At 44.5% G+C, this 66571-nt stretch overlaps 1 protein-coding gene across 4 annotated transcripts; it reads left to right on the forward strand.

The window, feature by feature from the left end:
* The first annotated feature begins 38701 nt into the window (after positions 1-38701).
* LOC307229253 (uncharacterized protein) lies at positions 38702-47035 on the forward strand. Of its 4 annotated transcripts, XR_013844124.1 has the most exons (5): positions 38702-38926; positions 40000-40392; positions 40584-40618; positions 40729-40905; positions 46017-47035. XR_013844124.1 is itself a non-coding variant. In XM_079999204.1 (4 exons), the coding sequence occupies exons 1-4, from the start codon at positions 38734-38736 to the stop codon at positions 45326-45328; spliced, it is 771 nt and encodes a 256-aa protein (XP_079855330.1). In that variant the 5' UTR covers positions 38702-38733; the 3' UTR covers positions 45329-47035. The 4 variants fall into 4 exon arrangements, 3 of the variants coding, with proteins under 3 accessions (XP_079855330.1, XP_079855328.1, XP_079855329.1); XM_079999204.1 differs by lacking the exon at positions 40584-40618 and having other exon boundaries at positions 45321-47035; XM_079999202.1 differs by lacking the exon at positions 40584-40618.
* The last annotated feature ends 19536 nt before the right edge of the window (positions 47036-66571 follow it).

Consider the following 66571-nt stretch of genomic DNA (forward strand, 5'->3'; position numbering starts at 1 on the left):
CCATCCCCACCTGACCGGGTCCCCCCGGCCAGCTCCACCGTCCCGGCTAATAAACATCCCTTGCCTGCCTCCCGTCTCCCTGTGTCGTGCATTTGGCTCCCTCCCAGTTCTGGTCGTGACAGATAATGCAGACACTGCCATCACCAGCTCCAAGTGAGCTATCACAGGAATACAGACACATGTAAAGTCAATGTTATTTCTACAGGTACAGTCTCAAATGGTTTTCCAGGCCCACATACAAAAGACAGTTTGACTCTCAGCCTTTGGTTCTCAGCCTTTAAAAATAAGAACAGTTTCCAGTCTGTGTCCTCTCAACAGACATGAATTTACAATGTTGAAACCTTGTTGTAACTGAATTATCTGCTGTTTTGAGACTGTGCCCATTTCATTTTTCTATTGGTAGAGATGATGCTATAGGGGCGTGGTCTCCAGCTCTGTGCTATACCATTATCTTCACTGTGGTGATGATCTTAGTCCTGGTCAGTTGAATCAAGGTGAAGATGGCCGTGTCTGTTTACAATGACAGGAAAAGGTCATTGCCACTTTGTTGTCAACTGCAAACTAATAATTATGGAGAGTAGTTTGTTGACAAAAGTAAATCTCAACCGTTGTTGAGGTCACATGAATGAGGTCTTGCAGTATCGAAATTGTAGCCTTGGTATTAGATATGGTCAATGATTTTTATTTGTCACATACATATACATACTTCCATACATATATTCAGTGAAATGTAATGCAACGCACCCGGTGATAGCACACAATATGTCCTAGGAAAAAATAAAAAATAAAATAAAAAGTAGAAAATTCCTTTCTAATAGACCGACTAACTGACTCCTAAAATGTAATACAGTAAGTGGAATACTTATAGAATAAGATAAAAAATATATAGAATAAAATACAATAAAAATAAATTGAATAGTGTGAGGTAGTGTTTGGGATAATACAGCACAGTATACAACAGTACGGCGCAGCAATACGGCATCACGAACAACCCTGAACAGTGACACAGTATGCAGTACAGTATGCTACATCCATACAGTAGGTAGTGGAGCCTAGTGCATGGCTCAGTTAGGACCCCTGGTGAGGTCAGCGTTGACAGTTCTTATGGCTAGCGGGAAAAAACTGTCTCAGTCTCTCTGTTCTCGCTGCGTGACTGCGGAGGCGCTTGCCTGACCGCAGCAGCTGAAACAGTCCGTTGTTGGGGTGATGAGGATCCTTCATGATCCAACGGGCTCTGCTACTACACCTCCTGGTGTATAACTCCTGCAAGGGGGGGAGGGTAGTTCCAGTGGTACGTTCAGCTGAACGCACCACCCTCTGCAGGGCCCGCCTGTCCTGGGCAGTACAGTTCCCAAACCAGGCAGTGATGTTGCCTGTCAGGATGCTCTCCACTGCTCCAGAGTAGAAGGACTTGAGGATCCTCACCGAGACCCGGAATTTCCTCAGCTGCCTGAGGTGGTAGAGGCGCTGCCTCGCCTTTCTCACCAGAGTGTCTGTTTGAACAGTCCATGTTAAGTCCTCTGTGATGTGGACTCCCAGATATCTGAAGCCGCTCACCCTATCGACAGAAGTCCCATTAATCCACAAGGGCGCGTGCGTCCTCGATTGTGATCCACGCCTAAAGTCCACAATCAGCTCCTTGGTTTTGCTGACGTTCAGGTGTAGGCTGTTGTCCTGGCACCAGAGTGACAGGTCAGCCACCTCCTCGCGGTAGGCCTTCTCATCGCAGTCGGTGATCAGGCCCACGACCACGGTGTCGTCAGCAAACTTGATGATGGTGTTGGAGCTGGACCTGGCCATACAGTCATGTGTGTACAGGGAGTACAGTAGGGGGCTGAGGACGCAGCCCTGGGGGGATCCTGTATTCAGGGTGAGGGAGCTTGACATGTACTTCCCCACCTTGACCACCTGGGGGCGGCCTGTGAGGAAGTCCAGGATCCAGGTGCACAGCGGACCATTCAATCCTAGCTCCATCAGCTTGACAGCCAGTCTGGTGGGGACTATGGTGTTGAAAGCTGAACTATAATCGATGAACAGCATTCTCACATAGGCCCCCTTCTGGCCATCCAGGTGCGTGAGCGTGGTGTGCAGTACCTGGGAGACCGTGTCATCCGTGGATCTGTTCTGCCGGTACGCGAACTGCAACGGGTCCAAGGTGCGGGGGAGGGAGGCGCAGATGTAATCCTTAATCAACCTCTCGAAACACTTCATGACCACCGAGGTGAGGGCCACCGGACGGTAGTCATTCAGGCAGGTTGGAGAGGCGATCTTCGGGACAGGAACGACGGTGGACCTCTTGAAGCAGGATGGGACCACTGATTCAGCCAGGGAGATGTTGAATATTGTGGTGAACACCGGAGCTAGCTGGTTAGCACAGGTCTTCAGTACTCACCCAGATATGCCATCTGGGCCCGCAGCTTTCTTGGTGTTCACCCGCATCAAAGCCCTCCTGACCTCGTGCACGGACGGTTCGCCACCTGTTCTAACTCTCCCTGTCCGCTCTCTCCCTCCGGCTCCACGCTCTGGTGCAGCCAGCGGGCAAGTGAAGGGATTTTTGCCAGATGTCCCCACAAGGCACCACCTAACTGTAAAAGACACGTCTAGGGTCTGAGTGGCATTTTAAAGAAGTTAAATAATACAATTTAAGAATATAAATACCTGTATGGGTAGAGACTGGACGTGTTTCAGTTTCTAGTCTTTGCAGCCGCGAGCCATGGTTTGGATTGGACTCACCATTTCCGAATGTTTCTGTTTTTATATTTGTATGAAATAAATATGTTTAAAAACCCACTATTTGTGCTTTATTTGGATTGGGCTCCACCCCTACTTTACGGCAATTTCACTGCTTCCATTCCCAAAACTTCCATTTATAGCCGTACAAACATTTTCCCCAAAAATATATTAGGTCAAGAGTGGGGAAATTTACGGAACAAATTTTAGAGCATTGACACCGGATCCCTTACCCACATGAAACCAATACCAAACATTGCCAGTAGATTTATGTTTTTTTAGTGCGAGTGGGAAAGGGGCTTTAGATGAAGTTATAATAGAGTATACAGTGAGAGACAATAGAGACAGAAGAGACAATAATCTCCTCACTCCTGTCACAGGAATGCTCATGATGTGGAGGCGCTACCAGAAGAAAAAGTCAGGATGAAGGACAGTGAGGAGGATGGAATCGAGATGAGGAATGATCAGCTGGTCGCTGACAACAGGCAGGACGGAGGACAGATGAGAAAAGATCAGCTGGTCTCCAACAACAGGAAGGATGGAGGAGACATGAGCAAGGATCAGCTGGTCATTGGCAGGTATGTGGATGATGGAGGAAATAACCTGCTGCTTAAAGGAATTTCTTTTTACTAGTAATGAGCATCGATGCAGACACTGGCATCAGTTATTGGTCCATTGTACAGTAAATTCCCAATACAAAAAACCCAAACTAATCCGATAGTATAGAAAACCAGCCTGATATTTTAGTTATGGGACGCAAAGAAGCTTGATTTCATTCATACCTGCTTCACGCATCATGTCCTCGCACAGTTACACTCGTGTGTCTACCCAGAACTGCAAGCGTTCCACTCTGAGAATGAACATGAGCATGTTGGCAAATACTTCATGCACTGACGGGCCAAACGTGATGTTTGCAGCCTCCTTCATAACAGAATTGACCTCCTGGTCATTGTCAACAATGCCATGCACAGTGCAGACTGCCATATACTGTATGTCTCAATAATCCTCTCATCAACACGTCTGATGTCCTGGAAGCATGTTGGTCCATCACGGCAGTGCAGCTAGTACAGCAGTATGAGAGTTGAAGGCAAGCATGGGGAGCCGTCCAACTGTTAGTCAATGGCTGATTTGAACTGCTGCACGTACAGGTTGCACTTGTGAATGGCCTCTTGTGCTCTCGGCAAAAAGTTTTCATTCAGACTACTGTTCGAGGTGCGGGTGCGATATACATGCTCATGGGAAGGATCATGGAAGTGGGTACGACCCTGCTCTGAAAGGGGACCAACAATGTAATGACAACCTTACCTTGTATGCACACGCCAGGATTGAAGCAAGCGTTGTTATACTGTTTGGCTTGCTTCAAAGTTCTGATTAAGGAAAAGGTCCATAGTTGCGTCTTGAGTCTGGTGGTGGGATTGAGCCAGTCTTGGGATTTGTGGGGTCATACGTGAGGTCAATGTTCACTGGGTTGCAACAGAATCCTTTCCTCTCTTGTCATACAATGGCACCACAATGTGAACATTGTGGACATTGAAACGAATACCACTACAATTTGGTGTTTTTAATAATTAATAAAAAAAATTTTTTTTAATTAATAAGCAATAATCCATAATTAAAAATTATCTTATTAGGGCACCACCTCCGTTTTGCTTGGTTAAGGAAACAAAAATATGTTTAATTAAAGTAAATCAGTCAACCTCATTTCAATTGAAGTAAATCAGTCAACCTCATATCAAAAGTGTAAGGTCCTTTTCTCTTTCAGTGATCACAGTAGTAACAGGAGCTACATATCACAAATCAATGTCCTTAATGATCAACAAAGCATTTATGTTTTATCTAAAATACTTCATAAGGAAAATGTAAGGTAAAGGAATGAAAAATATAGAGTGAGTGCCAGTGATGGGTTTACTCAGCTGAAAAAAGATCTTCAAGAGGGGTTACACTACCTAAAAAGATTTTTGAGTTTGAGAACCACTGGTATCTAGCAATGGACGTGGCCATCTGCAGAAATTTGCACAATACTTTGTAGGAAGGTTCATCGTAGGCCAACTGAGAACTGATTAGATTTCCACACTTATCTGCGAAAAGGAGGTGCTGTAGTGGGTGTGACCAATCACAAAAAGGTGTATAGCTTCCGAACGGACTCCGGTAATACCACAAAACTTTGTAGAAAGGTTGGACATGGGCCAAGGAAGAACTGATTAACTTTCCACTCAGATTCCATAAGTACCCTTGCCATCATACACCAGTTGGCTAAAAGGGGATGTGACGGGGCTTTACCACACTTTATGGATTGCTTATTTGGTGGAGGTCTGCGCTCTAGTGAGCGCCAATTTCTAGTTTGTATATGATATTTATATGATACGTATACGTATGTATACTGACCATAAACGGTTGGGGCCTTTAACATTATAAACTCTTTGTTTAATGGCATGCCTCCAACGAAACATGGTACCAATAGGGTTGACTGCATAAGCCTCTCACTTTGTCGGAGTGACTGACAAAATGTCCCATACATTCACAGGGCTTCTTTAGTTTTGTTCAATGAGGAAATCAAGCAAAAAAACAATCCATCTAAAATAAGTTATTTCACAATTCAACCCAGAGAAATTCCTAATTTTAATATAGGTAACAGTTCATTTAATTAGGGTGCCTGTCAATGGTGTCATATACCCTTTACCCTCTCTACTACTACTACAACTTTCGAGGAAACACGTGATGATACAACACAACTTTTTTTTCCAAACTTTTTAGACTCCACTATTTGTACTGTTTGTATTGCTCTACTATTTTTGATGGAGTACAGTTATTTCTTGCTGTTTTCTTGACATTCTTTTGGCTCCATTTTCAAACAATTATCACGCTACTCAGGACATCATGAAATTCCATCTCTGTGTTATTGTTTCGATTTAGAGACCTAATTTAGAGAAAGGACATTGTGTCTTGAAGATGTCGTGGATCTGATTACAAAACTTTGAAGACCAGGAGCAGAGATAAGGCTTTTAGATTTACCCCGACATAACTTAAAACCAATAAAAATCTTACCAAAGAGTTTAAAACGTCGGACATCATCAGTAGAACACAAATCTGCTCCTCCAGTAGATGGTGGCCATGTTCCAGATCATCTATGTTTCTCGTGTGCACAGTGTTTTCGGTGTTTGTAAGGTTTAGGGCTCTTCTAAATATATTTGTACGTTGTTTGAATAACATTGAGAAAATAAAAATAATAAACAAAGCCAAACTTTCATTGAGTCTAAATGGTGCTGAGGAGTGAAATGAACGGGGATATATTCATCTTTGTGATATGTGAATGTTTGGATGAAGGAATGAACGGGGAGGACTTTCCGATTCTCTCCCACTCTGGCTGGTCCAAGGCGGCGGGTGGGATCTGCCCTCTGCGCTGTCCGGTAGACCTGCCATTTGAGCTGGAGAGAGACAGCTCTTTCCACCTGCTGACAATTATGTAGTCTTCCTGACTGAACTTTCCATTAATCTCCATTTTAAAAACCTATGAATAAAACAATTGGACGTCATCACCCAGGATCATTACATTCTTCGCACCTCTAGCTGTGTAGTTTCTTTGTTGTCGATGATGTGTTGATGAAGAAGGACTCTCCGCTGACGCTGACTTGATTATAATTATACGTTTATTACAAGTAAAAGCAGCATCAAACCAGACTTGCCATGGGTGTCTGGGAGAGAACAGAAGTCAAATGCATTCCCTCCCGGATAGAGCCAGAAATTGGCTTTATACTTGTACAGAGATAACGTAACACATCTGGTTCCAATCCAGCTCAGCCCCTGTCTGACATAAATCTGACGTTCTCCGTGTAACTTTCAAAGCCGCTCATGTTTAGAATAATATTGCACTATAACTCGTTTTTGGGAACAGTGTCTTTCCGCACCCCAAACATTCCAGACACCTCATATTCCCCCCTTCGAGACTACACAATGTCTCGAAAGAAAGAAGATTATGCACTTGTGATGCTCATTGGCTTAAAAGAAATCATCTAATAACAAATAAATTGATTATAATATACCCTTCTGACCATGCTTAGTCGTAGCAATACAATACATTTGTAGAGTGTGTGAGCGAAAAACCCATCTGGCAGCTTCCTTTCTTAGTACATCCATCAAACAATCTAGACAGGAAAATTCTCTCACGGTCCTCTGCCCCCTATTGTACTCCAAATCAATTAACAGATAAAGAAGGGTTTAGAAAACAGTATAGGATGTTACATATAATTGCATACATTTAGAACCTCAGAAAAAATTTGTCCAAAGTCAGGCTGGTCGACCCATCAGACCTTCCAATGGACCTTTCCCTGCCCAACACCAATGTCCCTCAAGACCGCAAAAAAGAAAACACCTGAGGTCACAATGTATTCACTTCACCCTGTTACAGAAAACTCCAAAGAAAACAATACTAAATCAAAGTAATGTGTCTTGCTAAAAATATCTAGTGTAGAATACAGAATATTCATCAATAATACAAGTTACATTGAAATACACAAACTCCAATAATATAAAAACATGCAGGACACATATGTATGTATTGAACTGTTGCTTTTTAACACCATCAGCTTTCAATGATATTTCACTTGACACCCCTGATCATGATGTCCTCATTCAGGGTCCGCCACCCATTTTCATTCTCCATTTTTGAATGTCCATGTTTGAGTGTTCAAGTCCATTAGGCTGTTAGGAACTCTGGACACAGCCACCCTCTGACTGGTCCTGAAAGAAAAAAATTACCAGCAAGAATCTTGCGCAAACATCAAATACAGTACAATAATTTCACTTTTGCATTATACTTTAGCATTATTCCAATATATGATTAACATTTTCCATTTTCCCCCCTTTGTCCATGCATTTTCCCTGTCAAAAATAGTATTGAGTCTATGACGGAATTAGATATTCAGAATATGGATATTTCTCTACTAGTGTTAGCTCCTTCATTACTTTTTCCTCCTCATCTTCACTGATGTCGTTACCACCCAATAGTAGCATCTGAACATTTTCTCCCGGCATTACAACTCCTACCCATCTCAATATCATGGTCGTAGCAAAGGTCAACAACACTGTACAAAAACAAAACACACACAGTGATAGAAGAGCCGCCCCCAGAACCTGAACTACTATAGCTCCTAGTGGTCCTAATTTATCTTGCAACCAAGCATTAGCTGACCACCCAGCTCCTTCTGATGGCCCTAACGCATCCCTTATAAGTTTCAACGCATCTACGACATCACTCATCAACGAGAGGCCTTGTGTCCTTTGTCTGCCAATAGCTGCAACAGTTTGATTGAGTCCTCATGGCACGTTTCCTTATCTGGCGAACAGATGACGATGTCATCCACATACTGAATGACAGTACTTTTCAAGATCTGATCAATCCCAGCCAAGTCATCCTGCAACATTTTATTGAAAATGTGAGGGCTATGTTTGAATCCTTGAGGGATCCTCTTGTGCTTGAAGGTTTGTCCATTGTATGTGAATCCAAACAACCCTTTACTCTCTTCGCTCAGTGGAACACTGAAAAATGCTCCACACAAATCCAACAATGTGAAGTGTGTAGCCTCTTGAGGAATTTGGGCTAACAAGGTATGTGGATCGGGTACATCTGCTGGAAAACCCACTACCACTTAATTTACTGCTCTTAAATCATGTACCAAGCGATAGGACTCATCTGACTTCTTTAGAGGTCATATAGGCGCATTACTCGGAGGATATGAACATATTCCCACTACACCTGCTTTTAACAGTCCTTCAATTTGTGGTTTAATCCCTTTGATTGCCTTTTCCTTTAGTGGGTACTGGTTCTTCCAAGGAGGTTTGGTTCCTGGTCGCAGTTCAACTCTCAGTTGGTTGGGCTGACTTCACAAGTCCGATGTCAGTACTATGTTGTGACGACAAACATTCTGGAATTTGTTGCAGCATCTCCTCTCTCTTACTGTCTGGGTCCAATTTAGCGCTGAAAATTGACTCATGTGACATCTGTACCACTTGTGGTTGTCCTTGTCCTTGAGCTGAGATCATGATTTTCATAAATTTCTGTTCTTCACTCATCCAGATAGCAATATTCTCCTTTATTGGTGCAAAAATGGCTTCCTCAGCTTCTGTCATCATTTCTCCTATTTGCTTCTGCTCAAATCCTTCAGCCACCATTAAAGTCACATGTGGCACACTTTTCTCGATGCCATGCTTTGAATTGGCCAGCTTTCTTAAAATATTTAAGCGTGCAATTATGTGGATACTCAGGGGGCTTAGCATCAGGCATATTTGCCACAATGAACTTCTCCCACATCTTGGTGCCATAAATAATTGGTGCATTAATAATTGGTGGTAGACATCAGGTGGCACATCCACCAGACAGCCGTCCAGTGTACACCGTATTGTATATTTTAGTTTGCACATAACATCTCTTCCCAAGAGTGCAATGGGCGTATGTTCTGACACCAATATAGGTAGTTTGATTTTTCGATTTTATAGTGGAGCTCAATTGGTTTTGTGAGAGGAATCAGCTGTTGCAAACCCGATTGTCCATACCAATTGGTCAGACATGGGGATGTGCATAGTATATTCAGGCTGAACACATTGTATAGCATCTTCAGGCCAAACACAGGTGAAAGCTGCTCGACCATCTGCCATTACTTCCAATGGTTTATCATTCATTTTCACCTCACCCTTTCGAGTCTTCCGGGCACCCCTAGAAACCGGGTTCCAGACCCCTCTAGGGGGTCCCCCGGGTGGCCATGGTTGTCGTCTGAAACCTCCTCTGAATCCTCCTCTGAAGCCTCGACTGACCCTGTAACAGTCAAGTGGCCTAGCTGTCCACAATTATGACACGCTCCTTGAGATTGTTGGAAATTTCCTCCTCTGCCTCTTCCTAAATTTCCTTGACCTCTTCCTCTCCATATTTGTGGTTTAACAAAAACTGGCTGTGGAAAGGAGACAGTGGGAAGCACGGGTAGTTGAACCTGAATCTGTCCTTGCTGTGCTTGTGGTGGTAATTGAGTTGGTTGTGACTGGCTCTGCATAACAACAGCTTGTTTCTTTTCCTTCTTCTTATTATCCACCAACTGTATTTGGTTGAGTTTTCTGAGAGTCTCCTGGTCCTGTTCCTTCTGGTCATGCTCCTTTTTTCCGATATAGTTCCACTTGATGTGCAATGTGATCCATATAAACACCTTTGGTCATGCTTCCAAGACCAACCACTTCTGCCAATTTGCTCCTCACTTGTAGAGGCAGCCCCTTCTGTATTTTAGCTCGGAGAATTGATTTCTCCATTTGATTTAAATCTGGAACATTTCCTGTGACATTTCTCCACACTTGAGTTCTTGACACATAAGCTCTTAGATTTTCCTGTGGGCCCAATGACTCGATAAAGATGTTGTCCAGGTGTACGTTTGTTGGAAATGCATCTCTCAATGCTCTCCACATCCAACCTCTACTTGCAGAAAACAACTCTGGATCATACACCGCAGTTGCCACATATCTGTTAAGGCCTGCCGCCTGCAGGATCTTTTCCATCGCTGGGACTCCAATAAGGCTAGCCAGAAGTCTCTTAATATCTCCCATGGCAGGCTGTGTTCCCACCAAAACCTCTTCCAGCTTTGAGACGCTTGCTCCATTTTCCTGATATTTTTGCAATATCTTTAATAAGGGGATTATTCTTTCACACTACATCATTTATAAAGCCCCGTGTAATCACACTCAACCAAAAACAACTGCATTTGCCAATGTCACGACCAGGGCTAGGGAGAGACCCAAACGCACAACACAGGGAGACGGGAGGCAGACAAAGGATGTTTATTAGCCCACACGGTGGAGCTGCCCGGGGGGACTCAGTCAGGTAGGGATGGAGCAGGGCTGGGCAGGGATGATGATGACCGGGAGGAGGGGTCCAGGATCCGGACGGAGAGACGGGGAACCGGGCTGACGGACGGACAACCTTGGTCGACGAGCAGAGATAAGCAGGTAAACCGGGCTGGCTGGAGATGGAAGGACAGACTGGGTCGACGAGAGGAGACAAGCAGGTAAGGGGAAGACGAAACAAAGAGACATAAACTAGGGACTTGAAACAAGCACTAGGAGCTAGGAACTTGGAATGGAGCCAGTAGCTGTACAACCTGGGTAAGCTAGTTGACGATCTGGCAAAGAATGACTGGGAAGCTGGAGACTAAATACTGTGAGGAGTGATGCAGGTAATTGATCCCAGGTGTGTGCAATTGGTTCAAGGAGAGAGCTGCAGATGGGGCAAGAGCGGCCTCTAGTGGCGCTGGGAGGCCATGGGCCTAACAACCAACCCCAAATCAATAGCTTCCCACTTATGAGAGCAAATTCACTTGTTCATCATCTTATGCACCTGATCATACACATTTATCTTAAATTACCAAAATTATATCAGTGTTCAATCTCAAAACAGCCTCAATCAAGGTAAACCATACTCAGATAATGAAACCAATGTTCACAGCACTCAACAGTATTTAAATCAAATCAGCTTTTCCACAAGGGATCAATCAAATCAATACAATACTCTACATTACTACATTAATTAGGCAAATGCCTTAATTAGTCAGTCCGTTGCCAAGTCTCCCACTAACTAATTGCAAATGTAATATATTAAAAATAACTACTGTAAGCCTATATGTGGAAACAAGCAAAACATGTGTCAATTTTCTAGGTTATAACTAAATGTATACATATAGGTAAACATATAGGTAAATGCAGGTGTCTATCGAAAGAGTTTGTGGATGTGCTGTCATCCGCAAGCTTCAGTGTCTGTGAAGAACTGCCAGATGTCTTGTCATCTGCCCCTTGGATGATCCAATTCAGACACATTCCATCTTCTCTGTCGTTCCCCCAGCTTTCACTCAGCATAGTAAAAGGGAGGAAGAATGAAAAAAGAAAAAGAACCACACAAGAGTTCAGTGTCTTAGGCTCAATCTAAATTCTTATACACACTGTAATATAATTCAGTGAGCCATGCATTATCAGCTTACTTTTGAAGATTGAAGACAATTGAAGATCTTGCAAGCTACCAGACACTGCTGTCCTCCTTCTCTTCCAGTATCACTGCTGCTAAAAAGGCCTTCTTCAACAATAGGATCAACGGTGCCACAGACACACATAAGCTATTCGTCACCTTCAAGTCTCTGCTTTACCCTCCACCACCTCCCCCAGCTACCAACCTCACTGCTGACTGCCTTGCCTTCTTTTTTACTAACAAAGTGGCAGCCATCAGCAGCCAATTCACTAAACAACTTACTCACAACCTGTCTTCTCCAGCCCTAGGCTCATCGTTCCCCTCGCTGAAAGTGAGGTATCTAAACTACTAACATGAAGCCGTCCTACTACCTGTCCGCTAGATCCGATCCCATCTAACCTCCTTCAAGCCATATCACCGACTATCACCCCGGCAATCACAAATATGATTAATTCTTCCCTAACTTCCGGAACTTTCCCCTCCGCTTTCAAAGTGGCTAGGGTTGCACCACTGCTCAAAAAACCCTCAATCGATCCCAATCAAGTAGAAAACTATCGGCCGGTCTCTCTCCTCCCATTCCTTTCCAAAACCTTAGAGACAGGTTACAGAATACCTGTCAAGAAACAACCTTCTCGATACACTTCAATCTGGCTTCAAAAGTGGTCACTCCACCGAAACAGCCCTGTTGTCTGTAACAGAGGCCTTAAAAACTGCTAGAGCTGCTGCCAAATCCTTGGTTCTCATTCTGCTTGACTTATCAGCTGCTTTTGACACTGTCAATCACAGCATACTCCTGTCCATACTCTCAAGTATGGGCATAACGGGCAGTGCACTTTCCTGGTTCGAATCTTACCTTACTGGGTGCTCGTTCAGTGTGACATGGCAAGGCCAGCTGTCTGTGCCGCACAACCTCACCACAGGGGTGCCTCAAGGCTTGGTGCTGGGACCCGTCCTCTTTGCCATATACACCACCTCACTGGGCCCGATCATCCGCTCGCATGGTTTTTCATATCACTGCTATGCGGATGATACTCAACTCTATCTGTCCTTCCTGCCCGACGACCCCACTGTCTCGACGCGGATCTCGGATTGTCTCACTGACATATCCACATGGATGAAGGATTATCACCTTCAACTAAATCTGGCGAAAACGGAACTGCTGGTCTTCCCGGCCAAACAAGGTATTTATCACAACATTGATATTAAAATCGACTCTCTATCTCTTGTTCCTACCAAGGCTGCAAGGAATCTTGGTGTCATTACTGATGACCAACTGACATTCTCGGACCATGTTGCTGCCGTCTCCCGGTCCTGCCGCTTCGCACTACTCAACATCGGAAAAGTCAGGCCTTACCTGACCCAATATGCCACTCAACTGCCAGTACAAACCCTGGTGATGTCCCGTCTCGACTACTGCAACGCCCTCTTAACAGGCTTGCCGGCCTGTGCGGTGAGGCCACTACAGATGATACAGAATGCGGCGGCGTGACTGGTGTTCAACCAGCCAAAGAGGGCACATGTCACTCCGCTGCTCATCGAGCTCCACTGGTTACCTGTAGCCGCTCGCATCAAGTTCAAGTCTCTTATGCTGGCCTACAGAGTGATTGCTGGGAATGCTCCCGCCTACTTAAATGCTCTTGTAAGAGCACATGTTGCCCCCCGGATGCTGCGCTCATCAAATGAGCGTCGCCTGGCTGTGCCGGCCGTACAGCCACGGCAATCCAGGCTATTCTCATTTGTAGTTCCACGTTGGTGGAACGAGCTGCCAAAAATGACCAGAGCGGGGACCTCCCTCTCTGTCTTTAAGAAGCACTTGAAGACCCAGCTCTTTAGTGAGTACCTCCTCTCCTAACCTACAATTACTAAGCACTACTTAGCAGTATTTATTGTTACACTAATGTCTCTTTCGCAATGTAGCTTGAATGTTATTCTCCCTTGTAAGTCGCTTTGGATAAAAGCGTCTGCTAAATGACTAAATGTAAATGTAAATGAACTTATTTCTCATGCATTTGAAATAAAGCAATATTTACTTTTATTCATACAATGCATTTAAAATCTTAAGAGTATATTAGTCAATCTGATATCACCTTCAATTATTTTTATTCTATTTAATTTTATTTTACTTTTTATTTTTTCTTCTCTCATACTGAGAGAAAAGAGTAAGGGGGGGGGGGGGGGGGTTCTTCACAGCCCCTCTTGTCAGGAGGAGTTAACTAATCTCCACTCTGTATGAAGCACCCCCCCCTTGCTCCACCTCTTAAATTTTGCCAAAACTTCCAGTCTGGACTGGTCGTCAGCGAGTAAACATCCTGTCTAACTCCCTTAGGAACAGCCCAGCCCAATATAGTTACGCACAGTCAACAATCAGAGCTGTTATCTCTCACTCAGCAGCCAAAACACGAAACCTCTTCTCTGGCAGCCAAAACCAGCTTCTCCTTCTATTTCAACAAGACTATCTGTTCTTTTAACCAGACAAACTGACAGCAAGCACAGTCACACCAAGCATGAAAAAGACAAAGAACCCACACACTAATCAAACAATCCACAAATCCTACTTCCAAATCAGATCTGGAGATTTTCTTTCCAAAGCAAACTGTTGCTGGTTGCTCTACTCCTTCTCTCAGAAGGTTCATATTTTTATCAAATGTATAAACGTCCTGTCAAGGCTCATATTTTTTATCAAATATACAAACATCCTTAAAAAAGGCTCATATATGTTTTATCAAATGTACAAACGTCCTTAAAAAAGGCTCATATCTGTTTTATCAAATGTACAAACGTCCTTAAACAGCTCACATATGTTTTACAAAATGTATAAATGTCCTTAAACAGGCTCATATATGTTTTATCACTAAAGAGGCAAAACTGTCTCTCCTTGTGTATTACTCAAACCACTCACCACCTATGTACACATATTTAATAACACATATATTCTATATATCATTTATACATGCACACGAACATTACACATATCTCTTCACAAATTTTTAGCTGTGGCAAACACACATCCACACAAAAAGACATGTCTGTCCAGCAGCACGTCTGATCTTCCAAAGACTACAACGGTGCTTAACTTTATATTTTAATGTAGACTCATTTATAATTCTCTAATTTCATCAGAATTTTCACTTTGGCCAAACTTTAAACAAATTATCTTTTTAATCAGATTCTTTCATCATGCATGTTCAATGTATACTAGTTCTCCTAGGCTGGTTCACCTCTGTTTTTCCCACTTTTCTCAAACTTTATTTTTCATCTTATTTCCTCTTTTAAGCCTTTAACTTTTAACTCTTTTTCACTTCACTTTCATCTTTTTCATCTTATTTCATATTATTTCATATTTAGCCAATTCCCCTGGCCAGAGTAATTTCCTCTTTGTTTTTCTTACACAGATTTGACTATACTATATTTTCTTATGGCCAACTTTCACACAGCAGCTAATGTACACATGTCTTACCGTTAAGATGATACGGGCCCTGTCTTCATTAATCTTGCATGGTTATTTAGCTACTTTTTTATTACTAGTTCTGCCATTCTACTATTACTTTTTTACTTCAACTTAATTCTCTTTTAACTTATTTCTTATTTCTCTTGTCTCTATTTCTTCATTTATTTCCCTCTTATTCCCCTTATTTACATCTTTTACAACTTCATGAACCCCAATTTAGATGGAAACTCACTTCACACATCAACACATGATATCTCATCTCTGCACAATCTGCTCTTTTCAGTGCAGCCTACCTGCACAAAACACAACCGCTTCACAGACCACACATTAGTTCATATTTGTGACACCCCGAGGTGTTTAAAGTGGTAACTTCGCTGAAGCTGGCGGCAGTGGCATATGCAGCAGTGGCATATGAGGCCCAACAGATTATGTTCATGATGCCATTTTGTAGTTTCTTTGTTGTTGATGATGTGTCGATGAAGAAGGACTCTCCGCTGACGCTGACATGATTATAATATTAAGTTTATTACAAGTAAGAACAGCATCAAACCAGACTTGCCATGGATGTCTGGGAGAGAACAAAAGGATGGTGCCAGAGATTGGCTTTTATACTTGTCCAGAGATAACGTAACACATCTGGTTCCAATCCATAGGTCTCAGCTCAGCCCCTGTCTGACATAAATCTAAACTTATTCCACTTCTCTCCTCACTGGGCCCCCAACATAAACACTCTACTGGTGACGTTCTCCATGTAACTTTTGAAGCCACATATGTTAATAATAATTTCGCACTATAACTCGCACTATAACTTGTTTTTGGGAACTCAGTGTCCTCCTTCACCCCAAACATTCCAGACACCTCAGGTGCTCTGCCAATCATCTGTCCTTCTCTTTCTCTCTTCTAGATACGGCCTCTCCCATCCAGACCTTGACTCCCCGCAACAGCTCCCTGCTCCACCACCAAGATCACGTCCTGCACCACCTGCTGCACCCTGCCTGCAACGCCGACTTGGGCATGATGATCCAGTTGGAGAAGGACAAGGTTGACCACGAGGTGAACAGCTTCCCCAACGACACTGTGCGAAGCTACAACTACGAGGGGTCTGGGTCTCTGGCTGGAAGCCTCGGCTCCCTGGTGAGATCCTCCAGCCACAGAAATTTGGATTTCAGCTTCCTGAATGAGTGTGGGCCAAAGTTTAGAAACTGGGCCACAATGTATGGAGTGGATGGATCAGACAACTAGTTTCCAAACCGAGACTACGTAGGGTAAAGGAGGCAGTCTTGAAATAATGCAGGGAAACATATATTGACAAACTGGCCAAAAACATTGACATGCATAAAATACATAAATTTGCCAAAACTCACACCAAAAACGGACATCTATTTTTTGTGTACGAAACTTGTTTTAATGCTAAGCTAAGCTTTGTATCTATGCTACCTATGCTTTTATTACTGTGCTAGTGTGATGCTTCAGCAAGTCACACTACTATTCTCTTAATTACTGTTTTGTATTTATTTTTCTTCTTCCGCCTGATTTTTGATATTCAACTACTTCACTGTTTAAGCTATCAATGCTGCTCAAACTGTAAAATGTTCAGCATACTTAGGAATAGTGCATTTTTATTATTGATTCAATTCATTTTTATTTTTAAACAACTTTTACTTTGCAATTTCCGTTAATGCACGATTTGTTTGGCCCCATTGGAACAAACAAGTGTTTGGTTTCTAGTGTGGTGGAAGTTGGGTTTTCGAATATGCCCACACATTTGGTAAATTCAAACTGCTTATACAAAGTGGTTATAAAAACTGATTAGTTTAACTGCTTATGAAACTTTTTAACCTTTTTTTAATTTTTCTGGTTCTTTGCTTTTATATTAAGTGTAGCTGGGGGATGGTAGCTCAGGCGGTAGAGCTGGTGGTCTAGTGATCCAAAGGTTGCTGGTTCAATCCCAGGCTCCTCCTGCTAGCATGCTGAAGTGTCCTTGAGCAAGACACTTAACCCCTAATTGCTCCTGATGGCTGCATCCGTCGGTGTCTGAACAATTGTAGGTCGCTTTGGATAAAAACATCTGCTTAATGTGTATTTGATGACTTATGTAAAGCACGTTGTGTTTGCTATATAAATAAATTTCCTTTCCTTCATTTTTTGTATGCTATATGGGAGCTTATATGTGACCCACCACAGCAAAAGCCACCATCTCACGCATTTCTAAAATCGGCAGGAGCAGCCAAATAAGTTGGAAAAAACCTTTCTTGACGGAAAATGAGAATTTTCCACATTCGTGTTCCTTTGTGTTTTTTTTATCTCAACGTAATTTCAAAACCAAGTTTGATTTAAGAATAGTGGAAAAATGTTGAACCGTAGAGTAAAATATTTGTGTAAGATTACATGGGGAAACGCAGTTCACTTATCGGGACGCTAAACAGCACTGAACAACGCCGATCGATGGTTTCCTTGAAAGCGGGCCTCCAGGTGAAGATCATTCATCCATATTTTATGTGATGTGAAGTCACAATGTGAAACCGTTTTGATAGTTCAACCTTGAAATCGTACTCTTTATACACACAAGGAGCCATTGTTGTGAAACGGCGAAGAAGAAAAACCCCTTGCGTCCCGCACCTACGTCACTTCCGTAAACAGACAGTTAAAACGCAGCACGGGGGTGTTTCGGTCTCACTTGTCTGTGAAAACTTTGTTCTCCGTATCATTATGAATTATGTGAAGTGGGAGGAGGAAGCTCTGAATCATATTTTGGACCTTAATCTTACCAGTGCGATAGATCCAAGTCAGTGTTAGCAGTGTGTACTGGTGCGTACTTCATTTTTCGCGATGATAGTTGGTTCTCCGACAGCGATGCTGAATCTGATATTACTCCGGACTTGGAGAACATTTCAAACAGCGGATTTCAAACTTAATGTGATGATGAAATGGAATATTTTTAAGAACCACCGGAGGAGACCGACGATAAGCCGTTGTCGTCACAAAGGAAGAAGTCGATGACGTGATGAGGTCATTGAGGTTGGTGACAGATTTTCAGATTTCAGATATTCTGAGACTCACATTATTGATAGACTCTACATTTTGTTGTGTTGTCCGTAATTTTAAACTACAAAATAACACTTTTATAAAACATGTATATTCTTACTGTTACATAAAAGCTTTTTTTTTTTTAAACAAAATTTGTTGTGTGTTGTTGAGCTGTTCGTGATTGGCCCATTCAGCAGTATGTAAATTAGCCATGAAGCTTTGTTGGTCCGCCAACCCCATTTGCATTGTGGGAGGCGAATGAACCTGGTGTGGGTAAAACTTTGAAGGTGATTATCTCAAACACTGTTTGCCACACCACACCACACAAGGGTTAGGGTAGATTGGTCACTGGCAGTGGCAGGTGTTGAGATCACATCGTATGTGACATTCCCAGACACAATGATATTCAGATATTCAGCTGTTTAATTTATGAGGGCAAAGGAATAGGAGAAGGATATGTTCCGCCCTGTTAAAGAAATAAAATAAAATAAAATACACATTAAAATGAACTTCTAAATATGAGTAGCCCATTTATGTGTTTCTTATACAAGAAATAAATACAAATATAAGTAATACATAATGTAACAGGCACGTCAACAGAGTCGTGGCTCAACAATTACATGGCCATCCAGGTAAAAGATCCCTGGGCCGCTATCTGGCTCACCGCTTCAGTCACAAAGCAAAGTCTTTCCCCCAGAGCAGCCCCCGAGAAACTGCTTAAAGCCCAGCCTTTTATCTTCAGTCTCAGCCTTGTACAGTCTGGGTGTGGTGCTCTCCATTATGGCTGGATGGAGCCAACAGCTATGGACATAGCAACTTTCTATTACTATCATCGGCGATAGTGGCGCCGCCCCTAGCGGTCGCCTGCGCCGGCGCTCCGGTTACTTTCTTACTCTTTAGTATTTTTTTCCTTTTTTTATCACGATGTTCGCCAGAAAAACATCAACAATTAACTCATACGGCCGCGATGCACTCATGGATATAAAAATTTCCCTAAACGAACAACTTTGGGACTTTTTATCCGTGGGAGCAGAGTGGCCGGCGGAAATCCTACGCGGGAACACTCGCAACAACAACAAAAATGGAGTCGCTGTTCCACGAGCCGGCCCACGGAGGAAGCACCGAGGTAAACGAGGCGGCATTCGGGTCAGAATGAGGACGCAACCTTACCGTCCACCTCTGCCAAGCATCCTTCTTGCTAACGTCCAGTCCCTGGAGAACAAGATGGATGAACTTCGAGCGAGGATTCAATTCCAGCGTGACACGAGGAACTGTTGCGTCCTCTGCCTGACGGAAACATGGCTGACCCCACTGGTGCCGGATGAAGCCATACGTCCAGCCGAGGCCTTCTCCGTGTTCCGCGGCGACAGAACGGGAGAGTCGGGGAAATCCAAAGGTGGAGGCGTCTGCCTAATGGTAAACAACCGCTGGTGTAACGCCAACAACACCAAATTCCTCTCCCACTCCTGCTCGCCGAACCTGGAACAGCTGACCATACTATGCCGTCCATTTTTTCTCCCCCGGGAATTCAGCACGGTCATCATTACAGCCGTTAATATCCCACCGCAAGCGGACACCGACGCAGCTCTGTCGGTTCTGTACGATGTGTTGTGCGGATTTCAGAACAGACATCCCGACGCGGCTGTGGTGGTGACTGGGGACTTTAACAGGGCCAACCTGAAAAAAGTTCTGCCGAATTTCCACCAACACATCACGTGTGCCACCAGGGGAGACAGAACTCTGGACCATTGTTACACTCCTTACAAGAACGGATACAAGCCCGTCTCGCTTCCTGCTTTCGGGAAATCAGATCACGCCGCGATCTCGCTGCTTCCTGTTTACAGGCCTCTGATCGCGCGGGATCTGGTGATGACGAGGGAAGTGAAGCGGTGGACGGACCAATCAGGGGCTGCGCTTCAGGACGCTCTGACTGACGTAGACTGGGACGTGTTCCAAGCGAGTTCAAGTGACGTCAGCGAGTTTACGGAGGTTGTAGTGAGTTTTGTGGCTACGCTCGCGGATGAAATCGTTCCCACGGTGAAAGTTCGGATATTTCCAAACCAGAAACCATGGTCCGCTGCGCTCTGAATGCGCGCACGGCCGCTTACAACGACGGACTTGTATCTGGTAACATGGACAATTACAAAGCGGCGTCGTACAATCTGCGGAGGGCGGTGAGGGACGCTAAACGGACGTACAGAGACACCGTGGAGCTGCAGATGGAGCGGGGGGACACAAGACGCTTGTGGGAGGGGCTGCGAACAATAACTAACTACAAGAGCAGCTCCTCCCCAGCCACGAGTGCGGACGCCTCCCTGGCCAACCAACTGAACTCCTTTTATGCGCGGTTCGAGTCTGGCAGCAGCACCGCTAGCTCGCCGGCTAATTGGAGCTACACCGCTGGGGACGAGCGCGCACTCTCAGTGTCCGTGCACGAGGTCAGGAGGGCTTTGATGCGGGTGAACACCAGGAAAGCTGCGGGCCCAGACGGCATATCTGGACGAGTACTGAAGACCTGTGCTAACCAGCTAGCTCCGGTGTTCACCACAATATTCAACATCTCCCTGGCTGAATCAGTGGTCCCATCCTGCTTCAAGAGGTCCACCGTCGTTCCTGTCCCGAAGATCGCCTCTCCAACCTGCCTGAATGACTACCGTCCGGTGGCCCTCACCTCGGTGGTCATGAAGTGTTTCGAGAGGCTGATTAAGGATTACATCTGCGCCTCCCTCCCCCGCACCTTGGACCCGTTGCAGTTCGCGTACCGGCAGAACAGATCCACGGATGACGCGGTCTCCCAGGTACTGCACACCACGCTCACGCACCTGGATGGCCAGAAGGGGGCCTATGTGAGAATGCTGTTCATTGATTATAGTTCAGCTTTCAACACCATAGTCCCCACCAGACTGGCTGTCAAGTTGTTGGAGCTAGGATTGAATGCTCCGCTGTGCACCTGGATCCTGGACTTCCTCACAGGCCGCCCCCAGGTGGTCAAGGTGGGGAAGTACATGTCAAGCTCCCTCACCCTGAATACAGGATCCCCCCAGGGCTGCGTCCTCAGCCCCCTACTGTACTCCCTGTACACACATGACTGTGTGGCCAGGTCCAGCTCCAACACCATCATCAAGTTTGCTGACGACACCGTGGTCGTGGGCCTGATCACCGACTGCGATGAGAAGGCCTACCGCGAGGAGGTGGCTGACCTGTCACTCTGGTGCCAGGACAACAGCCTCCACCTGAACGTCAGCAAAACCAAGGAGCTGATTGTGGACTTTAGGCGTGGATCACAATCGAGGACGCACGCGCCCTTGTGGATTAATGGGACTTCTGTCGATAGGGTGAGCAGCTTCAGATATCTGGGAGTCCACATCACAGAGGACTTAACATGGACTGTTCATACAGACACTCTGGTGAGAAAGGCGAGGCAGCGTCTCTACCACCTCAGGCAGCTGAGGAAATTCCGGGTCTCGGTGAGGATCCTCCAGTCCTTCTACTCTGGAGCAGTGGAGAGCATCCTGACAGGCAACATCACTGCCTGGTTTGGGAACTGTACTGCCCAGGACAGGCGGGCCCTGCAGAGGGTGGTGCGTTCAGCCGAACGTACCACTGGAACTACCCTCCCCCCCTTGCAGGAGTTATACACCAGGAGGTGTAGTAGCAGAGCCCGTAGGATCATGAAGGATCCTCATCACCCCAACAACGGACTGTTTCAGCTGCTGCGGTCAGGCAAGCGCCTCCGCAGTCACGCAGCGAGAACAGAGAGACTGAGATGGAGTTTCTTCCCTCAAGCCATCAGAACTGTCAACGCTGACCTCACCAGGGGTCCTAACTGAGCCATGCACTAGGCTCCACTACCTACTGTACTGTATGTAGCATACTGTACCGCATACTGTATCACTGTTCAGGGTTGTTCGTGATGCCGTATTGCTGCGCCGTACTGTTGTATACTGTGCTGTATTATCCCAAACACTACCTCACACTATTCACATTCACATGCCACTTTAATTCACATGCCACTTTAAATGCACATATCTGTATATACATAGCCATATTCCTTCAACCTATTCCATTTTATTTCAATTTATTTTTTATTGTATTTTATTCTATATATTTTTTATCTTATTCTATAAGTATTCCACTTACTGTATTACGTTTTAGGAGTCAGTTAGTCGGTCTATTAGAAAGGAATTTTCTACTTTTTATTTTATTTTATTTTTGTACTTTTTCCTAGGACTTATTGTGTGCTATCACCGGGTGCGTTGCATTACATTTCACTGCATATATGTATGAAAGTATGTATATGTATGTGACAAATAAAAATAAAAATATTGAATCTTACTATAACCCTCAGCCACTTACAATAACTCATTTATATTAATTTCCTATTTACAAAACCCCAATTGCCTGGCCAACTGATGGGAGCTGCATTCTCCAGAGAACATACCTATTTTGGTTGCTACTACTATTGACCACAGCAAACACAATTGATATAATGGAACTTGTGGTCACAATCACCCCTGAACTAAGGTGTGCAATTTTTACACTGTTGATGTATTCTATAGATTCACAGTGCGGCAGTGCATTGCACTGCTGCCTCACAGCAAGAAGGTCCTGGGTTCGATTACCGCCTGAGGCGCTGTCGGCATCCTGCTCCAGCGAGTTATCTCCCAAATAGGAGCCTTTCTGTGTAGAGTTTGCATGTTCTCCCCGTGCTCACATGGGGTTTCCTCCGCTTAACATCAGTAAGGACCACCACCAAAAACATGCACACCTCACCATCGTCTGACCAGCGATGGACACCTGGTACCAGGTCCCCGGGCGCGTCGATAAATGCTGCCCACTGCTCCTGGCCACCACACAAAAAGCGTGTGTGTGTGTATATATTTGCATGTGTTGTAGTGCGGTGTGTCAATAAAGATTATTCCAATGTTACACAATATGTTACAATCTCAACTTAATCTTTGGGAGTTAAATAGTAGGTGGATTAATATTTAACATGTATCTTTTATATTGCAGGCCATTGTATTATTGGAACTCTTTACGCTTTATTCCACCACAATAAGTTGTTTTGACATAATTAAGGACTTAGTGTGAGAATTCTATTCAACTCATCGTTCACGTGAAAGTCCTCATTCACTGTACATTACACCAACTGAATCAAACAAACCAAGAGTAGGAACATTGAACAACTCTTTACTTTTTTACCCAGTATCCAATGATTAGAATTTGACAAAAAAAACTCCCATTAGAGAATGTACAGCAGGCAGAGGAGAGGAGACAAGTGCTTTAATGTTGGGATGAAAAGTCTGGCTCTCTTTAGAGATTCAGTCAGCGGAATTTACGTATATCCACATAAATGGAATCCTCTCTTTAACCTAGGCTGTCAACATGATTGGCATACAACACAGTATAGGGTGAGTCTGCAAGTGGAGTTCCACTTCTCAACCTGCAATGCCACTTTTTATTCATTCTTTAATCATTAGGAACTGCTACAACAACTTTGTCCTGTGGATGACCTGTGAGATGACAAGAGCACAGCTTTTTTTGCAAAGAACCGCCACATATCACCCTTGCTGGAGACTGATCTTACCATGTTGTGGTCTATAAACGACTAATCCTGTACATGGAAAAATGTAAACAGAACCACATGGGACAACATACAGCAATCTGTTCTCTTCCTGTGACAGCTATGGCTGTAAATGAGTACGGGACTTTTCTCAATTTGTTCTGGAGTATGCAGTCGGAATTATGTCGTAGCACCTCCAAGCAGCGGAAAAGGCCAGGGAGCCCCCCTTAGTCCCACAGCTGTATAGGCACTCCTTGACTGCAAGGAAGCCCTGAGAACCTAATTTTAACATGTGGGTTTTGGCTAGCTGATGCAATTCATGCACTCTTTATAAGGAGGCTGTATTTGTCCTGATGAAAACTGAGAGATTGACCATTCTTTATGTTCCGTGCTGCATTATTGCAAGTGAACGTTTCTATTAATGTATGAATGTTTTTTATATTGTAGTTATTTGAAATGATGCACTTATAGTGGGCTGCTTAATAAGTAAATGGAGTGATGCAGTTCCAGTTTTGTCCAGCAGAGTGCATCAAAACACAACATTTGTCTCTGATAAATAATATGTTACCCATCGCAGATTTAAGGTACTTTTTCTTTTCACTTCATTTGATATTGGAGAAACAGAGCTTCAAAACAAGGTGTCACTTGGGCCAATCAAGCAATTGTTTTTAAAGCTATGGCTTGTTAATGATGAGGATGTGGTGTGTTTCTGAGATTATCACCTTCAGAGGCTCTGCGTTTTGTTTACAGAGGTGACATCAGCTTTGCGTGTTATGCCGCCGACACAACCTTGAATCCAGGTGTGTGTATAAAACGTACGATTTGTGACCCGCAGTCTTTAGGGTCATTTGGTGGCTTTTGACTTTGGCTTATGACTTGTTAATGACAAAGAAGTGGCAAACTGTGATTCTGAGATAATCACCCAGACATTTCATTCTTGATGAATGTGATGTGTTGATGAATGAAGGTGTGACCGCTGACGCTGACTTGATTAAAATAATAGTTTTATTACACAAATCAGCATCAAACCAGACTTGCCTAGGACATCCAGGAGAGACCTGAGCCGGATGGAATCTCTCCCAAGCGGCGCTGGACACTCGCTTTTAAAGCTGTACAGAGATAACATGCCACATCTAGTTCCAACCCATAGGTGCCCGCTCAGCCTCTTTCTTGCCATCTAAACATTTCCTCCTCTGGCCAGGGTGGAAGAATCAATAAAATTCCTCTCCCATAGGGCCTGTGAATAGACCCGTTGTTGTTTTCGTTCTCCGTATGACATAGAAGCAATAAATCTACAGTAACATACGTTACTATTATTCCCGCACTACATCTCAGCTTTGGGAGCTCAGTGACCTATTTACCTCAAACCAGACACTTCATATTCCCCCCTTCGAGACTATACATATATACATACATATAAGTCTCGACAGAGAGAAGAGTAATTGAACTTACAATGTTAATTGGCTTAATAGAATCACTTGATAACAAACAAAATTGATTATAATATACCCTTCTCACCATGCTTAGTCGTAGCAATACAGAAAATTTGTGGAGTGTGAGAGCGAAAAATCCATCTGGCAGCTTCCTTTCTTTGTACATCCATCAATCAATCAAGACAGGAAAATTCTCTCACGGTCCCTCTGCCCCAGGCAACCACCTAAGGTACTCCAAATCAATTAACAGAAAAAGCCGAAAGGTTTAGAAAATAGTATAGGATGTCACATATAAATGCATACATTTAGAACCTTGAACCATTTAGAAAAAATGTGTCCAAAGTCAGGCTGGTCGACTCATCGGACCTTCCAGTGGACCTTTCCCTGCCTAGCACCAATGTCCCTCAAAAAAACCCAAAAAAGAAAATACCTGAGGTCCCAATGTATTCACTTCATCCTATTACAGACAAATCAAAGAAAACAATAGCAAAACAAAGTAATATGTCTTGTTAAAAATATCTAGTGTAGAGTACAGGATATTCATCAATAATACAGTTACATTGTAGTAAACAAACTCCAATATTATAAAAACATTCAGGACACATATGTATGTATTGAACTGTTGCTTTGGAACACCATCAACTTTGGATGATATTTCACTCGACACCCCTGATCATGATGTCCTCATTCAGGTTCCGCCGTCAATTTTCATCCTCCATTTTTGAGTGTCCATGTTTGAATGTTCAAGTCCATCAGGCTGTTAGGAACTCTGGACACAGCCACCCTCTGACTGGTCCTGAAAGAAAGAATCACCAGCCAGTATCTTGCACAAACATCAAATACAGTATAATAATTTCACTTTTGCATTATACTTAGGATTAGGGTTAGACATTATTCCAATATATGATTAACATCCTTCTTTTCCCCCCTTTGTCCATGCATTTTCCTTGTTAACAATAGTGTTGAGTATACGACGGAATCAGATATTTAGAATAGATATTTCTCTACTAGTGTTAGTGTCGTGTGGGCCCTGTGTAGTTTTATTGGTTTACTGCTAATATTAGTATGCATGTTGACTGGTATTATGAGGGTGTGCTTCATGGACTACTTGGGACAGTGGGATCAATGTTTTTCCTGGTTTGTAGTTGTTTTCCGTATGGTGAGGCGCTAACCAGCAAGACGCGTATGATGGCAACGAGACACAGCTGTTGCTAATGGGCGAGAACAGCAGACGGCAACCGATTGGTTTCCCCGTAATGGACAGCAAATAAGAGAGGCCGATTGGAACTCGTTGGAGGACAAGTTCCCCGTGAGCCGCCAGGGGAGGAGAGGTTCCCCGCGAGCCACCAAGGGAGGAGAGGTTCCCTGCGAGCCACCAAGGGAGGAGAGGTTCCCTGCGAGCCACCAAGGGAGGAGAGGTTCCCCGCGAGCCGCCGGGATCGGCTACTCGGTACTGACACGGCCACGACGACGGCCACGTCGACGGCCACGACGACGGCGCCGTACCGTTCTTGTTCTCTGCAGTGCGTCGACAGAGAAGACAAGCCGACGAAGGACATATGTTCTGCGATCTCAAGCACTTCCTAAAGGAACGGTGACTTCTGGAATCCTGTAGTGTTTCTGTGCGAGTCGGCCGCCCTATCAATGAAACGGGAAGGCTCATATTGTCTGTTTGTTCTGTCAGCTACAGCGATCGATCCCCTCCTGGAATCCCAAGAGTGACGTCAGCTCTATCGGGGGACTCCGGGCCATTCCTGCTGTCAAAGTAAAAGTCCTGGCTGCTTGGGATCTACTCAACTTAGGAGCCCCGCAACCGGTGAACTTTCTGCCAGGTCTGCGGTGAAAATTGACGGATCCCACTCTGCCTTGCGTTTGTTTCTTCTTTTCAGTCGGGAGGGACCCCGACCAAACGGACAATTTATCTTTCTGTCTGTTTGTGCCCTTAGTACTTTGTACCTTGTGGTAACCTGCCAAAGTGTTAGATTTGGGGGTAGGCCTTAGACAGGCCACCAGTAAGGTTAGTGCGGTCCATAACTTACGGGTGCGACTGGTGTGCTGGTTTGAGAGATTTGTGGTAGTCCAGTCACAACTCTAAAGAAGGGTTGCTATGAATGCATTTTATACAGTTTGCCGTGAATGCATTTTTATACAGTGTGCTGTGTCTTAAACCGTGTGCATACATTCGCTGTAATTTAGACCCAGACTGCTGTGTGGTTGTCATCGGCTCTGGGGCCTCCTTATCAAGTGCAATTGGTGGAGTTATTTTAATGGATGAATTGTAATAAAATAACTTCTTAATTGACGCTCGTTGCCTCTGTGTTGTGGTGTGTCCTGGGATTTCCTGCATCAACGGGGTTGTCCTTAAGACTTTGTGACATTAGCTCCTAACTACACACCTCTACCCAATTCAGACCTGTATGCTGACAGATTTTAACAATGCGATTTTTCAGCACCCCATTAATTTTTCACAAACACCTTGGCTTTGCAGATGATAAACAGCTCCTAAACGTTGTTTAATTCCCAATTTTTGCTGATTTAATTTTACTGAACTCCACGAACTCTTTCCCATTATCTGAGGGTATGCGATCTGGAAGTCCCCACCTGCTTATGACCTCACGACACAAAAACTTGGCAACTGACTGAGCATCTTTACGCTTTGTTGAACATGCCTCAGGCCATCGTGAAAATCTATCCACGACAACTAACATGTATCTTTTACCTCCTATTGGTCTTATCATGTCAACAAAATCCACAACCAACTCACGCATGGGACCTGTCGGAGTTGGAATGTGACCGGGTGGGCTCATCACATCCCTCCTAACATTGTTTTTAAGACAGATTGTGCATCTGCCTTTGACATAATCAATTTGCTCAAGCAAGTACCGTGCCTAAAAACCATACTCTTTCGTGATTTTTCTCCTTACCTCCCCCCTTGCAACATGGGCTAACCCATGTGCTTCCTGAATCATCAGACCTAGTAGGTCAGGGGGTGCTACCATCAGTCCTTCATGATTTCTCCACAGACCAGCAGAATCTTGTGTGGCCCCTCGGTCCAACCATATTTGTTTATCTATGGCTGACGCCGCTTCTTGCATCGCAATCATATCTCTGAGCGTGACTTTATCTTCCAAGTCCACTTCATGGGTGACCAGAAGAACTTTTCCTGCTTTGTTTGCTCCTGTAACTGCTTTAGCAGCCTCATCCGCTGCTTTGTTACCTTGAGTTACCCTTGACGTGTCCATTTTGTGTACTGCACACTTAGCTACAGCTATTTCCTTTGGCTTCATCATTGCATGCAACAATTTCATTATCTAAGCATGATGCTGTATCGGAGAACCATCGGTTTTCTTAAATCCTCGATTTTTCCACACCGATCCAAATAAATGACACACATTATGTGCATATGCAGAATCTATATATTGTCACTCGCTTGCCTTCGGCCAATAGACAAGCTTCAGTCAGGCCCACGAGCTCAGCAAGCTGTGCAGAAGCAGGTTGTGGTATTACTTCTGCTTTCTCAACAACAAATTCAGTTCCCTGGGATTTGACTAATGCGTAACCAGCATTCAATGTGTCTCCTATTCGATAGCAGGACCCACAAATACTCCACATCTGACACATGTAGTGGGAAAGCTTGCAAGTCTGATCTGAGCTTTGCATATCTCTCTACTTCCTGAATACAATCATGTGACTCTCCATCCTCTGGTGTTGGTAAATTCTCAGCTGGATTTATCCTGACGCACCTTACTAAGTTGACATCTTCCTGCTCTAAGAGCCTATGATAGTCTCTTAGCCTAGACATAGTCAATGTACATTTACCGAAGTACAAAAGATTTCTAAGACTATGATGGGTAAGAATTGTCACTGGTTAACCCATAGTTACTGATGATGCTTTATCATACATTAGATGAACTCCCACCATTGCTCTGTAGCACTGTGGTAGCCCCAATTCTACCTCTGAATAGGCAGTAGAATAATACGAAACAGGTTGAGGACTTGTCCCTGTACCTGTGGGCTGACAGAGAACTGCACATGCATATTTGCCTCCAGTGGACGTAGCCACATACAGCAAAAAGTTCTTAGAGTAGTCTGGCAGCGCTAGCGCTGGAGTTTCTTGTAACCTCTGTTTGATCGTTTCAAATGCCATAAGACCTTCCTGCGTCCATTTGAGGTTACAATGGAGTTGAGCATTCTCAGTCTCTTTATCATGGCTCTCAAAGACCCTTAGGCAGGCATAATCTTCTACCCAGGCTGAAGAATATCCCGCAATGCCAAGAAATGTCATCATCTCTCTGACTGTTCTAGGCTTTGGTGCCGTTCGAATGGCTTCCAAATGACTTTCATAGATGCTTCTGTTTCCATGGGTTATTGTTTGACCCAAATAAACAACTTTTTCTTGACAATACTGTAGCTTCTTCTGAGAGGCCTTGTGTCCATTGTCTGCCAATAGCTGTAACATGAGAGTCCTCATGGCACGTTTCCTTATCTGGTGAACAGATGACGATGTCATCCACATACTGAATGACAGTACTTTTCAAGATCTGATCAATCCCAGCCAAGTCATCCTGCAACACTTTATTGAAAATGTGAGGGCTATGTTTGAATCCTTGAGGAAGCCTCTTGTACTTGACATACAAAGGACAAACCTCCTTTGTATGTGAATCCAAACAATCCTTGACTTTCTTCGCTCAATGGAACACTAAAAAATGCTCCACACAAATCCAACACTGTGAAGTGTGTAGCCTCTGGAGGAATTTGGGCTAACAAGGTATGTAGATCTGGTACATCTGCTGGAAAATCCTTCACCACTTCATTTATCGCTCTTAAATCATGTACCAAGCGATAGGACTCATCTGGTTTCTTTAAAGGCGATATAGGCGTATTGCTCTGAGGATCCAAACATATTTCCACAACACCTGCTTTTAACAGTCCTTCAATTTGTGGTTCAATCCCTTTGAATGCCTCCTCCTTTAGTGGATATTGGTTCTTCCAAGGAGGTTTGGTTCCTGGAATCAGTTCAACTCTCACCGGTTGGGCTGACTTCACAAGTCCGATGTCAGTACTATGTTGTGACTACAAACATTCTGGAATTTGTTGCAGCATCTCCTCTCTCATGCTGTCTGAGTCCAATTTAGCGCTGAACATTGACTCATGTGTCATCTGCACCACTTGTGGTTGTCCTTGTCCATGAGCTGAAATCATGATTTTCATGAACTTCTGTTCTTCACTTATCCAGATATCAAGATTCTCCTTTATTGGTGAAAAAATGGCTTCCTCAGCTTCTGCCATCATTTCTCCTATTTGCTTCTGCTCAAATCCTTCAGCCACCATTAAAGTCACATGTGGCACATTTTTCTCAATGTCATACTCTTTCTCGAGATACTCATTAGTGTTTATCTTCATAGCTGCTCCTTGTGGTCCCACAATTATGCAGCATGAGGTCAGCTGAACATGCTTGGGTTGACTACTCAACCATTCTTCTGGATCCTATTGGTCAGCTTTCTTGAAATATTTCAGTGTGCAGTGATGTGGATACTCAGGGGGCTTAGCATCAGGCATATTTGCCACAATGAACTTCTCCCACATCTTGGCTGGCTCTAATAGCTCTGGACTAAGATTTCCAATCCAATATACTGAAGGAGTCTCGGTCTCTGGTGCCATAAAAAATTGGTGTTAGACATCAGGTGGCACATCCACCAGACAGCCGTCCGGTGTACACCGTATTGTACAACTTAGTTTGCACATAGCATCTCTTCCCAAGAGTGCAATGGGCGTATGTTCTGACACTAAAATAGGTGGTGTGATTTTCCGATTTCTACAGCAGAACTCAATTGGTTTTGTGAGAGGAATCAGCTGTTTCACACCCTCAAACCCGATTGTCCATACCAATTGGTCAGACATGGGGAAATGTATAGCATCTTCAGGCTGAACACAGGTGAATGCTGCTCCGCAATCTGCCATTACTTCCAATGGCTTATCATTTATTTTCACCTCTATTTTTGGATCTTGTTCCGGCCCTGATACTACCAGCTGACACCTCCCTTTCAAGTCTTCCGGGCACCCCTAGAAACCAGGTTCCGGATCCCCGTAAGGGTTCGCCGGTCCCCTGGGTGGCTGTGTTGTCCTCTGAAGCCTCCTCTGAAGCCTCCTCTGAAGCCTTCTCTGAACCTGTAGCAGTCACGTACAAATTGACCTAGTTGTCCACAATTATGACACGCTCCTTGAGACTGTTGGAAATTTCCTCCTCTTCCTCTTCCTAAATTTCCTTGACCTCTACCTTTCCATGTTTGTGGTTGGTCGAAAACTGGCTGTGTAAAGGAGACAGTGGGGACCACAGGTGGTAGAACCTGAATCTGTCCTTGCTGTGGTTGTGGTGGTACTTGATTTGGTTGTGGCTGGCTCTGCATAACCACAGCTTGTTTCTTTTCCTTCTTCTTGTTATCCACCAACTGTATTTGGTTGAGTTTTCTGAGAGTCTCCTGGTCCTGTTCCTTCTGGTCTTGTTCCTTTTTCCGATATAGCTCCACTTGATGCGCTATGTGGTCCGTATAAACAACTTTGGTCATGCTTCCAAGACAAACCACTTCTGCCAATTTGCTCCTCACTTATAGAGGCAGCCCCTTCTGTATTTTAGCTCGGAGATTTCTCCATTCCATTCAGATCTGGATCATTTCCTGTGACATTTCTCCACACTTGAGTTCTTGACACATAAGCTCTTGGATTTTCCTGTGGGCCCAATGACTCGATAAAGATGATGTCCAGGTGTACGTTTGTTGGAAATGCATCTCTCAATGCTCTCCACATCCAGCCTCTACTTGCAGAAAACAATTCTGGATCATACACCACAGTTGCCACGTATCTGTTTAGGCCTGCCGCCTGCAGGATCTCTTCCATAGCTGGGACTCCAATGAGGCTAGCCAAAAATCTTTTAATATCTCCTATGGCAGGCTGTGTTCCCATCAACACCTCTTCCAGCTTTGAGATCCATGGATGTGCTCCATCTTAAGAGTGGGTAACTTTTCAAGTATGTTACGCATGTCTGTATTCTGCCAAGGCTTGTATTCTAATTTTTGTCCTCTAATTATCACCGGACACATTTTGTCGGATCTCTTTCCTTTTCTTAGACGTAGTGCATTCCTCAAAGTGTCTGGTTTTTGAGGCTTTTTCTTCCGTAGTTTCTTCTCCGTTTTTTGTAGTTCTTGTAATCGTTTTTTCCAATGCTTGTTGAACTTCGGGACAGGTGGAGTCACGTATGTCCTCGAGGCATCCGTCTATACTCCTCTCAATTTCTCTTAAAACCATACATCTGTCATCTCCTACCCCAGTGCTGGCTGCTAACGGTTGAAAACAGGAAGGACCTTCTTCCTCCGATTCTTCATCGCTTTCACCCTGTTCACTGTCATCCGTGTCGTCCGTTCCTGGAACCATTTTCCTCACTGATCAATCTCCTTTTTTCTCTTCTTTAGCCAACATCCGTCTGACTGCTGGGTCGTATCCTCCAATAGCTTCGTCAGAGTCACTCCCAATCTCTTCTCCTATTTTCAGACTTCTGACTCGTTGTCTGCTTCCCAAATGGTTCCTTCTCTTGGTACTGTTGGAGCTCGGATACATCTTGATGGTTGTTTTAGCCTTGCCCATCCCTATTATTTGCTCATCTTCATCTTTGAAGAGATAGTTGCCTTACTGTGTAATCACTGGGAGCTGGGGATAAACATCAGTGAACTTCACCTCCTTCTCATAAGGCGGGGGCATCTTTACAGATGCTGTATGTGAGAAGGGTGCGATAACCTTCTCCATCAATTATTCTGTTTCCTTTTCATTTTTCTTTATTTCTTGTCTACTTTGTTCTTTTTTTTCCTTTGCAGCTTCAAACCATGTCTGTCCCTCCTTTACGAACAGCTGCAGAATGCCAAGTTCTGTTTGTCTTTTCTCCGTGCGTCCCTTTCCTTTCTTGCCTTTCTTTTGATTTACTTTATATTTGGACACAAGCACCTGCATTGTTTTAATCACATCCGGGTTAAGAGTTCCTTCAACTGGCCATGGTTGTTCAATGTCAGGCCAACGCTTGCTCCAGTTTCCTTATATTTTTGCAATATCTTTAATAAGGGGATTATTCTTTTGCACTACATCAATAGGAGTGATTACTTTTGTAATTTTAGTATCCATTTTTGACATCCTAATGACCCTCTTATTTTTCTTTTATTGTAAATCGAATTGAATTATCTTAAAATTTGTTTATAAAGCCCCGTGTAATCACACTCAACCAAAAACACCTGAATTTGCCAAGCCCAAAGGAGACCAATTGCTTCCCACTTGTGAAAGCCACTTCACTTGTTCACCATCTGATGCATCGGATCACACTCATTTATGTTAAATTATCAAAATTATATCAATGTTCACTCTCAAAACAGCCTAGATAAACCATACTCAGATAATGAAACCAAATATTCACAGAACTCAGCAGTATTTAAATCAAATCAACTTTTCCACATGTGATCAATCAATCAATAATACTCCATTAATTAGGCAAATGTCTTAATTGGTCAGTCCGTTGCCAAGTCTCTCACTAAATAATTGCAAATGCAATGTATGAAAAAGAACTACTACAAACCCATATGTGAAAACAAGCTAAACATGTATATTATAACTAAATGTATAGGCATATAGGTAAATGCAGGTGAGGTCTGTTGAAAGAGTTTGTTGATAAACCATACTGGCCTTTATCTGGTTTAGATGGATTCAGGATTCCAAAACGTTGTCATCCACAAGCCTCAGTGTCTGTGAAGATCTGCCAGATGTCTTGTCATCTGCCCTATGGATGATTCAGTTCAGACTCATTCCATCTTCTCTGTTTTTCCCCCAGCTTTCACTCAGCATAGTTAAAGAGAAGAATAAAGAAAAAAGAAAAAGAACAACAGAAGAGTTCAAGTTCAGTGTCTTAGGCTCACTCTAAATTCTCATACAAACTGCAATACAATTCAGTGTGACAGACATTATCATCTTTTTTATTTTGCGCGTACTTGAAATAAAACAATAGTTACTTTTAATCATGCAATGCATTTAAAGTCTAAAGAGTATATTAGTCAATCTGATATCACTTTTCATTAGTTATTTTTATTCTATTTATCTATTTATTTTTATTTTATCTTATTATTTTTTCTTCTAACTACTGAGAGAAAAGAGTAGGCGAGGGGGGGGGGGGGCTCAACAGCCTCTCTTGTCAGGAGGAGTTACCCAAGTTCCACACTGTGTGAAGCACCACCCCTTGCTCCACCTCTTAAATTTAGCAAAGACTTCCAGTATGGACTGGTCGTCAGCGAGTGAACATCCTGTTTTGGCTCCCGTAGGGACAGCCCAGCCCAATGCAGTTACGCACAATCGTAAATCAAAACTGTTTTCTCTCAGCAGCCGAAACACAAAACCTCTTTTCTTGCATCTAGGACGGGCGTCTCCCTTCACCCCAACAAGACCATCCGCTTCTTCAACCAGACAGGACTCACAGAAATCACCGCCACACACACCCCACGCATAAAAAGAAAAGGAAAAAACCGACACACTAAACAAACAATTCACAAATCCTACTTCCAATTCAGAGCAGGAGATTGTCTTTTCTTTTCTGGATGTGTGCATGCATGTGGAGGCAGACTGTGGCTCAAGTCCTTCAGAAGGCTTATTTTGTTATCAAATATATAAAGTCCTGTAAAGGTTCATATCTCACATATCTCGCTCACACACAAAAAGAAAAAAAGAAAAAGATATGTCTGTCCTGCAACACATCCAATCCCCCAGAGACTTCAACAGCGCTTAGCTTTATGTTTTAACGTCGACTCATGTATACTTTTCTAATTTCATCAAAATTTTCACTTTGGCCAAACTTTTAACAAATTATCTTTTTAATCAGATTCTCTCATCATGCATGTTCACTAGTTCTCCAGCGCAGGTTCAGAACCGGTTTTTCCCCACTTTTCTTCTCAAACTTTATTTTTCATCTTATAAGCCCTTAACTTGTAGCTCTTTTTATTTCACTTTTAATCTTACTTTAGGATTTCAACTTTTATCTCTTTTTCACTTTTCATCTTACTTTAGGCTTTTAATTTTTATTTTTGTAATTTTTGTAAAAAAATAAAACTTCAATTTGGTGGCTGATGGGCTTCCCAAGCAGGGGATTTTGGAGATCCTAAGGAACTAAATAAAGGGTACTTGGGCTTAACCTACATCCCATCCATCCCCATCCCTGCACGGTGCTCATACAATCAATGTTTTGGCCTCAGAAAAATTGAATTACACACGTTAAAAAGAAAAAGGCTCGGTATCCATGATGTCAATACCAACCAGACAATTCCTATTATTTACTGAGTAAGAATCCACTTAATGACACCAAAACATTTTCAAGGTATTCTGTTATTTTTACTAGACCTGTGTAAAAAAAATAAAATAAAAAAGCATTCGTTTACACCAAGACTGTGTGACTACGAAAACAGGACAAAGTCGGAATCATGGTGAAGCGGCAATTTGGTCACCTCATTGTCCACACAATGAACATTTTAAATTCAGACGATGAAGCATGTCTCCTGTTGGAACAAGTCAGCCACGTGTTACAACAAAGCAGGGTTGCCAGGTCTGAGCTTTCACGCAATTGGGCTACTTTTGAAGTGCTGCCCCAGGGTGTGTAGACCTATTTTGAAAGCAAATTACATTAAATATTTATAAATAAAAATGGGGTGGTGATGATGAATGGAACGAAGCCGTGTGTAATGGGAACACGTTCTCCGTGAGTCCTCCGGCACCATAAGCAGCTCAATAAGGCCTCCCACGTGTTGAGCCTGCTGCATGCTGGCCAGAGCAGCTCGTTAACACATCACGTTTACCTTTTATTTCTTAAAAACAAACAGTTCAAAAACATCGGAGGAAATATTTACATCATAAACACTAACCCATTTTGCTAGCTAGACAGAGTTAACTATAAAGCAGTTAGCCAAGTCGTCTAGGCTAATCAGCTAATTGGCTAATTGGCTAATCAGCGGCTGGTTGTCAATGAGGAGTCCAATAGACACACACACACACGCACACATACAGTATCGGTCTGTTTGTCCTTCGATTATCTCGACAACCGTTCATCAGATCTACTTCACACTTGGCAGGGTGTGGTGCCGGTGACCCGGGGACGTTCTGTGTCGGAATTGGTGCAATGTGGACACCATAAAGTACCATGGTTACTTTGCAAAAACCACATCCAATCGTTGTGGAATTTCGTAAGGGCAGGAGCAAATTGTTATTTTCAGATATCTAATTTCCAAAAGCCTGTCACCAAACAGTGATTTGCGTCGCTCATTTCCGTTAACTGCCGTGGCTGTGGTGTTCGGTCAGACATTATTCAAAGGGATTTCCAAATAATAAAAATGAACCCAAAAAACGGGACGAAGAAGCGGAACCATGTGGCCCTCCTCTCCTTCTTCCTCTTCTTGTTTTACGTTGGCTGGCATCCAGCTCATTGGTGCAATAGCGCCACGGTCTACTCCGGAGTGCGGATCATACATGAGACATGGAATGGAAATCCTTAAAAAAAAAAAAATTATATATATATATATATATATATATATAACAAATAAATAAATAAATAAATAAATGAAAATAAAACACACCCAGAACAAAAATTCTTCCTCCTGTTTTTTAAAACCTAGTCCTGCTTTAAAATCCCTATCCATGTCCGTCACCCTAACACCCTATCCCTGATTATCCATCATATCCCATAGTAAGAACCCTGCGTCTGCTCTGAGAGCTGCCAGACCCGTGCTCTCTCACCCACGCCCAGGCATCCTTTGAGTGTGAATTCCTGCCGCCCCCCGGTTCCCCCTCACTATTCCTCGCCACCTCCGCCTGCGTCCCATACTTCCCACAGTTGGGACCTGCCCGCTCTGCGGCCGCTTGTTCCCTCGCACGGCGTTCAGTGTCCTGTCCCGTGCACAACAGCCCCCCGACCGGAACCTCGTCAACGCCGTTGCCTCTCTCCTGTGTCCACTACGAATCCCAGTAACTTTGACCCTCCTGCGAATAAGCTACAGATGCCCCCCCCCCCGCCCCCCGCCTGCGCTGGAACCGTCGGGAATGTGACCTGACCCCCCCCCGTGCCCTTTTCCCACTGCACCAAAAGGCCCGGTGACACCCGCTAGCATCCGGCATTTGTCACCGGTGGGAAAGGAAAAAATTTGGACCCCAAATTTTTCGGGATTTTAGTCGGCCCCACTTGTGGTTCGTTCGATGTGGACTGGAGACGTGGGTCGACCGCGTTGGAATCCCGGAGGCCGGCGCATAATTAGACAGGAATATCCGTGTATCATTCCATCGTTTCATGTCCCATTTTAGAATCCTAAATCAGAAGTTACTGACTTTTTTTGGGGGCACAATGGAGAACCCCTCCCCCAGGCCCCCCGCCAGGTTCCAGGGGGGACTCCAGCCCCGCCCCAAGCCGCTCCCCGCGAATGTCCGGTACTCCGCACTGCCTTTTTTTTTTGTTTTTTTCAACGTTTTACAGCTTTACATCATTGTTTGTTTGAGTTGCCGTCTCCTCTGCTGTTTTATTCCCACTCACACTGGAACCACGACACGCCCCTTTTCACGCGTGGTCGTGACATCAGACGTGATGCACCAGAAAAAAAACGGCCTCTCCACCTGCGAAGGGAAAGGTGTCAGTGCCCTATTTTTGTTTTTATTTTGGTCTAACGGTGTCTGGTTTTCTGTTCTGGTGACCGGCTGAAGGACTTTGTATCGTAGGTGGTGGCGACGACGCTGAAGTTGTCTTCTGATTCGACTGAACACTGGAAGTGAGAAGCCGCTTCACAGCGCCTGTTTTCATGGTGCATTCAAATTCCTCTGAATATTTTGGCTTTTCTTTTCAACACGCAGACCACCTAAAACCATGTCTAGATCTGTACTTATAGTAGTCAAACCTGAACTAAACTATAACAAACAGCCCATATTGCTTTTCTAGCATAGTTTCTGAGTTCTGAAAGTAATATTCTATTTGTGAAAACAGGAAACAAGGCGGATTTTACTGTAATTTTCCACACTGGCCACATAAAACTAGGTATATTTCAAAAGCGACTGTATCTATAGCTGTGAAACCCGGACCAGATTATAATTTTTAAAAAGCCCATATTGCATTTCTAACATAATTTCTGTGAATTTGTGAAAGTTATATTTGTGTGAAAACAGGATCAAGGTGGGTTGTACGGTATTTTCTCCACACAGGCCACATAAAACCAGGTATATTTAAAAAAAAAAGACTGTTTTTATAGCTGTGAAACCTGGACTAGATTATTATAACAAAAAGTCCATAATATGTTGTTTTTTTTTGTTTTGTTTTGTGTTGTTTTGGTTTTTTTAGAAACTTAAATGCATTTCAGTTTCTGATTTGTCGCCGTGTGGTCCATGTTTCCGGGGGAACATTATTTTAGCGACACACGCCGGAAGTCCGTGCGCCCGCTAGCCTCGCTTAGCTTGTTTTTGTTTCCCCTCCGCAGCGCTCGTCCGTCCCCGCGTCGAAATGTGGAGGTTAGACACCCTGAGGGCGGGTATCAGCCGCCCGCTGGCCGCGGCCGTGGAGGAGATTTTGGGGTTATTTGAAAAAACCATCTCAGAGTACGAGGAGAAGGTCTCTCGTTTACAAGAAGAGAACCAGGGCCAGCGCGAGTTACTGGACGCTGCGCTGAGTGCCCGCGTTGTGCTGCACGGAGCAGGTGTGGAAGCAGGCATTGATGTTAATACCACATGCTTTCCTTAAAAATCATTTGCTAGGTCATAAATATCGAACCGTCGATCGGTCTGAGGCGGGGGGAGCTCCTACCCTCCTCTGCTGCTCGAGCTCCACTGGGTCCCTCTTACCGTGGACGCGGGGGTATGGACGTTGGGGTCTATACTGGGGACGACGACGTGATGTTTGGTTTTGATGACAGATTGGATGAAGGAACCCACACGATAAATGTCATTCACTTGTAAAACTATGATTTCGACTACTACACAATACTCAAATACAGTTGCAGAATGTATGTGGGCGCTGTGCGATGCCTCCGAAGGCCTTTGTGTGCATAAAAGGAAGAGAGTGAAGTAGTTTAATGATATGCATGAAGCATAATGACCTCACATAATATGACGTAAGATATATCTCATTATATAAGCTGTGATGTGACGTATATATGTAGTAAGCGCCACACAAATCATACAAGTATGATATACACAATGCAAACAGGTCTACAGTCATACGCCGAATCACAACATTGTATGTATGGGCTGGGCAGTGCGTTCTAAGCAAAGTGGAGGCAGTAGAAAGAGGGAGAAAACACACCAGGGGGAATAGTTTACATATAAATTAAACCAGTATCATAGTTTATTAAAACAAACAAACAAACAAAAAAAAAGTTCCTCAAAAGTTATACCGGCTATTTGAGTATTTACATAAACATTTTTCACACTTTGAAAAAGACAAGAAAAAAGGCCTTTGATTTTGTGGAATTGCAGTTGTGGATATGAACTTAAGCCCTATGAGTATTACATTTATCATGTGGATTTAATTTTTCCAATCTGTTTATCAAAATAAACCAAAACCACTTTTTTTTGTTCCAGTATTAAGAGCGGACACATTAAATTTGGTCTTGCTACAACATCTATGATGGTAGCTAGTGGAGCTCATGCAGCAAAGGATGCTGCATCTTCTAACTCTTCTCTGGAAGACAAGATCTGAATGGCGTTACTGAAGTTTCCACTTCCACTTGGTCTCACTCTCCTAGTTTTCCTCCCTGTGTCTGTATCGCAGCGTTCCCTCCAGAGCTCCAGCAGCTCTCTATCTGTAAGAAGGAGCTTCCCCCTGAGCAGAGGGAGTGGAGCCCCCGTCCGGCCCAGAAGGAGCCAGAGCCCCCACACATTAAAGAGGAAGAGGAGGAGTTCCCTGTGAAGAGGGAACACGATGAAGAGTGGTCCCAACTTCATCAGCGCCAAACTGAGGAGAACGGAGAGGCCGCACCTCTAGCCAGCACCTCAACTGAACAGATGGAAGAAGAAGTAGTAGAAATAGAAGTAGAAGTAGATCCAGAAGATCCAGCTGCTGCTTTAGAACCAAGGGGTGCGGTGCAGCTCCTTGCTGCACACTGTTCTGAACCTGAGACTGAAGACAGCGATGGAGGTTGGAAGGAGACCACGGAACCTACAGGTATCTGCTTTTCTTCTCCCACCAAGCTCTTCAACTGAGTCAGTTTCGACTAAACTGTTAGTTCATTTACGACTTCAATGGACTGCTGCATAAATCGCTTAAGCCAGTGTTTTTCAACCACTGTGCTGAGAGCTTGCCAGGTAGCACCAGTTGTATAATTTGGGGACATTTCCAACTCTTTGCAACCCTAGATTTGACAGAGCTACAGGCTGCCAAACGCCGTACGGTATGCAGATCTGCCCCTTAATGTTCAAATGATTAGAAACCTTGAAAGTTGAATAAAATGTATATAGTAGAATGAGACCTCTTTCTGTGTGTCTGTATTTTTACCTTCAGACCTGCACCAGCGCTCTGAAGAAGAGGGCCTTCACCAAAGCAAAACTGAGGTGAACAGAGAGGATGGTGGAGTTTCAGAAGCAGCCAATAGCTCAGATTCTGATTTCGAACCAACTAGTGCTGAGCAGACTGACGACAGTGATGACGTTTGGAAGGAGACGAGAGAACCTCAGTCAGGTAACTTTGAATTTTTTCTCCTAAAAAAACCTGTCCTTTCCCGAAAAATGTCCTTTGAAACCTTTACTTTTTATCTTCACCTCAAATGCCAGACAAATGATCAACAAAGTACAAAAAGCGAAGGTAAAAATACTTGATAAAATAGAACTCTGGTAAAAGTCCTCCATTCTTTATTTTTTCATTTATTATTTTTTTTTTTACCTGTGCTGTCAGCATGTTGGACATACAATACAGAGTATTTGTTCCATTGCATCTAGGAAAGAGTTAGTCTGCAAGTGGAGTTCAACTTCTCAGTCTGCAATGCAACTCTTTATTCATTCTTAAATATTGACAAGAACTGCTGCAATAACTCTGTCCTGTGGACGACCTGTAGGATGACAAGAGCACAGTTTTTTGTTATACAGAGCCGCCACCAATCCCCCTCTTTGGTGAACTATTTGACCATTTTTCGGTATATATACAACTAATCACTAAGGGGAGAATCTCCATGGGTGCGACAAGTAAACATAGAACCAAACAACGACATGTACATGGAAAACCATAAACATAGGAGCAAACAACAACATGTGCACGGAAAAACATAATCATCGGACGACATGTATCGAAAAAACTGTTAATTAGGTCCAGGAAAACTGTAACAGCAATTGGGCGCGTGGCCTCTTCCTGTCATAGATATTACAGTAAATGAGGAAGAAAAGGAGAGGGAAGCAACCAGGAGTGGGTTGGTGGTGTGTGTGTGTGTGTGTGTGTGTGTGTGTGTGTGTGTGTGTGTGTGTGTGTGTGTGTGCCTGTGTGTGTGTGTGTGTGTGCCTGTGTGTGTGTGTGCCTGTGATGAGGCCAGTGCGTGTGTGTTTGTCCACCGGTGAGTGAACAGGGCCCAATTGCTTCTGGTATATAAGGTTGGTATTATGTCCTGGCGCCTCCAAGCAGCGGAAAGTGCCCCGAATCCACCCCTGAGCTCCGGAGCCCCATAGATACCCCACAGCCGCAACAAAGTCCCGAGCACCCTGCCCTGCAGCCACAGAAGACCCCCCGACCCCCAGAGAAGCCGGAAGCCCACGGAGCAACCCCCATGCTCGGCCCCAAGGAGGATAACCCAGTCCCATCAAGCGCACCCCTGAGGCACACACATACAACCCAACCCCATGTGCAGGCACAAGACACAGCTGTAGGCGCAGAACCCGGGCCGCAGGCCCGGAGCCATGTCCCACCCCAACAGACCGACATCCCGTTCCAGCCGGCAAGCCAGCGTGACCCCCATGCATGACCCCCTGAGTGTGCTCAGTGCTGGGCAACTGGATTTTAGCCCTCCACCTGCCGACATCAGCAGGCCGCCAGATTTAAGGGCACTCCACCACTGCAGAGAGGCCGCGCAGCGGGAGTAAAGGCCGACAGCCGTTCCACACACAACAGCAAGTGTTCCCTCAGGAGACCTGGAAGGCTCCACATCCCCAGGTCGCAGGGCACCAGAAACCACCAAGGGCAAGCCTCCAGGACTGGAGTCCTGCTAGCAGGGGGCCCACCCCGACTCCCCCCAGCCAACCATGTCCCCACACAATTGTATTTGTACTCTAAATCAGAGCAGGAAGGAGGGATACAAATGTGGAATTTGGTCAAAGTTGTCCACTTCTCTTGGTTTCAAGTGTATTGGCATATATTTGATAACAATGCAAACATCATTACCAGTAATGGGATTCTTAGTCCCAGAGCCAACTCAACTTGACATAATAAATAAATGAATGCCATAGTTAGTGATTTAAATAAAACAGTAGGGCTGCCCCCAAATAGTCGACCAAACGTTAGTCAACCAGAAGAGTCTTAGTCGACCAAGTCTTTCATTGGTCGGTTGGTCGCAGGGAGAAAAAAAATTATAATTTATTCGGGCGCTGCTCCTGGTCAAAATTAACCTTAAAACTTATACAGCTTGACCTGTGTTTGAAATGCTCTAGGGCTTTTATTTGAATTGTTTTTTAACAAAAATAAATGTTCAGTCTTCTTGTTGGTTGTTCTGACACATTCAGAAGAATGATTACAGATTTTGATGAGCGGCTTTTGCCTATAATTAACAGACGTCTTGCCACATGCGTGTGTGCTGTGCAGCGCTCGTTAATTACATTTATATTTCAAACACTGGACAAAGTTATTGTGTTGGCCTTACTGATGAATTAATAAAATGTTCACTGCCCTTGCTGGTTGTTCTGACACATTCAGAATAGGGATTTTCCCAACGACCAATTTCCCTGACGTTTAAACAGAAGTTTAAACTTAGGCTAGTCTAAAAGTCTGAAAAATATTGCGTATATTATAAGCCATTTGAAACCGTTAAATTACATTCTTCAATAACCAAAATCCCATTTTAAATGCCACAGCACAGGCAAAATTCACCATCTTTCAGGTACTATCGCACCAGCTCAAGCTCCAACTTCCCGACTGACCGGGTGGAGGTAGGCCGGTGGTGCGCAGGGGACTGGAAAGGCATAGTGAGTAAGCAAGTCTGCGCCCCCAGGAAGCTGGGAGGTCGAGGTGGAGACACACTGTAATGCGGAGGGCAGAGTCCGCAGCGCTGGGATATGCGCCCAACGAGGGGTCCCTAACAAGGGGACGCAGACGTTGGAAAACTATCCTCCATACACCACATTTCAGTGCAAATTATTTGAATATGTAATTTAAATGTGTACATTAATGAAATAATAATAGGACGGAAAAGGCACAGCAAGTAAGCAAGTCCGCCGTGGACATTACTCATTACACACTCTAGCGTTTCATACAGGGGTACAGCCATGTAGGTATTATGGTTAATTTTGACAAGGCACAGCTCCCGAACGGTATTTTTAATTTTTTTATTTTTTTTCTTGCAACCAACCGACCAATTAAAAACTTTGTTAAATAAGTTGTGCTACTGGCATTGTGCTACGCACGCTACCGTTTCACAATGGTGAATGTGGGAGCCTACAGCCATAAAAGCGACAAAGAAGTCTTCCAGGACTTTGGAAAGGCTCAGCAAGACAGTGATTTGGACTGGATTAACCCCCACAAACAGCCCTGCTTAGAACATCAACTGTCTGTTCACATGTGATTGTTGGGGATGCAGCCTTCCCCTTGAAAGTCAACCTGATGCGGTCCTATCCAGGTATGTGTAAGTAAAAAAGTATTTATGGCATAAAATGTAGCTTGTTTGTTTGTGTCTGCTGAAAGTTAGTTATATTCATATGCATATCATTGACAGCTAATCATCTACCTGCTACCTCAAGGGTGTATAACTACCGGCGCTGTCTTGCACAGAGAATAATAATAAAATAATACATTTAGAATATTGGCAACAAGATTCCCGGGTCCTTGGCCGTCACATCGAGAGCTCAGTGCATAACGCAGTTAGTGCATAAGTTAGTGCTAATATCCACTGATGATCTGGGGAAACGGCACAGTACATCCCTCTAAACCTTTTGGGACAGCACAACGGCATTAGGCGATGTTGGGCCTGGTGAGTGGAGAAGACCGGAGATGGGCGACAGTCTGGTCGATGCGGAGAGCCTGTCTGGCACCAGGGTATCAGGAGCTGCCATTGCAACACGGAATCACCTGAAGGAATTCTTTCAAACACCGGAGGGACGTGTTCCTTGGCAAGATAATGTAATTGGTTGTGGTTTCAACGACCTATCTGTTTTGAGCAATTAACCCCAGCAACTGTTGGGTTTATTTCACAGTTTAAATTCTAGCTATTGCTTTTCTGAACCTGGGTCAAAACAACAACTTGTAAACAACCTCATTGTTGATGCAGTCATTAAAGTGTTTTGATTGTATGTTTTGTCTGTCATCATTACAGCTTTGTTTTCATATGCTGTGTAGCCTTTACTTTAGATGACATCTTTCTCGATTTGTTGATACCAGTTATCACCAAATTCAGTGATAGAATTGAAAGTTGTATGGAATATAATTTCAGTTTAAAGTTATGCATTCCTTCTTCTACTGAATTATCTACTAACCCTAGTGTCAATTGTAAGTAAACAGTATTCCTAAGAAGTGTGGAAAAATATAAAAGTAAGTGAAAAGTAATTGATACATTGAACACAAAATAGTGAAATCAAACCCAATGTGTCACACAGTCATTAATTGAAATTATATGAAAAAATGTGAGGAAAAGAAATAACAAAACAGGTCAAAGTTCCTGGTTTGCCCCTTCACTTGGAGTGTGGTCATCCAGCTCTTCCAGGTCCATCTTGTACATCATGTCATTAACACTCGTGGGCTTGCTTGAAATGTGCCATCAAGCAAGCCCACGCATAGAATGCAACACCCTGTGGAAACCGGTATGGACCACCAACCATGCTGTCTTTATTGTGCTTGTCAAGGGCATTGTACAGTTTCACAGGGTCTGCATCCTCTCAATTCTCTGCCATCATCTCCTTTTCCTTCAGCTCTGTAGTTGGGAATATGGAGCAGATGGGCATGGCGTGCTGGAGCGGGAGTCCGTCATGGTCGAGAATGGAGTTCTTGATTGTTCAAACACAGAACTGCGGAAGTCTTCAATACAAGTGCTTGCAAATGTTGCATTAGAAAACAGCCAAGCAGTTGTTGGTTCTGTCAAGGGCTCTACCACAACATTCTCTTCTGTCTCCGGAGAAGGAACAGTGTCATTCTACACAGAAGGAAGACATTGTGTTTTTATGATTTGTTATGGAACAAAAGCAACACACTCCAAAATGTACATGACATGGGTGTAAAACAAGGATTTGAGAGTTGCACCCCATGGCCACAAGAACATCCTGAGCCCAAAGCACAGCAGCCACAGAAGATTGTTAAACCCACAGAGAAGCCATCACCCACCCTCATGATGGCGAGCCGTCAAACAGGGAAGAGGCCCTGGAAGGCATCCTATTGGAGGGGAGCACGTTTTTAACTTAAATATATGGACTTCTACTCAAACTTCTATTAATTTGCCATTGCTGTTTACTCATTTCTTTCATTGTTGATTAAAGATCTTAAAGGATGATTACCAGAGTTGATATTTATGTTTCTGTGCATAAACCATTTTCACTCAACAATTAAAGTCACTGGAGCCCTTTCAGATTTGTTGTAATCCACTGTTTTTTCTTCCTCTATTCTTCTTCAAGGAGTGAAATCCCAGTCGGCCCAGAGTCTGGGGTTTTCCTGCCCTGGGTGTCGGTACTGCTTTACATCTCAGATCTTCCTCCACAAACACATTAAGAAGAGTCACAGGGAGCTTTACGTTCAACAGATGAGAAGTGGAGAGGTCAGAGCAGAGAGTCTCCTCCCCTCTGCAGCGCCTGAGCCAATAGGAACTTCTCCAACCACCAGCAAACAGAAAGACACACCAGGAAGTCACAGTTGTGACCAGTGTGGGAAAACTTTCAGGTGGCCAAGTCGTCTCAAAGTACATCAGCGTATTCATTCAGGAGAGAGACCCTACCAGTGTCTACAGTGTCAAAAGAGCTTTTATATAAAAGGTCAACTCAAACAACATGAACGTGTCCACACAGGAGCTAAGCCGTACCGCTGTCCACAGTGTTTGAAGAGCTTCACTTGGTCCTTGCAGCTGAAGGCACATCACTGCATCCAAACTTCTGATTAAACCTCGTGTTGATTCTGGTGCGTTTTCAACCAACAGGTGTTTGGGTCCCATCCCCAAAGCTGTTACTGTAGAGCTTTGTGGAACCGTTCATAGAACTCTGAGCATTTGTTCTATACATTTACCACAATCAGTGTGTACAATCAAATCAGCAAATAACCATTAATTGGAACATAGAAGGTGTATGCCCCACACAAGCACATTAAAGGTCACCTATTCTATTGTTAGTCTCCAGTTCCTTAATCCTAAACAGCTTTATTGTCCTATTTTGATACATTTGGCTAATTTCACAGTGATATAATTAAGGAGATGTTATAATATCAGTATTATGACTATTTTTTACTGCTTATGGTATGTATATATTGTGAATTTTGTGTACATTCTCCTATTGTTAGTCTATGCTTCCCGATTGAATGCAATGCCTGCATTTCCTAAAGTACTATCTTTTCTCTTATATTCTTTACATCATATAGTTTCTATGTATGTTTTACACAGATTTTACTGTATGATAAGCAGTGTTATAATGTATTTTTACTACACAAGACAACCATATTTTACATATGTATCATCAGAAATTAACTCAATAATAAACTGATAAATACGATAAAACAAAGTACAACCAGTGTCTCTCAGTACATGAAATTGTCATTTCACTATTGAATGATGGCCATGTGACCACAGACTAATCAGCACACAGCACAAGTTTAATTTAACCTGAACTATGACCAGGTGAAAAAGCTCCCAAGGAGCAGCTGGCCACTAAAGCTACCCGTAAAAGCACTCCAGCCACAGCTACAGGCCCGGTACCATGGCTCTAAGAGACATCCGTCGCTACCGGAAATCCCCCAAGCTGCTGATCCCCAAACTGCCCTTCCAGAGCCTGGTCAGAGAGATTGCTTAGGCCTTCAAGGCCAACCTGCGCTTCCAGAGCTCCACTGTCATGGCTCTCCAGGAGCCTTGTGAGGCTTACCTGGTTGACCTCTTCGAGGACATGAACCATGCCAAGAATGTCAGAATCATGGCTCAACACTGTGGCCCAGTGGTATCCACAGTTGCCTCACTACAAGAAAGTCTCAGGTTCAAATATCAGCTGTCCCAGGTCCTTTCTGTGTTGAGTTTGTTCTACCAATGTTTGTGTAGGTTTCCTCCCAAATGTCCGTGCCCCTGACCAAGGCACTGGTGAAAGTGTTGGTCTCTGGGCACTGCACTGCAGCTTCCCACTGCTCCTAGGTTCAGGATGGGTCAAATGCAGAGGACACATTTTGTTGTGTCCTTCTTGTACAATGACAATAAAGAGGTGTTCTCTTCCTTCATGCCCAAGACATACAGCTGACCCGCCCAATCCATCGAGAGCACTCTTAGACACACCGCTATTTAATCAGACCATGTAAAGCTGTGATCTAATGCGTGACTTGGAGAATGTTATTGACCAAACACTGTAACTATTTACATGTATCAGTCTATTTATTGTCTACATGCATGTAAACATCCCCACCCTACATTCAGTGACAAAACAAAAATTTAATGGACGCAATGTCCTATGCAATGTATTGTAATGACGCTGTAATAGCCGTTTTCAGAGCCATACCGATAGAGAGAGAGATCTTGTACAGGTATAGTCACTCCCCACTACCCAGTCGAACCTTACTGCCACTTTTAAGTGTATTTTTAGAATATTAATTTATACTACCAGGAATAAAAAAACGTTCCTGCAAGGATTTAATACAGTGGTAACTTGGTAACTTCCTCATTGTTGGTAATCACTTGAAATCATGTCTGGATGAGGCAAACAGGGCGGAAAAGCCATAGCTAAGGCCAAGACTTGCTCCTCCAGGACCAGGCTCCGTTTTCCAGTGGGTCGTGTCAACGGGCCACTGAGGAAAGGAAGCTATGCCTGCCATGTTGACGCTGGCACTCCTGTTTACCTGGCGGCAGTGCTGGAGTATCTGACTGCTGAGATCCTAGAGTTGTCGGAAATGCTCCGTCAGCCGCAGCTGTCCATGAGTAATGACGAGGAGCTCAACAGGCTGCTGGGAGGAGTGACCATCGCTCAGGGCAGCATCCTGCCCAACAGCCAGGTTGTTCTGCCGCCCAAGAAGACAGAGAAGGCCACCAAGGCCAAGTTAACCCGGAACGATACAGACCCAAAAGGCTCTTTTAAGAGCCATCCACATCTTAGTAAGGAGCAAATCTAAGGAACCTATATTGTCTCCTATCTGATTAACGTTATGTTCCATAAAGTTATAGATATTGTCATATACCACATCAACATGACATAATCCAAGTTCGGACCGTTTGGATAAGGTTGCATATTATTGCAATATTGAGGTTTGCATTCTTACACTCTGTACAGTATACAGTATGTTTAATCAGTGTAAAAATAATTGAATGCAATTGTCTGTTTGTCTGTTACTTTCAGTGGATTTTTCAATTAACACGTAACGAGACCCGCTGTCCAGCACTGGACCAGAAATTTCTAGATTTTAATTCACTTTATTGTGCTACTACTTTCCAAAATATGACTTTTTCAACATAATGACTTTTCTTTTTCTGTATATGCAAAACACAAGTTTTACATGTTTGTTTTCTTACATATACACTGTATTTTGTCTGCAAATACCCACAACAATCATCATTACCTGGATTGCTCTGAAATAAATGTAATTAATTTTTTAAATAAAACATTAATGATGAAACAATTTTTTTTCTATATCTATATCTGTTCTGCTGTTTGTCAGGAGTCCTCGCCCTCCTCCGGGCTTCGCTCCTAATGAAGAAGAAGAAGAAACAATCTTTATTTTAATGGTAAGCATTCAAGCCGCGTAAGTGGACTGCTGATAATTTAACCATACACTTGCCCCTGCACACTTGACCCCGTTCATCAATAAAGCCACCTGTCTTCACCTTCCTCATCACTCCACCTGTATTTAACCGGTTCCCCTTTCACTCAGTCCTGGCCAGATCGTTGTCGTGCCCACTGCATCCATACTACTACGTCATCAGACTACGCGCCCTTCTCAACCTACCTGTCCTGCCTGACATTTCCGTGTCTGCCTGCCTGCCTGCCAGTTCTGCGTTATCATCCTGCTTGCTTGACCTTCCCAGCCCGCTGTGTAATCTTCTTCCCCCCTGGTCTCCCTGCAATAAACTCTTGATATTTTGCACCTGCTCTTGAGCCTCTGTGTCCTCCATTTGTGTTCACCAGACAGTAATCATGACAGTATCATTACTTCAGTGTGTGTGTGTGTGTGTATGTGTGTGTATATATATATATATATATATATATATATATATATATATCCAATAATTCTCAACAATTAATATAATATAGTGACTGACATTTAATTGATACATTGATGTTTAGGGTTCTACCATGCAGTGTTATTGCTGGGGTTTTAATTTTTTTTAATTTTGTATCTTGCTGTTTTTCTTGAACACTACAATCTCAATGCACCCAGACATGGTTTAGGTCTTGTTAGAACCGGAACGTTTCAGAAATCTTGTCCTTCAAGTTTGATCAATATCGTTGTACATTTGGAACAGAAATTTGTGAAAAACTGTAATTTTACTGGATGTCTTAGAAGTGTGAGGCAACTTGATTCTTTTCAGGAGCAGGCTGCTTTGTGACATGAACCAATGTTATATGAGTACGCTTTTCTTATCTAGGTGCTTGCTCATTGGCATTCGGAGAATCTGATGGACTTGCCTTAGCGCCATGATGAAGGCAATGTAGTACTGCGTTCTGGTCCTTTCTCCAAGTTGCACCGATAGCTGGGGCTTGGGCTGTCTGTCATCCTTGCTCTCAGCAGTGATTTGGGATTTCCAGGCCACGTGATGGCCTTGAGGTAAAATCAATCTTTTCACTCATTTGCCCTCACCACACGAATGTGAACGGAGCTATGCAGTGAGCTAAACACTCTCCCATAAAGCACCTGAGACAGAAGCTGACTTTAGGTGTGTTGGTAGTGTTGTGAAACTGGAACAGCACAAAAGTATGTAGATTAAGAATCACTCTCTATGTAAATGCAAATATGTTGCTGATAAGTTGTTGATAAGTTGTCGTAACTCTTACAATGTGTGCCTACACAAATACAATTACAGATTCTGCTTCCTCAAGGGCATAAGTGAGGTGGATGGAAGGACATGCTACAATGCCGCCTTTCCTCAAACGTAATGTTTGTCCGACTGGCCGATTTGTGATGTAATGGCGTCAAAATGTCACAATGCTGATTGTGATGTAACAGTGTCACAATGTCACAATGCTGATTGGATGGGAAATAACTTAACCACAGACAATGCATATAAACGGCCAGGAAGTGGCATCAAACTCCAGTATTTGTAAGGCACGGAATCTTGTTTTTGCTTAATTTAGATATACAACACATACGCGTAGTGAGGGCAGGAGAGTGACAGCGCAATGGAACATCCTCGTGAATTCAAAGATTGCTGCCCCTCCACTGAGAAAAGGTAGGAGTTTCAAACGGATGATAAATCCATAGGAAATCATTGTTATTAGAGCAAAGGGAACAAGTCACAGAGAAAATGAATTGGACTGAACCTTCAAACTCTGTTCTTATTGATGTTATGTTCCAGCTGCTGGAGGACAACATGGTCACTTTTGTGAAGAAGGAGGTGAGGAGGCTCCAGGAGGTTTCGAGTCTAAATTACCCACAATGCTCAGAGATGCAGAAGGAGGAAGGGCATGATTATTATGAGGTGGGAGGGAGCAGAGGAGGATGGCTTAAATAGGGAGTATGAAGATCACGGTAAGAGACAGTTTCACACATTTAAAGGAGAATTCCACTCTGGCTTTCTGCTCCATTCATAGAACAGTTTCAGCTACGAAATCAAATCAGCTTTCAACCAGCTCTCTGCATGTAAGAATCCAGAGATATAACTAGGAGACTGTCGAGGGGCTAGGACACAGTCGAATAAGAAACAGGGTATATAAGTGAGGACACAGCCACAATAGAAGGAAGGAGTGAATCAGTTTGACCTATATCAGTAAAACAGCTTTAAAGTTGATTTGCAGTGGAGTAATATAAAATCGAAATTGAAGCAGAATGAAAAGTGTCTACGTCTTTAGACTGCGCGACTAGAACTTGTCATTTGAAGACTGCTGTGGTTAATTATTAACTCCCACATGACAAGAAACTGATTACATGTTATATTAAACCGCCTATATTGAAGGTACAGTACATGTATTAAAAAAGCTTGAAAAAAATGTATTCTATAAAATCCAAAACTAAGGGAGTCATAAAATAACAGAACTTAATCTTCTACAAAAACAGGCGTAGACAGAACACCAGCCAGATACAGTTAAAACAAATAAACATGCCTGGGAAAAACACCAGTAGGAAAGGGAAACATGCCCAAATATGTTGAAAAATTTGTATTCCAGGAACCAGGAAAAAACATCTGAGGAACGAGTGTGATTGGTTAATTGGGACACACCCCCAAGACTATGATTGATTCCCTGCACTGAAAGGGGCAGGACATGTACTAGGAGGAGGGAACATCTTGGGTTAATAGGGTAATGAACTTTTTCGCATCAGACTCTGCTCGGTTCCTGCATTTTTTTTGTCAAGTTTTTGAGGCCAAAATAGAGAGAAATGTCGTTCAGAGATCAAGACTTCTTAGTGGCCCAGGCCTGGACCATCTTGGTCACGACAAGACTCTAGACTTTATTGTCCCCAAGGGGAAATTCCAGACCAATTGTCCTGACAGTATTGTTGATTATGCGTGAGTTTGACCTCATTAGTAACAGATAACATATTAAAGAAGCAGGTGGAATAGTACAGTAGGATGGGCTGAAACATGCTCTGGTACAACAATCAGAGGAGATGTGGGGCAACATAGAGTTCTTTAAGCTTGCAGATGACTGATAGTTTTGGTGGCTCCTCTTTTTCAGTGTCCTTAGTGTGTTGTCAAAGCTGAGTCAAGTGTCACTCCGAGGTCCTCGGAGTGACACTTGACTCAGCTTTGACAGCACACAGTTCCAGTGTTTGTTTGAGGGAATTGCTAAAGCAGGACAGCCAACACCTGTGGACCAGATTTACACAGAGCTCTACATCACAGAGGGAGGGAGCCCAGAGGTCAACAGGAACATGAGGTTGGACTGATTGAAGCAGCTTCAAGGAAGCCAACGACAGAGGCTGCGCTTCAGGACGCTCTGACTGACGCAGACTGGGACATGTTCCAAACAAGTTCAAGTGACGTCAGCAAGTTTACGGAGGTGGCAGTAAGTTTTGTGACTACGCTAGCAGATAATATCATTCCCACGGTGAAGGTTCGGATATTTCCAAACCAGAAACCGTGGGTTGATAAATCCATCCGCTCTGAATGCTCGCACAGCCGCTTACAACGACGCTTGTGGGAGGGGCTGCGGATGACCACAAACTACAAGAGCAGCCCCTCCCCAGTCACGAGGGTGGACGCCTCCCTAGCCAACGAACTGAACTTCTTTTATGCGCTTTTATCCGGCTAATTGGAGTTACACCACTGGGGATGAGCGCGCACTCTCAGTGTCCATGCACAAGGTCAGGAGGGCTCTGATGCGGGTGAACACCAGGAAAGCTGTGGGCCCAGACGGCATATCTGGGCGAGTACTGAAGACCTGTGCTGACCAGCTAGCCCTGGTGTTCACCACAATATTCAACATCTCCCTGGCTGAATCAGTGGTCCCGTCCTGCTTCAAGTGGTCCACCGTCGTTCCTGCCCCGAAGATCGCCTCTCCTGGCTGCCTGAATGACTACCGTCCGTTTGCCCTCACCTCGGTGGTCATGAAGTGTTTCGAGAGGTTGATTAAGGATTATATCTGCGCCTCCCTCCCTTGCACCTTGGACCCATTGCAGTTCGCGTACCGGCAGAACAGATCCACAGATGATGCGGTTTCCCAGGTACTGCACACCACGCTCACGCATCTGGATGGCCAGAAGGGGGCCTATGTGAGAATGCTGTTCATTGATTATAGTTCAGCTTTCAACACCATAGTCCCCACCAGACTGGCTGTCAAGCTGAAGGAGCTCGGACTGAATGCTCTGTGAGCCTGGATCCTGGACTTCCTCACAGCCCGCCCCAAGTGGTCAGGGTGGGGAAGCACACGTCAAGCGTCCTCACCCTGAATACAGGATCCCCCCAGGGCTGCGTCCTCAGCCCCCTACTGTACTCCCTGTACACACATGACTGTGTGGCCAGGTCCAGCTCCAACACCATCATCAAGTTTGCTGACGACACCGTTGTCCTAGGCCTGATCACCGACTGCGATGAGAAGGCCTACCGCGAGGAGGTGGCTGACCTGTCACTCTGGTGCCAGGACAACAGCCTCCACCTGAACGTCAGCAAAACTAAGGAGCTGATTGTGGACTTTAGGCGTGGATCACAATCGAGGACGCACGCGCCCTTGGTGATTAACAGGATTTCTGTTGACAGGGTGAGCAGCTTCAAATACCTGGGAGTCCACATCACAGAGGACTTAACATGGACTTTACAAACAGACACTGGTGAGAAAGGTGAGGCAGCGTCTCTAGCACCTCAGGCAGCTGAGGAAATTCCGGGTCTCGGTGAGGATCCTCAAGTCCTTCTACTCTGGAGCAGTGGAGAGCATCCTGACAGGCAACATCACTGCCTGGTTTGGGAGCTGTACTGCTCAGGACAGGCGGGCCCTGCAGAGGGTGGTGCGTTCAGCTGAACGTACCACTGGAACTACCCTCCCCCCTTGCAGGAGTTATACACCAGGAGGTGTAGTAGCAGAGCTGCAGCATCATGAAGGATCCTCATCACCCCAACAACGGACTGTTTCAGCTGCTGCGGTCAGGCAAGCGCCTCCGCAGTCACACAGCGAGAACAGAGAGACTGAGACAGAGTTTTTTCCCGCAAGCCATTAGAACTGTCAACGCTGACCTCACCAGGGGTCCTAACTGAGCCATGCACTAGGCTCCACTACCTACTGTACTGTATGTAGCATACTGTACCGCATACTGTGTCACTGTTCAGGGTTGTTTGTGATGCCGTATTGCTGCGCCGTACTGTTGTATACTGTGCTGTATTATCCCAAACACTAACTCACTTTATTCACATGCCAGTTTAATGCACATATCTGTATATACATAATTGCCTATCCAATATACATAAGCATATTCCTTCTATCTATTCCATTTTATCTCATTTTATTTTATGGTATTTTATTTTATTCTATATATTTTTATTTTATTCTATAAGTATTCGACTTACTGTATTATGTTTTAGGAGTCAGTTAGTTGGTCTATTAGAAAGAAATTTTTCCTAGGACATATTGTGCGTTATCACCGGGTGCGTTGCATTACATTTCTGCATATGTGTATGAACGTATGTATATGTATGTGACGAATAAACCTCTTGAGTCTTGAATCTTGAATCTTGACAGAAGAAACAGCACTCAACTTGTCAACCATTTCAACTGTTTGGTAATGAATTACTTAAAAAAGAAAAAAAAAACTACTGATACATTCTGCAGTACTCTATGTGACCAATCAAAGGAGTGGAGACATCACCCACTGTCTATTCCGCCCCCGCCTCCAAAGTCAACTTGACAATCGACCGCATTTCTGAACGTGGGATGCTCTTCCACTCACAGATACTGTTCTGTGTGGGTTTTAAGACTAATTAAACGGCATACACCGTTAGGGTTATGTATAGGTTACTTTTGTATATTCACTAAATATTTATTAATCGCAGTCTCAGGTTTTATTGTGTACCTTGTTACTGTATAAATATAGACTTACACACTTACAAATATAGACGCTACATTTTTTTAATTGTTTTACCGGTACTGTCAGCAGGAAACACCCGTGCATGGCCCCTGGGTGCACAAACCAGTGTCAGAGAGCACAAAATGACCCTGCACTGAGGCACGCACACAGACAACTCTCCCTATTACGCAGGCATAAAAGTGCAGAACCGGGGATGCCCACCCACGCCTCGCAACCTGGGAGAGGCCCTACCCGGCCATAAGCCCCGAGCTCGCACCCAAGTACAGCAGCCGAGTGCTCCACTAGATTTCAAAGCAAATGTCTTTTGACTTTTTACTCTAGTAAATCCCTAACACAGTCACTTTACTTTAGTTTTTAAAACAAATCAACACACCCCCAATGAACACAACCCCAACACCCTCCTGGTTGCATCCTTCTCTTTCCTCCCTCATTCACTGCCATAACTATAACAGTAAGAGGTCACATGATCAATTGCTGTTCCAGTTTTCCTGGACTTAATTAGCTCTGTTTTGTTGATACATGTTGTCATCTGATGTTTCTATGTTTGTTTTACCATGTACATATTGTTGTTTGGTTCTATGTTTATTTGTCTCACCTGTGGTGATTCTCCCTCTTGGAGTAGTGATGATTTGTTTAAAGACCAAAACATGGTAAGAGTGTTCTCCAAAGAGGGGGATCGGTGCTGGTCCTGTGTCACAGAAAGCTGTGCTCTTATCATCCTACAGGTCATCCACAGTTGTTTCAGCAGTTCTTGATGATTAAACAATGAATAAACAGTTTCATTGCAGGGTGAGAAGTTCAACTCCACTTGCAGACTAACTCTGTCCTAGATGCAATAGAACAAATACTCTGTGTTGTAGGTCAGCATGCTGACAGCACAGGTAAAAAAAATAAATAAATCAGGGACTGGATATATTAAGCTGCTCACCCATGACCCATCAGCTAAATATACTTGAAAATTATAGGACAGCACCTTAATCATTTTGTGTCGGGGTATTTGTACTTTTACTTCAGTAAAAAGCTCACAGTATTTCTTCCACCACGGCTGCTCGTCTGTTTGCCTGATTTTTAAGATCACGAACAGGAAGCCCCCCCACCCCATCATAATAACAACCAGATGACCAGAGAGAGCGAGAAGAGACAGACAGACAGACAGACAGACAGACAGACAGACAGACAGACAGACAGACAGATAGACAGATAGATAGATAGATAGATAGATAGATAGATAGATAGATAGATAGATAGATAGATAGATAGATATGCAGGGGTTCTCAATCTGACCCCGTTTTGAGTTACAGAGTGCTCAAATTTTGGAACCAGCATCACCGAGTGTATTCCTTAAAATCCCCATTTAGCCCGATAAGCAACAGATTGAGGCTGAATTAGAATCTTACTGTACTTTCAAAACTGTCAAACTGGTGAAAGCACAGATAATCCACATGTTAATTTGAGGAACTAGAATCCAAACAGTTATTATTATATATTCTCTAACGGTGCCAACATCCTAATAATGAAATAACATTGACGTTGAACTAGTAATCAATTTGGTGAGGACCCCCTGGGACCTCTGGAAAGACCCCACATTGAGAACCACAGTCGTAGTATATAAATATGTATAATATTTCAAACCCAATTCACACTGAAGTCAAATATCAGTTTATCATTCTTGGAAATGTGCCTGCGACCCCCATAAACACATCAAGTGACCCCATGTTGGGCCACGACCCTAAGGTTGAGAATGAACTGCACACCTGAAGGCATGGAGAAATCATATCAACAATTCAAAGTCTCTAGATCCACAGTGCAAACACGGAAAGAGGCTGGAGAACCTTTCATGCGACTTTCCAAAGTAATTAACATCAATCCAAGAACTCTGTGAAGCTTCGGACCGGGTTTACACTGATGGCATGGAGTTTACACTGATGGTTTACACTGATGGCTGTGTGTGTGTGTGTGTATGTGTGTGTGTGTGTGTGTGTGTGCAAAGTCCTTTGGAATCACTGAGGATCACTCTCCCGTTTCCTTGGGAGTTTGGCAAAGGTCCAGCTGTTCTTCAGAGTTGGAGGTGAGCTGCTTTCCTCTTGGCGAGCTCAAAAGAAGCTGCTCCTGCCAAGTTGAAACGGCAGAAATATGCAGAACATGATGATGAATATGAATGTCCGTGCTTGTACCGTCATTTTAGGTTTCTTACGCTGCTGCGGCACGTGCAATTGTTTTTGTTTTTGTTTTTTTATCAATAGTGCCTGTTGCGCCGTGTGTGTGTGTGTGTGTGTGTGTGTGTGTGTGTGTGTGGTCCATTGGTGAGCCCAGCGCCGCTCCTTTTTGAGGAACGCTCCAATTCATCCTCCGGGAGGGAGTCACTTTGAAGCCCAAAGGAGGATTGGAGACCATGGCGGTCCCTCCGGCTTCAGTCCTCCTCCCTGATTCCCCCAAAAGCAAATCACCTCAACTGTCCTTAAAACCATCGTCCAGCTCCGTGCACGGGCCATTGGAGTTGCCTCCTCTACTCTATTCCAGATAACCACAACACAAGGAAATTCCATTACTTCTCGTGTCCCACCGCTGAACCACACAGAACACCAGGGCTATTCAGCTACTTTTTTGTTGGGGGCTGGATTTTTGAACTTTTTTTCCTGCTGAGGGCTCCGAAAAATCCATCATTTTAGCTGTTGTTGAAACCCATTGAAAAACACTAATAACAAAAAATGTAAATCGGCATCTTTGGATATTATCCTCTCATATTGTTGTAAACGGCTTCTTTGAGAGTTTTGACAGCACAGACATCACAACATTTTGCATTCTGGACAAAATGAGTGAATAAATTCAAAGGAGCCAGGTGATTCATGGGGACGACACAGAAACAGTTTTGGGGAGTTTTGGGCAAGAGAAAACATATTTTCAAAAACCCCATTCAAAGGAGACAAAACAAAAAACATGAAAAACACTATTTGGGCTCACGCACTGCAGGAAAACCGTCTCAATTCGGCTGCAAAAAAAAAAAACAAACACTTGACTCTGTCGTGTTGAAACCGTTGGTGATACCTGCCAGAGAAAGAGGAGATTCAATTTTTGGGGTTAGGGGTTAAAACAAGAGTTGATTAAGTCCAGGAAAACTGGAACAGCAATTGATCACGTGACCTCTTCCTGTCATAGTTATGGCAGTGAATGAGGGAGGAAAGGAGAAGGATGCAACCAGGAGGGTGTTTTCAAAACAGGTGCTGGTGGTGTGTGTGTGTGTGTGTGTGTGTGTGTGTGTGTGTGTGTGTGTGTGTGTGTGTGTGTGTGTGTGTGTGTGTGTGAGTGCGTGTGTGGGGGTCACCGGTGTCCACCGGTGAGTGTACAGGACCTGTCCCAGTTGGTTCCGGTGTATAAGGACGGTATTATGTCGTGGCGCCTCTGAGCGGCGGAACTCCACAGCCTTGTAGACACCCTACAACCCTGGGAGCATTACCCAGTCCAAGGGAGCACGAGGAGACCCCGCACCGCAGGGGAGCACACACACAACCAACCCCCAGGTGCAGGCACAAGACGCAGCGGTCGGCACAAGACCCGGACTGTGGGCGCAAGGCGCGAACCCCCGGCCCGGATCCCGGCCCCACGGCGACAGACCGACACCCCGCCGAGCCGCCCGAGCCGCCCCCACCCCGCGGGCTAGCCGGCAGGACTCCCATGCCCACCCACGCCCTGCGTTAAATAATATAGTTGACATCAGGGATCTCAAACTACAGGCTCGGGGGCCACATGTGGCCCACAAGACAATTCATTGTGGCCCGCTACATGATAACACATTGATAAATCTGGCCCCCAAAATAATGTTTTAAATCACAATGCTTGATTAATCCACACAAATGTACGTAATGTTTTCAAAATACAAAATTGAACTAAATAGATCATCACAGAGATACTTCTAACAGGATTAACAGACCATTCACTGACGTGTGGGAGAAAAAACAAAAAGACAAACGAAACCGGATGTTTTTTTCCTTGAAATTCAATACGGCCCCCCTAGAACAAGACAACCTGGCCAGTGGCACCCAGGTCATTTGAGTTTGAGGCCCCTGGTTTACATTAACCCTCCACCACGGATAATAGATACAGACCCCCCCAAGCATCTTTCTTATTCACTGTAAAATCCAAAACACCAAACCACCAACAGGAGTCGTATTCTTCCTCTTTTTCTATTTTCCCCGGCACATTTGTATACTTGTTTTGGGTAATTATGACTTGCTTGCTCTCATATTTTTCATCATTATGAAGTCAAATGATTAATTATGTGTTATTAATGATGCTTATTCAAATTAGCGTTAATAACAATAGTTCTGCACAAATGATCCTGTAAGGCACATAATCCAGGCACTTCATTTGCAATGATCATTAATGTCCTCACATGACCTGCGCTAATTAGATCACACACACACACACACACACACACACACACACACACACACACACACACACACACACACACACACACACAGTGTATGTCTTATTTAGGGTGTCGGCATCAAACCGCAGTGTGGGGAGCAGATAAGAGCGCTGACCCGGGGCTGTGCATTTAGGATTCTGTGTTTTTATCTGTGTAGCTGAGAGCATCGAGAGCAAATCACAAGCCTGGATCACAGAAGCTGGAGGAAGAGGAGGATGAAGAAGGAGGAGGAAGAGCCTACTTCCGCAAATTCAAAAACAGCCCAAAACCTCTGAATGAGCCCCTGATGGAAAGATGTGGAAGCACTTTAGGTAGCACTTCTAGTCCCACCGGTGCTGGAGTCAGGGGGTCTGAGGGTCTGAGGGCCAGGGGTTCTAAGGGTCAGGGGGTCTGAGGAGAAGGGGGTCTGAGGGCCAAGGGGGTCTGAGAGTCAGAGGGTCTGAGGGCAAGGGGGTCTGAGGGTCTGAGGGCCAGGGGTTCTAAGGGTCAGGGGGTCTGAGGAGAAGGGGGTCCGAGGGCCAGGGGGTCTGAGGGACAGGGGGTCTGAGGGTCACGGGCCAGGGGGTCTGAAGGTCAGGGGGTCTGAGGGCCAAGGGGTTTTAGGGTCAGGGGGTCTTAGGGTCAGAGGTCTGAGGGCCAGGGGGTCTTAGGGCCTGGGGGTCTTAGGGCCTGGGGGTCTTAGGGCCAGGGGGTCTGAGGGTGGGGGGGGGTCGGGGGGTCTGAGGGGGCCTCCACTCGTGTCTTTCATGCCAAAATATATATTTTGGCTTTTCAACTGGTACACTGTGTTGGTCTTAAAATATCTTAAAATAAAGTGAGAACATCGCAAAGACAAAACATCATCATTCGGCTCCCAGGATGTGTTATATCACGCTGCGTCATGCGGCAGACACTTTTGTCCAAAGAAACGTATAAAAGGGACGTTTATCATGTGTGATGGGAGCGACTCTACATCACTGTCGTTGTCAGCAAAGGCTCCAACTGGAACAGCAAACAATAAGCATGAAGGGTTTTTTTTTTTTTTTTTTTTTCTTTCATCCCCTCTGGCCATGTTTTTATTTCTCAAGTAATCTGTCCCAACAGGATCATGAACAGATCCGTATTCCATTGAGAAAACGAGTTCCAGGGGCGAGACGTGAAGCCAGATGTGGAGGAAAGTTCAACAAAAGCACCTTTTTTTAAGTCCTTCCCTCCAGAAATCATGCTGCTCCAGCCCAAAGCCTCGCGGCCCTTTGCCGTCTCGGGCCCCCGCCCTGGACGGGGCCCGGCCGCCCGGGTCGGAAAACCCCTGACCTAGGGTTTGTGAGCATCCATTGCTGATTACTAACACCTCGTTCACCTGGCATGAAACCGACGCCAACAGTTGCCGATTTGAACGCAAAGGCGGAGGCACAGCTGGGTTTCCAGGGGTGTCCGTCTCGGAGTGAGCTGCCAGGCCTCAGAGTTATGGCCTTGACGGAACAAGGCCGTTCGTCAACACAGCAGAGCAACGCCGATGAGAAGGGAATGATGGATTATGGCTTTGGAATTATACGGGGACGCCCGTTAACGGTGCTTTTCGACGGATCTCTAATGGGATTTTCAAGCCTAACATCTGCCGAAGGGCATTCGGAGAAACGCCGACGCTTTGATTTATATCGCCTGTAACACGTTATAAAAACACGGATCTGGAGTGTGTGTGTGTGTGGGTGTGGGGGGGGGCTCAAGCAACGAGCTAAGAGGAATGAATATGAATATTTAATACGTACAGTGGGGGAAATAATTATTTGATCCCTCACTGATTTTTTAAGTTTTCCCACTGACAAAGAAATGAACGGTCTATAATTAAGTGGTAATATTTGGTGGGTTTATTATAACAGTGAGAGACAGAATATCAAAAAGAAAATCCAGAAAGTCACATTAAATAAAAGATGTAAATTATTTTGCATTTCATTGAGTGAAAGAAGTATTTGATCCCCTATCAAAACATGACTAAGTACTTGGTGGAGAAACCCTTGTTGGCAAGTACAGAGGTCAGACGTTTCTTGTAGTTGATTTCCAGGTTTGCACACATCTCAGAAGGAAAGTTGGACCACTCCTCTTTGCAGATCCTCTCCAATTCTTTAAGGTTTCGAGGCTGTCGCTTGGCAACTCCAAGCTTCAGCCCTCGCCACAGATTTTCTCTAGGATTAAGGTCCAGAGACTGGCTAGGCCACTCCATGACCTTAATGTGCTTCTTCTTGAGCCACTCCTTTGTTGCCTTGGCTGTATGTTTTGGGTCATTGTCGTGCTGGAAGATCCATCCACCGCCCATTTTTAGTGTCCTGGCTGAGAGGAGGAGGTTGTCACCCAGGATTTCACGGTACATGGCCCCATCCATCTTTCCCTCGATGTGGTGAAGTCGACCTGTCCCCTTAGCAGAGAAACACCCCCAAAGCATAATGCTTCCACCTCCATGCTTGACGGTGGGGATGGTGTTCTTGGGGTCGTAGTCAGAATTCCTCTTCCTCCAAACACGGCGAGTCGCATTGATACCAAAGAGTTTGATTTTGGTCTCATCTGACCACATCATCTTCTCCCAAGCGTTCTCTGAATCATTCAGATGTTCATTGGCAAACTTCAGACGGGCCTGTACATGTCCCTTCTTGAGCAGGGGGACCTTACGGGCGCTGCAGGATTTTAATCCATTACGGCATAGTGTGTTACCAATGGTTTTCTTGGTGACTGTGGTCCCAGCTGCCTTGAGATCATTAACAAGCTCCCCCTGTGTAGTTCTGGGCTGATTCCTCACCTTTCTCATGATCACTGATACCCCACCACGTGAGATCTTGCATGGAGCCCCAGACCAAGGGAGATTGACGGTCATTTTGTATTTCTTCCATCTTCGAATAATCACGCCAACGGTTGTCTCCTTCTCACCCAGCTTCTTGCCAATTGTCTCGTAGCCCATTCCGGCCTTGTGCAGGTCTACAATCTTGTCCCTGATGTCCAGGGACAGCTCTTTGGTCTTGCCCATGATGGAGAGGTTGGAATCTGATTGATTGATTCTGTGGACAGGTGTCTTTTATACAGGTAACCAGTTGAGATTAGGAGTACTTTCTTAAAGCGAGACGACTAATCTGTGGGAGGCAGAATTCTTTACGGTTGGTAGGGGATCAAATACTTATTTCACTTAATGAAATGCAAAATAATTTATATATTTTATTTAATGTGATTTTCTGGATTTTCTTTTTGATATTCTGTCTCTCACTGTTGTAATAAAACTACCAAAAATGACCACTAAATCTATAGACCGTTCATTTCTTTGTCAGTGGGCAAACTTGCAAAATCACTGAGGGATCAAAAATTATTTCCCCCACGGTAAAAGGCCTCGGAACTTGGCAGGAGAGAGTGGTGCACAGCACACTCAGGGCAGTGGTGACGGTGGTGACCCCGTGACCTCTGATGGGACCGGCAGAAAAGCCAATCCCCGTTACGGCGAACCTGTTCACACCCGGTGTTAAAATGATCCGAAATCCAAGTGGACAACTCGGAATCCTGGAGTCACACTGAAGTGTGACTGAATGGCTCAGGAAACATTTCAAGATTCAAGAGCTTTATTCATCACATACATATTCATACCTTCAAACATATATGCAGTGAAATGTCTTTACAACGCACCCGGAGATTATGCACAATAGTAACTAAACTGAACATAACAGCTAACCTAATTTCTACCGAGCAACTAACTGAAACGAACTGATTCCTGAAACGTAACGCAATTTGTGAATAGACCGATATAAATTAAAATAAATGAAATTTAAATAAGACTCAAAAAGATCATACAAAGTGATGGTACAAAAAAGGAGGGAATAAAGTTATGTAGATGTTATTTTATTTTTTTTGTTATTATTTGTGAAATTTATTTTTGTATCTGCATTCGGAGGTGGTCAGTGATGGATGGTGACCCTTTTTGTATTATCGTATCCGGACATCAGGTTTCCAGTGAGGGACCATCTCATCAAACTGGTGAGCAGATATACTCTCATTTCCCCTGCTGTATGGCCGTCGTCTCTTTTTATTGTTTATTTTGAGCACAGGCCCTGGTCTAAACGGCAGTGAGGTACAAGGTCATTTGCATATTGAGCGGAGAAGCCAAAAGTGCTCAAACGAGACACATGCTGGGACACGTGGTCATCCGTCGCAACTGGGTCGGTCTAAATGAGAGGGAAGGCGCGTCCGTCGCGCCTGGCCCGTTACGCAGGGTGCAGCGGCCTTTGTTCAGCGGCGTCGCGGGGCCCCCGGTGCACCGGCTGTACTTACTCCGCTGTGCGCATGCGGACGTTGGGCGGGGGCATACAAACCCAAAACCCAGATCTCTGAAGCGGGCGAGGCAACGAGAGAAAAACAACACATAAAAAAGAAACAACAACAACCGGAACAACAAGGAGTGGGAGGATCGCCGGCCGTGATGGACACAAAAGCCGTCATGAGAGGATTTCGGGGGCGTGCTCCCGACGCTCGCCCGATGTTCTGTCAGTCAAGCGTGGGGGGAATAACGACTCATAAACAAATCAACCGTCACCCCCCCCAGCATCCCGCTTGGCCATTAAATGACACAATTCCGGCATGGAGGAGGCCAATTGGGGTTCGGAACATCTCCGAGCAATGAGAAAGGGAACAACACTCGACGCTAAAAAGCTTCCGACCGCGCGTGGCCTCAGCGAGCGCTGGCAGCTCGTCCACTGAGCGTCGTCAACATGGTGGAGATCTGACATTGGCGGAAACAACAGCATTCTATACAGCAACTGGCAAATCATAACACAACGGGACCTTTTAACTAATGCACCTTTTTTTTTTTACAAAGCTATGTTAATATTCATAGTTTGAATTGTGTTTTCTTCAAGTATGTTTTCCTTGCACTGCATTCTCTGTCTGGTTGTAAGATTAAATAATGTAATGCTATTTAAAATTACTTTTAGGAGGATTTATATGTATATTTAATACAACACAGTCAATTAATTCTATTATATAATTATAGGACCCAGAATCGCGATTGTGGCGCCTCCCCTTGCGGCTGCCTGCGCGAGCACCTTGTGTCGATTACGCACATTTTGGTATTTTTTAGTATTTATAGAGCTTATTGTGCGTAATCACCGGGTGTCATGACATTTCACTGAATATATGTATGACCGTATGTATATGTATGTGACAAATAATCTCTTGAACTTGAACTTGAAAATGGAGAGAGCGGCAAATCTTCTCACGGTGCCGCTCAAACCGACGCCCGACCCGAAGGCTGCCCAGGTTGGCAGCTACGCCTCGCACTTCGCAGCCAGTGGCATTGAATTAAAGAGTGATTCCAGAGCGGGAGGTGATCTCATGTGCGTCTCACGTTGAAGGACAACGAGCGCGTGCGGGTGTGACTGTCCCCCAGCTCACGTGTGGATGCGTGTGCGTGTGCACATCACGCCGCTGTCACGCCGGTGGGCGGGTGCGTGCGTGTTCAAAGAAGATTGAGGGGACGTGGTTTCTGCGACCCCCTCCACCGGGTGTGGCGGCCCGCTTCCTGCGCGGCCACAGCCACCTGCGTCCAGGGCCGCCCCCGGCGCTCGCCACGCCACCATGAAACCACGGCCGGGCAGCGGTGGCAGCGGGGGCCTGGGGGCGGGAAAACCCCTCCACGCTGCTTTTCGGGGCGCGTCAAAAAAGACGGACGCTGTCGAAAATGCTCCGGCGTGGCGGCCATATCACCACGGCGATCTGAAACCGGGGGGCGCAGGACAAACGGCGTCGGCAGGCTTGGAGGTGCGAAAAACGACGGCCCTCACCCGACCCGCTGGAGAAACTTGGGACACGTTTTGAGCAAACAGAAATATGGGAGAGGGGGGCTTATAAAAGGGACGGGGCTGTGACTCAGAGAGCAGAGTGCTCGCGCTTCTTCCGTGGGACAGACCATGCGGCCTCGGTCTGCGAATGGCGGTCGCCGTGGGTACCGCACACACTGCGCGGGAAGGGTACGAGCGCCTTCCCCAACGCCGCTGCATCCTCCCATCCCGTCGGAAGAGGCGCGACTTCCTGACTGCGGCGTGGTCACCGATTCATCGGGTGCAGTGTCCGGTCGCCATACGGAGCTGAGGCTGGGCTGTTTATTTAATTTTTTTGTTTGTTTGTTTGTTTTGGGGGAGATGGGGGTGGGGGTGGGGTCATCGTGTGGAGGGCAGTGTTGATATGCACTGCAGTGCTGCCCTCTAGTGAGACCCAGGACGGGTGATGCAAATGCAAGCAATCGCAACACAACAGCTGCATAAAACACACAAACACACACAAAAAAACAGAGATTTATTTTTATTTTTTTTAACTTAATTTATTATATTTCTTTGTTGTAGAACCCATTAACATTTTGTTCATGGTTAACATACAGCCATTCAAATAGCGAACAAATGAGATTTGTATATATTTTTTTTAATTCACTGCTTTCAGTTAAACTCAGAAGGTTACACGCTTCATTGTGAGGAGAAAAATATTGGTTTTTGTTTTTATTTCGAGTGTGTTTCCCCCCCAAAAAGTCCCCTCTTCTGGTACTTGTTGCAGGAGGGGGAAGAAGCCCCCCCCCGTAGGATGGACAGATGCAGAGACGAGGGGAAGGACTCCCACTCCCCAACCCCCCTTCTTTCCTCTGGTGCATATATTCACCCCCCGCCCCACCAATCAAACGCTCCTTCGCAAAACATGGCCGAGAGACGGCGGCGGCCGGAGGACCCTCCCCCGTTAAAAAGAGCAGCACAGAATGTCAAAAATTCGGCCGTTGCCCAGGCCCCCCCCCCCCCCCCGCCAACAACACAGAAGAAGAAAACGAAAGAACTTTCGGGGGCAAAAAGCGAGTAAAAAAATAAAACTATGTGACCATATACAATCAACTCTCAGTGCACGGGGACGGGG

Source organism: Zeus faber (assembly GCF_960531495.2).
Source record: "Zeus faber genome assembly, chromosome: 4".
Classification (NCBI taxonomy): Eukaryota; Metazoa; Chordata; class Actinopteri; order Zeiformes; family Zeidae; genus Zeus; species Zeus faber.

Excerpts from the sequence above, each read along its gene's own strand:
- LOC307229253 (XM_079999202.1), top strand. The coding sequence starts at position 38,734 with ATGTGGAGGTTAGACACCCTGAGGGCGGGTATCAGCCGCCCGCTGGCC. Across the intron at positions 40,393-40,728 it reads GGAGACCACGGAACCTACAG|ACCTGCACCAGCGCTCTGAA; the intron begins GTATCTGCTTTT and ends TTTTACCTTCAG. Across the intron at positions 40,906-46,016 it reads GACGAGAGAACCTCAGTCAG|GAGTGAAATCCCAGTCGGCC; the intron begins GTAACTTTGAAT and ends TTCTTCTTCAAG.